At 35.7% G+C, this 72,089-nt stretch overlaps 1 protein-coding gene across 2 annotated transcripts; it reads left to right on the forward strand.

Annotated features, from left to right (window-relative positions):
* Window positions 1-5,917: 5,917 nt before the first annotated feature.
* LOC141693691 (uncharacterized) lies at window positions 5,918-50,392 on the forward strand. 2 transcript variants are annotated; one of them, XM_074498845.1, is made up of 3 exons: window positions 5,918-6,083; window positions 37,114-37,226; window positions 49,728-50,392. In XM_074498845.1, exons 2-3 carry the CDS (start codon window positions 37,191-37,193, stop codon window positions 50,253-50,255), a joined length of 564 nt encoding a protein of 187 aa, XP_074354946.1. In that variant the 5' UTR covers window positions 5,918-6,083; window positions 37,114-37,190; the 3' UTR covers window positions 50,256-50,392. The 2 variants fall into 2 exon arrangements, with proteins under 2 accessions (XP_074354946.1, XP_074354947.1); XM_074498846.1 differs by lacking the exon at window positions 37,114-37,226.
* The last annotated feature ends 21,697 nt before the right edge of the window (window positions 50,393-72,089 follow it).

Consider the following 72,089-nt stretch of genomic DNA (forward strand, 5'->3'; position numbering starts at 1 on the left):
TTGTATGTTTGTGTGAATGGAATTTGCTGCGTTATAAGTTGCTTTATGTAGATTATAAATTTTTCAAAGCAAGAGTTTTATTATTTTCCTTTATTTTTGATTTATAAGGAATATTCTATACTTTGGAAAATTTTATTTTAAAAATTATTTCATTCATAAATTTCAAAAGTGATCTAATAAAATTTTTAAAAATCCAAGTTATTTTATGGTACAACTTTTATAATTTTCGAAAAATTAATTTTATTTATAAAAATTATTCTTTGCAACTAATTGTTTATTTAATTTGCATTTTACTCTTTTGCCCTTGCATGCAAATCACTTCTAATTCAACTCAAGGGCACTAGAGTCAATAACCACCCCACTAACCACTCCTACCAAGGCCACTTCACTAGAATGCCCTTGCATGCAAATTTGTTTTCAAGAAGAGAAGGGAGGAGAGGGTAAAAGAACACTCCACTCACCAATTTACATAAGTATAATGATTTAACCTCAATCAAACTCACACTCAACCACATTCACTTCACTCCAACTCATCTCTCTTTTTCTCTCTTCTTCCCCATCCCTCTCATTGCTCTCGGCCGAAACCGCCATTCCCCACTCTCTTTCATTTTTCCATCCCATTTATCATCTTCCCTAGTGTAATTCCCCTACCTACATTTATTTTATATACTTCCCAAAAGTTTTGTGATTGGGAGATGAGGTTTCATGGTTGCATGTGTAGCTTTTATGTGATCTCCAAAGAGAAACTCTTGATTCTTGTGAATTTAAGAGCTCTCTATGAGATACATTTCATATATGTTTTAACCAAGTGGTTTATGGAGAAACCATGTCCTCAAAACCTTTGCATGCTACCGAAATTTCATTACATAATCATGTTTAGCCATGCATGCTAGTTTTAAGATGTTAATATGATGATCAACCATGTTGTGTATGCTACTCTTCTCGAAATCATGTTTTCATGTTTAAAAGTCTATAAATTTGAATTATTTGTGCTTGAAATAGATTGTTTCCATGATATATTGCTTAATAATAGTTAAGAGAAGATATATTTCATGATTATTAAGGTTGGGTAATAGGTTCAAGTCGAATTTACAAGAATCTAAACTCCATGTTCAGTCGAAACCTTGTTAAGTGTTTTCCATGAGTTGCATGTTGTATTTTTATTTGCATGTCGGTGTTCTAGGGAATGGATGATCTCCACTCCTGTTGAGGCACTATTTTAGGATGTTGATGCACTAGGTTTGCTTTAGTAAAGGTTGGATGCTTGGTTAATAAGTGGGAGTTAAGGTGGAAAGGGTTTGGTTAGTGTTTGCATTTTTCCAGAATGTTGTACTAGTTTGTGGGGAAGTTTTGATTGGGCATTTGTTGTGCACTTTGAGACCCAAGCCACCAGAAGCTAGCACTAGGAGTATAAAATAGGTTTTAGGTATTTGTTGGAGGTTTGTAAGACGTTTGGTTAGGTACACGAGTGGAATCAAAAAATTTGTCTAGCAGGGGACAGTTTTGTTGTAACTTAGAAATGGGAAGTTTTGACCATGTCATGGATAGGCCCTCATTAGGACCTATTGGTCCTTAGTTAGAGGGAGTATCAGAGGAGTTTTTCCAGCCATATTTCATAGGATTTGAGTTATAATAATGTGTCACAAGTTAGTTCAAGTCAGGACCTTTTCTGCCCAGAAAAACAGGGGAACCATGGACTTTAAGCTTAGGCCTAGGGAGGACCAAGCTAGGCCCTTGAGCCACATCAAGTTTGGGAGTTGACTTATGATCAGAAGAGTCTAGTGTAGAAGTTTTGAAGGTAAACTTGAAGTGTAAGAGTGTCAAATGCACCCAAGAAACCATAGATGTCATTCTGAAATTTACCATAATAAGCACCTTCACTTACCACATAGTTCTAGAGCACTTATGAGTGAGGCCTAGGTTGACCACCATAGTTGAAAGATAGCATAAAGTCATTAGAGTAAAAGGCCCAAGTCAGGGTCAATAGGATTTGGATGGTTTAGTAAAGGCACATCGAGTTAGGAGGCCAAAATTTGGAGATTTTGTCTAGTTTAGCGATCAAGTGACTTATGTTGTGAAGCGAGATCATCCAAGCCTAGTGTTGCAATATGGCGAGTGTGATATTATTTGGTACTTAAATATGGTATGTGAGTATATGTGGCTATGTGTACTATTATGTTTATAAGGTGATTATAAATTGCGTGCATACAGGCCTAAGTGCCATTTGTGTTTAATTTCGGGTTGTAAATAGGTTGAGTTGGTGAGAATATATTATAATGAGGTTATTATTAATTGTGTAGGATCTCGAGACGAGGGTAAACTTGCCATAAAGGTCGAGTAAAGCTTCCATTTGCTCCTACTTGCCAATCGAGTCCAGTCCAGCCTTCTCAAGGCATGTGATTCAACCTGTTTTTTTAGTTTACACTGCGAATGTGTGATAACTAGTTCCTATATATGATGCGAGTATCCTGATTTATCTTGTCATACCTGAACCAACTGATTCTCAAATCTATCTTTGTATTATATAGAAATGCCATGAACCCTCAAGTATTTATTGCAAGTAGATCAAAAGTCATACCATGCTAGTATACCAAAGTAATTCTGATGCCATGATAAAATAGAAATTTTTTATAATTCTTTATTGATCCTTTTGATTAATATGCTATTGATTCCAGAGAAATCTTGATATTGCACCCTGATGCTTTGATTTAACTCTTGTAAGAACCTCGATAGAAACTTTATCTTGATACCTAAAAGCCAGTCACTCCTTAAAGTCGTTCATGATTGTTTGATAACCCTATACTTACCCTAACGCATGATACCATGTTATACTTCGAATTAATGCTAACCTTCTTTGTATTTTAATACCTATACCTTATCTGGAACCATTACCTTAAGCCTAATAAGGCTTTATTCTTTCATATTATTCGATAGCCTTCTTAAATCTCCTTGTCAAAGTCCTTGTAAATAGAAACCTTTCAATTACCCTGATAAAGTAAAGTTTAGTGGATCATGGCCCTGAGATTTAGTGTTCATATTTCCAGTGTTTCAAAGTTGATCTATAATCCCTTGATAAAGATGTTTACTGTTTAAGAAATTTATTATCAATCGGCATCAGTTTTTGAAATGATTAAAAATTTGGATTTTCAGTCCCAAAGGGGGATAAATGTTTTCTTTAAATGGTGGATCTGGACTGAGACGCAAGTCCTTTCCACACTTAAATTGTAGGCTTAAAAGTTGCCTAAGGATCCCATTAACGTTTTAGAACCCAGCGAGGTTCGGGATTACTTCGCGGCTGATCACCGGCTGTAATCCGTAGCATCATAAAATGGTTTTTGATTAAGAAATGGTTTTGGAAATGTTTTGATACAAACAAATGATGCCATCACCCAAAAGTTCATCTCTTATTATTATTAGCTATATCTTCACATTGTTATTCTTTTAAATATATCTCGATTTATGTTTTGTACCGTATTGTTTAGCACTTGTTGAGCATTTTGCTCACTACTTGCTTTCACCCTAATATTACAGCTAGCAGATATGGTTATATTCAAGCAGACAGCGCGTAAGACTTGTGATGCCGATTCATATGTTCGAGCTCAGGTAGTTAGTGATTTTGTGTGTGAGGACTCAATATTGGAATCAGGTTGTAATAGTTAATAGTGTTGGGTTGTTCTAAACCCTAAACTGTTAGATCTTGGATTCAGTTGTATTTACTTTCTTTTATCTATTGTAATAGTTTTATATTATGTATTGTTAAGTTTGGGGTGTGACAGCTGGTGTCAAAAGCCCTGTATCGTATGGCCCAGTAAGGATGAAGTAATGAGTTGAGGAAACTTTAGGAGTGTGGAATGAAAGAATAATGAGATAAAAAGTGCTTCATGCTATGCACAAATATGGTCATAGAAAAGAAGAATGGGGATATGAAGTTATGCATTGATTACCAGACGTCATAAGCCTGAGGTCACACTAAAGACCATGTTTAGAGTAAGGTATGGGTATCATGAGTTCTAATAATATTATGTACCCGTCATTCCTGAGGATTAAATGAACATAGTGTACAAGAAGTATTTGGATAGTGTAATTGTATTTATTGATAACATCCTCGCCCATTTAAGGGCTAAGGAAGACCAAGTTGAACACCTGAAGATATGCCTGCGAAGAGTTGAAAAAATAGCAACTGCATACTCAGCTTCAAAGGTATGAATTCTGGTTATAATTGATCATAAGCTACGGTTGTTTGGTTAACTACCAAACAGGAAAGGTCCATTTAAGGACATATGTTTTGAGTAGAAAAGAAAGAGTGAATATTATTAGGATTATCGGGGAATGAGTAAAAGAATTTGAAAAGTTTGAAATTGAAGATCAGGTTTTAACTCAGTTTCTGGTTGATACTTACTTTGTTGTTAGATACCAAGGGTGGTATTAATATAGATGAGTGATGTTGACTTCAGTATGGAATGTTGTGAGCATCAAAGTTCATATTAATATCTAAATTGATGTGACAACAAAATGAGTATTAGTATCAAGAGACCGGGTTTTGAATAAAGTTATGATTCATTCCGTTCCAAATTAATATATTTCCTTTAATATAGTAAGAGATTCTCGCTCGATGAATATATTTGATAGTGATTGAAAAGAAGTTGAAGTATACTACAAAGTGGTGAGTTAAATGTAATTGCCGAGATTTTCCTTTAATTTTAATTTTTGAAATAGATTTAGAACGTCTCGAAACATCAGACATCATGAGCTCAGTATATCGAATATGATTAGAAAATGATCATAGGCCAGACTAACCGAACAGAAGGAGACATGAAAAGTAAAGTATAACAGTCAGTAAAAATTGAAAGTTCGTGAACACAAACTATTAAAATTGGAAAGAAAAGAAGGTTAGTGTAAATTAAGTTAGCACTTTAAAACAATGAGATAGATAGAACGATTGTGAATGAGTTGGTCTTGTTGTCACAGATATAACGAGTTCATAAGACGTTCATGTGTGTATGACCAGGAAGAGTAATTTAGCTCCATATATATATAATGGAGGTTTGAGTCAAATTGCATGGACAACTGATAGATTGATATCGATAGAAAATCGCTAAGTAGTAGTTAAAATGATAAGTTCTGAGAAATTTTAAGTAAGATACTCGAAAAATATCATGGTATGTTCCTTAGCATGATTCTGAGGACATAATCCTTTGAAGGGGGGAAGGATGTAATGTCCGGGAAATATTATGTAATTATTTTTATCAATAAATAATTATTATGTGATTTTTATGTGAATTTTGGTGAATTATTTGATGACTGATATTAATATTTGGATGTTTATTTCTGAAAAAAATTAGATATTTTAATCTTTAATTATCCAGAATAAAATATAGATAGCTTTGGTATTTTTCTGGTAATTTTTAGAGTGTTATGTGATTTTATAAGAATTTATAGAATCAATAATGATTATTTTTACGTGATTATAAAATTACTTTAGAATTAGATGATCGTCCCACTTCAACCGTTTTTGCATTTTTACAACCCGAAACTCTTCCGAAAACTCCTTCCTAACCTAATCTGATAATTCCGAACACTTTTCGTGTTTTGACTTTTTCAATCCGGAGTACGGTTTGACTCGTATGCGTCCCTGCGCAGAAATTTTTGATATAATAATCATTTTTATAGAACAATAAAATCCGTAGTATTAAAGGACGGGATATTATTACATTATTTTCATATAAAGTATATTATAAGATGCTCGGTTTTACTAATTATCCAAAACAGGTATCGAATTGGATCGCTTTTGCAGTTACTTAGCGGCTAAGTAACCAATTTATCGATCCAATACGATCTAACTGGTATTATTTTTATATAACTATAAATATCATTTATCAATTATTTAATTAATATTTAATATACAAAAATCAGAAAAATATTTTAAAAATCAGAAAATTCTCTGAAAAAATGTTCTTGATGTTCTTGAGAATCAAACTCGAATTTGAAGGTAATGCCGACCTCAGATTTTGATGTTCTAGTAACCAAAACGAAGCCCTCGATCTGTTAGTTCATAATCCATCATCAGAATCATCAAACGATAGGTAATTTTCCAATTCGTAATTTTAGGGTTTATGCTCGATTTGGGGATTTCTTGTTCTTGAATTGTTTGATGATTTTGATGCTTAAATAAGCTTTATTACTGAATTTGCAATCGATTGGTGTATAAACTTGATGATTAAAACCCCTAGAATAGTATAGTCGTTCATGAGTTCTTTTAAAATTTTGATTTGATCTTCTGTTCTTATTGTTGATTAGTGGTTAATACGAATATAGGGGTTTGATTGTATGTTAGATAAGCTTTATTTTGGTATATAATATGCTCAATTTGGTTGAGAAATGATGTTAATCGATTCTTGGCCGGATTATACACCGGATTTATTCGGGAATTGGCCAGAGAAAATGAACTATTGTTCGTTTGTAATCGTGGTCAATTGTACTGAGTTTCTGGGTGCATACTTAACGTTTTTGGACTGAAAAACAAAGCAAACAGGTTCGTTTTGACCCCGAACGGAGTCTCGCCGGATTCTGGCTTGTGTTCATCGGAGAAGATGACTTGGTCGTCATTTATTGTTATGGTTGCCATTTCTTAATTTCCGGGATCACCGGGATTAGATGGACATCGAAAAGGAATCGAAACCAAGACTGTTTTGGGCCTGCGTGGCTTCGCCGGATTCTGTGAAATCCGATGATGTTCTTGATTTTCCGGCAAAGGTTCTGTTAAAAGGAGTTTTGATCCTGCTTTGCACAAAACAAAAACCTGGAAACTGTTTTTGTTGAATTATTTTTAAAATAATTCAAAAATCCTATTTTAATTCTAAAAATTTGATTTTTAATTCAAAATTGATTTAGGTAATTATTTTAAAATAATTAGCTAAATTATTTTAATTTCAGAAAATTATTTTCATTATTATTTTCAAATATCTAAACTCGATTTAATCATTTATAATTTATTTTAGTTAATTATTTTATTGATTTAAATAATTGATTAATTCATTTAACCAATTAATTTTATCTGTAAAATAGTTAAGTAAAATGTAATTATTTATAATTAAGCCAAATAATGATTTAAAAATCATTTTGGACGTTTACATATTATATGAAGGTATTTAAAATTTAACTAATATTATTATTAATTAAATTATTCTTAGTTAATTCGTAATAAATAGACCGTTTGTCCGTTTTATACGAAACGAATGCCTCTAGACTCAGAAAAATATTCCGCTTCCAATAAAAATACTTTCAACACCTATTATTTTGTATCAAAAGTTCATTTGTTTTACTGATCATTTTGAGTCGGTTATTGATCAATAAAATACTCTCTTTGACCCGATTTCAATTCTAAACATATCGAGACCTATCTTTTGACGATTTAAATTATGTGCTACATGAATAATGTGCCTACGTGTTATATGAGTAATATGATTACATGCCTTATGTATATGTGTTATGTGAATTACGAGTCAACGTGTCCTTCAGACATTATCTGATTAAAATATGACCCTTGTTGTTATTAACGGGTGGGTAGACAATAAGAATACTCGTAAAATAGATAGTTATATATTATCAGATGGTTGAATGGTATCTTTTATGATAGATACACATAGTTCGAGGTATTCAAATCCAGACATAGATTGTACAAGTAAAGCCTGGTTACGTGTAGTAGTGAAATGAGTAGATTCAAATTAGAGATAAGCCTGAAATGGTGAATGATAAGAAAGGTCAAGTACCCTGTCAAGGGAAATACAGATACATCAAGACTGAGTGATATGACCAATAGTTAAAGATCAGAGGATTATCAATTGAGGCAAATATTCCCGAACTTTCTTTTAAAATACTGCAAATATTTCTTCGTTCCTATTCTAAGTTCAGAATAGTTAAATGTTTTACATTTCGCTGTAATTACTCTTATTATGCATGCTCTTTGTAACACCCCCAGATCCGGGGTCGGGGATCCGGGTCGTCACGGTCTTTCTTTCCACAATATCACTTCACTTAATTAATAATAAATAACCTTATGCTGTGACCCCACACTAACACACACCATAACCCGTTATAGTCTCAGAGATGAAATTTAAATAAGTACAAGTCTTTGAATCCATAATTTAAAAGTTATTACAACCCAAAATGATTACTTGATAAATTTACAGTTAATTGCCATTATCTGCCACAAGTTATAATTATACATAATTGATTCTCAAAAGTAGATGGTCTGATCTACAATAGATCTACCTCTGCAGCTATAGCAGCTACAACATCAACGGGAAGACGCGGGACGCTTCCCACGCGCTTGCGCTGGGTCTGCTGGAGTCTGGCCATCTTTCCTAACTGTTGTTGTGTGATGAAAGAAGAAAGCAAGGGTGAGCAGCAAGCCCACCAAAATAATATGTATAATGATTTACAATATATGAGCCTACTCATAATACTCATGAAAGTCTTGGTCAAAAGAAATGAACCAAGTTGATAACTTAATGCGATGAAGTCGCAAAATATTCAGTATATATACATATATACTTTTCAAAATATTGGAAGTCCTCTTCCATGCATAATATACACAAAGTCCTAGTGTATAACTGTATAAAAAAATATCGTTGCAAGGTGATCTCATATATCTAACCTTGTCTCAACGTTTTTCTGAAAATCTTTGTCATACATAAGACAATTATTAATTAGATATAAGTTTAAAAGATGAGGTTACCAAATACCCCAATATACTTATATCTTTCCCAATACTACTTGAACTACCACCGTTCAAGTTATAATCAGTTTCAAAAGTTCATCACATAGATGAGACTACAAGACAAGATTTGAATAGATTTAATCTTTGAAATATTATTGAATGAAATAAAGTTACGAGATACTTTATTTAGTCCCGATATATATATATATCCACATATATATATCTCTTAAACATTTCCTGGAACCTCTGTTATGTAAAGTATGAACAGAGTTTGAAACATCCAATGAATTTTGGAAAGGAAAAGAATTTTGGCATAAACCAGATATCTTGCTGATCAGGCAAAGATACCAATAAGTAACCTTTTCTACTGTAGATGGATGAATTCCTCACCGGTCATCACCCTGGCCGCATTAGGACCTCGCGCTAGACCGTTACCCGGCCCCTCACGCGTTGATGGACTGCCACCCAGCCACTTACACATTCATAGACCGTACCCCGGCCTGTCGCTTATGCCGACTCAATTAGATGGGCTTACTTCCCGAACGTTGGGCAAGTAATCAATTCATTTACCAAAACTGCAACCTCGTTGCGAATATAAAATACACCACAGAGCCGGATTCCCCAGGTTTTGAGCGAGTATTTAAATCCCCTTAAAAAAGAAGATCTTAAATATAAAAATGAGTTTTGGGATCCGCTCTGACTTTAAAAATCATTTTGAAGACTCGAAAACACTTTAAAGAGTGTTTGGAGTAAAGCTGATTTAATGAAGTAAATCAGTCCCCAGAATATTTAGAAAATGACTGAATATTATTATTTAAATAATATTCCCATAAAGAATAATCTTTATAAAAATAATTGAAGTAGAAGTATTAAAACTTATACTTGAAACGAGTATTAAATAACCAAAGATATACTTATATGAAAGTATTATCTTTATTTGAATAATCGAAAATAAGTTTGATTATTAACACCTTATTCTTTAATAAAATAAAGAATATATTTCAGCAAATAATCGGAGTCATAGATCCTCAAATGAATATTCAAATAATATTCATTAAATAATATAAACTGAGTCATAAGCCTTCGAATGAATATTCAAATAATATTCAATAAATAATATAAAAGAGTCATAAGCCCTCGAATGAATATTCAAATAATATTCAATAAATAATATAAAAGAGTCATAAGCCCTCGAATGAATATTCAAATAATATTCAGATAAATAAATAAAAGGAGTCATACGCCTTCGAATAATATTCAAAATAATATTCATTAATAAAGTAAAAGGAGTCATAAGTCCTCGAATGAATATTCAAAATAATATTCAATAATAAAATAAAGTTAAAATTATCGAATAAACCTTATTCGATTAATAGTTTTAAAAACTATATCCATATATATGTATATAAATAAATATATATATATATAATATACTCGGGAACATCGACTCCCGGTTTAGAAATATGTTCACCTTTTATCCCCTATACTAAGGGTATACGCAACTACTTGCTTATTTCTAGCATAGGTATTATGCAACTATAAGCATTGAAATCAACAGATAGATAATCCAGATTACGAAACAGACATGCATATATACCATATTAGCATGCTCCAATATATCGCAAAATTTGCTAATAACAATCATGCAATATCACAAGATAATGCATATACATATATTTACATCACAACAACAGTATAACGGGTAGAAAACTTGCCTGAGCGACTGGGGTTACGAATGGCTCGGGACGAGTCTGGTAACCTATAAACAACAAGTAATGTAATAACCCCAATTTTTGAGAAATTTTGAAACCCTTATGAATAGTGTTTTTGCTGAACGAGAAAACTTTTCATGCCACACTATGTAGGGGTTCTGATATGGATATTCTGAGATTTTATTAGTACTTTATATGGAATATAAGTGTATGTAAAGATCGTCAGAATCCAATTCCGAACACTTTGATTTTTCCCGGAAATCCACAAGATACGGAGAGAATTGAGTATAAGGTAACAGGATAAAAAGGATTTAAATTAAAGGATTATAATAAAGGATCATAAAAAGGAATATAATATATTGAGAAAGGTTAAGGGAACCTAAGTAATAAGATCCCGGGTATGATCCTTCAAACGATAAACGAGAACGAAAGTTAAGCGAACCGTATAACAGATCAGTGGTCATTAGGCAAACGATTAGGAAGTTAATCAAAGGGATTAATGGCAATGATGTCATCCAACCAATAGAAAGAAGACAAGGAAGGAAGGATGACATCATGAGGATGAGGTAAGCATGACATGGGAAGGAAGGAGGTGTGGTTGAATAAGAACCACACAAATTCAAGGGCAAGGTAGTAATTTGCTAAATCAAATACAAAAAACCAAGCCAACCAAGCTAGCAAAATCATTTCATCAAAAAATCAAAAACAACCAAGGCATGAGTTCATCTTGCTCTCGGCTTTTTAGCATTTTCAAGGCATAGATTTTTCAAAATCAAAGATCAAAGCTTCCTAAATTGGTAAGAAAATTCCCTAATCATCTTCATGCTTAGTTATGGCTATATCATGAGTTTAAGCCATTAATTCTTTCTCAAACTTCTTCATTTAATCAATGAAGAAGACAATGAATAGTGTTTTCAAGATTTTTAACTTGAAGTTTGTCTTGTTTTCTTGAAGATCCAAGCTTTCTTAAAACTTCTCCAAGCTTCTTAAGGCTTCCTAGCTCCACCCACCACTTCAAGGAAGGTATACCATCTCCTAACCCTAGATTCCTATATATTATAGGATGATTTTGAGTAGTGGGTTGATATTGTATCTTGTTGTTATGATTTAGAGTTTGAGATTTGGTATGGTAGTGAATGGAATGGTAATTATTGTGGTTTTGATTTAAAAGAACTTAAGAATGATTAAAGTTAAGTTTAAGCATAAGTATGAAAGATTAAATTGAATTGGTTGGGGTGGTTATGATGTGATAAGGATGGAGGTTGGTTGTATGTTGGATTTGAGGTTGATTTGGGTTGTTTGTGAATGGGTTAAAATTTGGAAATCGCGTAAACATAGCCGTCGTAACATCCGATTTTCTTTGGACTGTTTTTGTGTATAGCATTAGGACCCGAGAACCCCCTTCTAGATTGTGACCACTGCCATGTTTAGATAGCTCATGTTACGAGCTTCGTTTTGATATGTAGTTCGTTCGATTCCGATTTACGGTTTAGGAGAAACGACCGTTTCAAGTAACGGCGTTTCGCGAACGAAACTTTTCCCCTCGCCTTACTTTGAAATGTAGGTTAAAGACCAAAAAGGGTTAATTAATGCATGAAACATTTATGGTAAGTGTTTTAGGCAATTGGTAAGTCACTCGAGAAGGAATCGCTTTAAAACTCGTAAAGGTTAAATTATTAAAAATGGTGGAGCCGAGGGTACCCGAGTGACTTAAGCGAATCAGTGAGCGCAAAACAAGCGTTAGAGTCTAAGTTAGTTAAAGTATAGATTTACAAGTGACTTTGGTTTAATTCCAACTTACTTTTTGTTTATAGGTTACCAGACTCGTCCCGAGCCATTCGTAACCCCCAGTCGCTCAGGCAAGTTTTCTACCCGTTATACTGTTGTTGTGATGTAAATATATGTATATGCATTATCTTGTGATATTGCATGATTGTTATTAGCAAATTTTGCAATATATTGGAGTATGCTAATATGGTATATATGCATGTCTGTTTCGTAATCTGATTATCTATCTGTTGATTTCAATGCTTATAGTTGCATAATACCTATGCTAGAGGATAGCGGTATCTTGCATATACCCTTAGTATAGGGACCCAAAGGTGAAAATATTTTCTAAAACCGGGAGTCGAGGATCCCGAGTAGATTTTATATGGATATGGATATATATATATATATATTTATATATATATATGGTTATAGTTTTCCAAACTATTAATCGAATAAGGTTTATACGATTACTTCATCTTTATATTATTTATTGAATATTATTTGAATATTCATTCGAGGACTTATGACTCCTTTTATATTATTTATTGAATAATATTTGAATATTCATTCGAGGACTTATGACTCCTTTTATATTATTTATTGAATAATATTTGAATATTCATTCGAGGACTTATGACTCCTTTTATATTATTTATTGAATAATATTTGAATATTCATTCCAGGACTTATGACTCCTTTTATATTATTTATTGAATAATATTTGAATATTCATTCGAGGACTTATGACTCCTTTTATATTATTTATTGAATAATATGTGAATATTCATTCGAGGGCTTATGACTCAGTTTATATTATTTATTGAATATTATTGAATATTCATTTGAGGATCTATGACTCCGATTATTTGCTGAGATATATTCTTTATTTTATTAAAGAATAATGTTCAATAATCAAACTTATTTTCGATTATTCAAATAAAGATAATACTTTCATATAAGTATATCTTTGGTTATTTAATGTTATTTCAAGTATAAGTTTTAATACTTCTACTTCAATTATTTTTATAAAGATTATTCTTTATGGGAATATTATATTAAATAATAATATTCAGTCATTTTCTAAATATTCTGGGGACTGATTTACTTCATTAAATCAGCCTTACTCCAAACACTCTTTAAAGTGTTTTCGAGTCTTCAAAATGATTTTTAAAAGTCAGAGCGGATCCCAAAACTTTTTTTTTTATATTTAAGATCTTCCTTTTAAGGGGATTTAAATACTCGCTCAAAACCTGGGGAATCCGGCTCTGTGGTGTATTTTATATTCGCAACGAGGTTGCAGATTTGGTAAATGAATTGATTACTTGCCCAACGTTCGGGAAGTAAGCCCCTCTCATTGAGTCGGCATAAGCGACAGGCCGGGGTACGGTCTATTATTGTGTAAGTGGCTGGGTGGCAGTCCATCAACGCGTGAGGGGCCGGGGTACAGTCTAGCGCGAGGTCCTAATGCGGCCAGGGTGATGACCGGTGAGGAATTCATCCATCTACAGTAGAAAAGGTTACTTATTGGTATCTTTGCCTGATCAGCGAGATATCGGGTTTATGCCAAAATTCTTTTCCTTTCCAAAATTCATTGGATGTTTCAAACTCTGTTCATACTTTGCATAACAGAGATTCCAGGAAATGTTTAAAGGGATATATATATATGTGGATATATATATATCGGGACTAAATAAAGTATCTCATAACTTTTTCATTCAATAATATTTCAAAGATTGAATCTATTCAAGTCTTATCTTGTGGTCTCATCAGTGGGATGAACTTTTGAAATTGATTATAACTTGAACGGTGGTAGTTCAAGTAGTATTTGGGAATGATATAAGTGTAGCGAAGTATTTGGTAACTTCATCTTTTAAACTTATATCTAATTAATAATTGTCTTACGAATGACAAAGATTTTCAGAAAAACGTTGAGACAAGGTTAGATATATGAGATCACCTTGCAATGATATTTTTTTATACAGTTATACAATGGGACTTTGTGTATATTATGCATGGAAGAGGACTTCCATTATTTTGAAAAGTATATATGTATATATACTGAATATTTTGCGACTTCATCGCATTAAGATATCAAACTTGGTTCATTTCTTTTGACCAAGATTTTCATGAGTATTATGAGTAGACTCATATACTATTAATCATTATACATATTATTTTGGTGGGCTTGCTGCTCACCCTTGCTTTCTTCTTTCATCACACAACAACAGATAGAAAAGATGAACAGAACCAAGCTCCCGATTCGCAAGCGATTAGGAGACGTTCCGCAGTTTTCTAGAAGCATTGATGCCGCCGTAGCTGAGGTAGGAACTACCAATAGGCTAGGCTTTCAACTTTTGATGGACCAGATTTATTTATATTTATGAATTGTAATAATGGCAAAGAAATGTAAATTTATTCAGAAAACCTTTTAAGGTGTATTGGCAGATAATTATGGAATAAAATGACTTGTGGTTATTTTTGGATGTTCATCTCTGAGACTATAACGTGTGGTGTTTATTGTGGGGTCACAGTACAGAGTAGTTGAGTAATTATTAAGATTGGGTGTTATTAAGGGAAATGGAACTCGTGACGACCCGGATCCCCGACCCCGGATCTGGGGGTGTTACAGAAATGGTATCAGAGCTAAGCGTTATAAACCTCAGAGATGATGGGACGCTAAGATAATAAGTTCACTAAGATAATAAGAACTCTTGCCAAGTTCATAGTCGGGCTACCTAACGTAGCACTGACAGTTAAAACCCTTATGGGAACCCTTATAGGTATCGTGATAGTAACATAGTTTGTTCTCGTATAGGGCAGCGGGGCACCAAACCTTGAGGTTCAGGAGCATCAGCATGAGGATGTTTTATTACAAGTTGGAGATCAAATTGTGAATCCGATGGAGTACCCTAATGAGGGACCGGATAAGGTTCAGATAGAGAATGCTGCGGTTGAGGATGTTATTCCGGAAAGGATTGTGGCTGAGGAGGATCTCATGGAGGATCCTGATGAGAATGAAGAGAGGACCGTTGAGGAACAGATGACCGTAGTCAGGGCGACTACCAGAGCTAGAATGGCCGCGAGGGTGGCCCTAGAGAATGAAGAGTTACCAAGGGCACAAAGGTTAATGAGGGCAGAAGGAGTGGGGCCTTCCACGACCCCAATTATACCAGTATCAGACCCTCTTCCAGAGGCTTCTGTAGACATCCATGAGGTTCCACCAATTCCTGTTCCCTCCCCTGTACAGAGCCCAGCACATACTGAGGAAATGCCACCTTTATCCCCTGCACCATTGTCACATGATACCGTGCTTGGTTATCCATTTGGATCTCCTGGGTCTGCACCACCTGCCCCCCATGGACTGCTAGATGCTACCACTCAGGCTTCTCTTATCGCTGATTATCATATGACTTTGGGTGGCCTGTCAGAGGCCCGGAATGTTAGGAGTGATCTGTTGGATCGACTTACTGCACCAAGGATTGAGGGTGGGATACTTCCGGCAGGATTAGCGTATAGCATGGAAAGGATTGAGACTACCACCCGTGTTACAGCTAGAGGCCATCTTGAGGGTCAGGTTGATCCAGCTCTACTTGCGACCATCTTAGACCTCATCACCTCTGTGATGGAGCAGGTTAGGGATGTTGTGCGTGCTCGCACCTCTTAATCCATGGTAGTGTGCAGAGCCAGAGCAATCAAACAAGGGTCTCATGTAGCACCGCTTTTGGATGATTAGCCTAAGTTATGAATGATTAGTTTTAATGACGAGATGACTATCTATGGTAGTACTTTTGGGATAGGAGCGATAAGTTCATATGATGTAATCCTCTTTAATATGTTCAGTTGTTGTACCCTCGAACAAATGGTTATGTATATATTCGTTAATTTCAGTTCAGATCAGTTTGATTGTGATAAATCACATTGTTAATTGCTCTATTAACACTTAAGAGAGTGACATGAAGTTTATCGAACTTAAGAATTCATAATTTGCAATCGTGCAAGGACTAAACGAGGGGAAGACTTAAGCAAAGTAAGTAAGACAAATATCCGGAGATTCTCAAAATTTTCCAAGTAATATGCCCCCACAAGGAATAAGATTAAGGGCAAACCTTGAACGTGATAATCAGGGAGGTCGCAATTAAGATATAAAGAACCCGGAAAATAATAAAGTGGAAAATGAAGATTTTAAATTAAAAGATGACCCCAATTATGGGGAGTAGGAAGAAATATTTAGACAAAAAAAAAAAAAGCAAAAGCAGAAGTCGAGTAAGGAAAGGAGACCCGAGACGACACTCCTATACGGCAATTCATGGACCTGTCTAAAAAGGACTTAGACTATTATCCCCAACCACCACCCTGAGGAAATAATGCGGTGAGAAATTCTTTCAGGACCTTTAAGTCGCTAAGCTCTCAGAGTTCCAAGGAACAGGTTGACCCAGTCGAGGCAAGAGCCTGGCTAAAGGAAATATAGGAATTATTTGAGATTCTAAATGATTGACGAATCACAAAAGACTATTTTTATCACTTACCCTCCTAAGAGAGAGACCACCCGCTGGTGAAAGACCAAGGAAGGCACGGAGCAAGAGATTATAATAAACTGATTTAAGTTCAGTCAATTGTTTTCAGGAAAGTACTTCCCAAGGTTATAGAGATAGAGTAAAAGCTTTAGAGCCAGAACAAAGGCAGACGAGTATGATGAATTGTGAATTTAAGTTGTAAAAGTTGTCAAGATTCGTTCTGAAGACACGAATCCAGAATGACGGAATGTTTGGAATCAATGCTTATATTGTGTTGGTTCATGAAATAATGATAAGAGAAAGGAATATAACGGCAATAGAGTTTGAGGAATGATAAGGGAGTTGGGTATGAGGAAACCCTAAAGACTCGTAGAAATAGAAATAGAAGAGTATGTAATCGTCAGGATGAGGGTGATTCACCATGAGTTAAAATTGATGGTTGAGGGCATAAGAGATACATATATTTTATCCCCCGTAAGTTGGGAAGATTCGAGGAAACCTTGAGATAATTCGAAGGATAAATAAGGAGACGCGGATAGACTGAGGAGACAAGAAAGTAAGAAATTAAGAAAATTGGATGAAGGAAGTGACCTTCAAGAAGGTGAAGTGTAAGACCGGTGGCATGATACCCAGAAAGGGAGACGCCAGATATGAAAGATATCCCAACATCGAGGTGACTGTTGAGATAAACAACAAAAGTAAATAAGGAATTATTAAGAAGAAGTTCACGTTGAACACGACCAATATCCTCCAGAACATCCTTGTTATCGTTACCAAATTAGGCAAGAAAAGCGGATGACCATTGTTATCTTTTGGAGGCCATATGGATTGACCTCAATTTGAATAAGGATGCTATTATGAAATTAGGTATCGACTATCGAGGTGGGAATGATGAATAAGATAATCTGTCAAGGATATATGACTTGATTTATCCATGGATGGATGCAGGTACCTTTTAAAGGTGGAATTAAGGCTAGAACATCGGTAACTTAAAATGAATCCTAGGGGAATGCATAAAGGTTTGCATTTCACCCTTAATAGGGACAGTATGAGTTTTGACAGTATGATTGGGAAAGGGTTAAGGTAGCAACAACCTTTAAGAATCAGTGGAGAAATTTTTCAGAAGTATATAGACAATGGTTCTAGTATTAGTAAATGGTATTTTGATATGCCCTGTATCTAGGGAATACAGGAGGAACGATTGAAGGATAACCTTAGAGGTTTTACAAGGAGAAAGGTAATATTCAAAATTCTCAAGAATAGAAATGTTGATAAAGGAAATATGACGTAATTATAATGATGCCAAGTGGGGCACGTGTTAAACCACGAGAAAGTATGGATCGAACCAGTAATGGTCGAAACTGTTCAGGGCAATTAGGACTTAAGATAAAAGATGTTCTAAGTATGATTAAGAGTCAGTCTTGACAGTGATTAGCCTCTAAAGATTGAGGCAATAACTTATGGAAAAATGGTGATATTTTTTTTTTATTTACTCATCAGATATTAAAGAAAAGCATTTTCACATAAGCTGTGATTGAAATAAGGTAGAAAATTTATTTGGAGGTGGTTAAAATGACATTGACTGTAAGGAACTATTACTATCAGGAAAGGCCAAAGAGGTGGCCGACACTTTAACGGTAAAAGGATAATTGTAGGCGCTTGTGCCAAAGGATACAGTGATGATGGTTAAAAGCTGAAGGTTGTATTATGGTTTGGAAGATTGACATTCCTTCTGATGACTGTGCAATACCCAGTCGTAATAGTAGTTGGTAAAGGTTTAATTCGTGTAATCGCCATGAGCGGGCTATCTATCTCAGAAGATACTATCTTGAGAATAAGCCAGGACCATATTCCAAAAAGGACCAAACAAACCTTTGAGTTAAGTCTTCTATTGAAGGCATATGATTAAGAATGGTATTAACCTGCTATCGTTGCTTTGAGCGAAACTCTTCTGCAATTTTATCTGCTTCATGTCATGTATGTATGTCAGAATCAGGAGTGTTCTTCATGAATCGTGAATGGTGATTATGTTACCTCCTTAGAAGGATTTGATACGACATGTATGGACTTCGTATGGTTAGATATTAAGATTTCATGGAACGTGAATGACGACAGTAGGTCAGTGGTGGACCATAGTAAGGCAGCAATGATTCTGCGAGTAGTGAGCTGATTACAACCGTGAGAGTTGTATTGGAATGGGTGTTGAGATTGAGTACCACTAATCGGGTCGTGGTAGTGTATAAGTTATCATTGATAGACTAATTAAGTAGAGTATCTACCTAGTGAATATTTATTCTTTCTTATCAATAGAGAGTCGTATTATTATACGAGGAAGGTTGCGGTGCAAGCATAGAATCCTAGTAACGATGATGTATAGAATGATATCCCAGATTCGATTTTCGATGTCGAGGGAGTTTCAAAGGTGATTGTGTATAAGCTCGAGGAAGAGCATGGGTCCATAGAATGATGAACGGAATAGAAATATTTAGGCATGGGAAATACGATGTTATAATACTTGATGCTGATATAAATATGTTTATGTTTTGTTCTCCTATGACAAACCTCTATAGTTCAGAGGTAGATTCCAAGCCAGATATTTTGTGGCAGTATATTTTTTTTTATATATACAATTCTCTTCAGTTCGTTCTTTTCTCTTCTTTTCATTTCATGTAATCTGAGAAGAACAACCCTTTCAGAAGGGGAGGTATTGCCGAATGACTATCTATCTATGTGATAGAAGCCGAGTAGGATACCAACTATTGTTTAATTGCTTGTCAAGTACTAAAGGCTGGCCACCTTCTGTACTAACTATGCAATAGGACAAGTGTTCGTGATCATAGTGATCTCTCAACAAATTCCTTTACTTCTATTTGATTGATCAAATTCCGGAAAATAGAAACAACTAAAAAAGGAGTAATAAAGTGGTGGTAGTATGTGGAATGGGAACACATTCGTGATACTAAGGTTGACGTGGTTATTAAAAGGTTATAGAACGCTAACGAGCAAAAGTATAACCAGTATAATATTAGGAACGGAAGGTGATAGCGATTACGAACTGGAAAAGAATGGGTATTGAGAAGCAAAAGCTTTAATGTTAAAAGCTATAATGAGAGTCTGTGCAATAGACTTGAAAGAAATTAGAATGATCACTTAACACGGATTGAGTTTTCTTACGACAATAGATCATATGTCAGTATTGAGATATCGCCTTATGAAATCCTTGAGGGAAGACAATGTCGATCTCCCTTATGTTAGGATGAAGTTGTAGAGCGCAAGATGCTCGGACCCGCAGTAGTCCAAAGGACCAAGGATATGATAGATCTAATCAGAGGACGGCTGGTAGTAGCCCAAGATGGACATGATAAGTATGTTGATTTCACACGAAAGGATAAAGAGTATGAAATAGGGGACCTAGTAATGTTATAGGTATCCCTTAGAAAGGATTGATGAGGTTCGGAAAGAAAGGAAAGCTAAGTCTACAATTTGTTGGACCCTTGGATATGTTAAGACGTTTGGGAAGTTAGCATATGAGCTAGCCCTAACCCCGAACATGTAGCAGGTCGTAACGTGTTCCACATATCAGTGTTAAGGAAGTGTAATTCAGATGCCAGATAAATAGGGGCACATGAGCGCATAGATATGCAACCCGACGTAACCTATATGGAGCAACCAGGAAGGGTTGTTGAGTGAAAAGGGAACAAGTGCTTTGGAGAAGGGTTATCAAACTATTCAGAGTTTGATGGAAGAACCACAATGTGGGAAAATTTACTTGAGAGTTAGAAAGTGTAATGCTAAGAAAGTATCCCTATTCATTTTCTATCTGATTCCGGGACGGAATCCTTTTAAGGAGGGGAGACTGTAATAACCCCAATTTTTGAGAAATTTTGAAACCCTTATGAATAGTGTTTTTGCTGAACGAGAAAACTTTTCATGCCACACTATGTAGGGGTTCTGATATGGATATTCTGAGATTTTATTAGTACTTTATATGGAATATAAGTGTATGTAAAGATCGTCAGAATCCAATTCCGAACACTTTGATTTTTCCCGGAAATCCACAAGATACGGAGAGAATTGAGTATAAGGTAACAGGATAAAAAGGATTTAAATTAAAGGATTATAATAAAGGATCATAAAAAGGAATATAATGTATTGAGAAAGGTTAAGGGAACCTAAGTAATAAGATCCCGGGTATGATCCTTCAAACGATAAACGAGAACGAAAGTTAAGCGAACCGTATAACAGATCAGCGGTCATTAGGCAAACAATTAGGAAGTTAATCAAAGGGATTAATGGGAATGATGTCATCCAACCAATAGAAAGAAGACAAGGAAGGAAGGATGACATCATGAGGATGAGGTAAGCATGACATGGGAAGGAAGGAGGTGTGGTTGAATAAGAACCACACAAATTCAAGGGCAAGGTAGTAATTTGCTAAATCAAATACAAAAAACCAAGCCAACCAAGCTAGCAAAATCATTTCATCAAAAAATCAAAAACAACCAAGGCATGAGTTCATCTTGCTCTCGGCTTTTTAGCATTTTCAAGGCATAGATTTTTCAAAATCAAAGATCAAAGCTTCCTAAATTGGTAAGAAAATTCCCTAATCATCTTCATGCTTAGTTATGGCTATATCATGAGTTTAAGCCATTAATTCTTTCTCAAACTTCTTCATTTAATCAATGAAGAAGACAATGAATAGTGTTTTCAAGATTTTTAACTTGAAGTTTGTCTTGTTTTCTTGAAGATCCAAGCTTTCTTAAAACTTCTCCAAGCTTCTTAAGGCTTCCTAGCTCCACCCACCACTTCAAGGAAGGTATACCATCTCCTAACCCTAGATTCCTATATATTATAGGATGATTTTGAGTAGTGGGTTGATATTGTATCTTGTTGTTATGATTTAGAGTTTGAGATTTGGTATGGTAGTGAATGGAATGGTAATTATTGTGGTTTTGATTTAAAAGAACTTAAGAATGATTAAAGTTAAGTTTAAGCATAAGTATGAAAGATTAAATTGAATTGGTTGGGGTGGTTATGATGTGATAAGGATGGAGGTTGGTTGTATGTTGGATTTGAGGTTGATTTGGGTTGTTTGTGAATGGGTTAAAATTTGGAAATCGCGTAAACATAGCCGTCGTAACGTCCGATTTTCTTTGGACTGTTTTTGTGTATAGCATTAGGACCCGAGAACCCCCTGCTAGATTGTGACCACTGCCATGTTTAGATAGCTCATGTTACGAGCTTCGTTTTGATATGTAGTTCGTTCGATTCTGATTTACGGTTTAGGAGAAACGACCGTTTCAAGTAACGGCGTTTCGCGAACGAAACTTTTCCCCTCGCCTTACTTTGAAATGTAGGTTAAAGACCAAAAAGGGTTAATTAATGCATGAAACATTTATGGTAAGTGTTTTAGGCAATTGGTAAGTCACTCGAGAAGGAATCGCTTTAAAACTCGTAAAGGTTAAATTATTAAAAATGGTGGAGCCGAGGGTACCCGAGTGACTTAAGCGAATCAGTGAGCACAAAACAAGCGTTAGAGTCTAAGTTAGTTAAAGTATAGATTTACAAGTGACTTTGGTTTAATTCCAACTTACTTGTTGTTTATAGGTTACCAGACTCGTCCCGAGCCATTCCTAACCCCCAGTCGCTCAGGCAAGTTTTCTACCCGTTATACTGTTGTTGTGATGTAAATATATGTATATGCATTATCTTGTGATATTGCATGATTGTTATTAGCAAATTTTGCAATATATTGGAGTATGCTAATATGGTATATATGCATGTCTGTTTCGTAATCTGATTATCTATCTGTTGATTTCAATGCTTATAGTTGCATAATACCTATGCTAGAGGATAGCAGTATCTTGCATATACCCTTAGTATAGGGACCCAAAGGTGAAAATATTTTCTAAAACCGGGAGTCGAGGATCCCGAGTAGATTTTATATGGATATGGATATATATATATATATATTTATATATATATATGGTTATAGTTTTCCAAACTATTAATCGAATAAGGTTTATACGATTACTTCATCTTTATATTATTTATTGAATATTATTTGAATATTCATTCGAGGACTTATGACTCCTTTTATATTATTTATTGAATAATATTTGAATATTCATTCGAGGACTTATGACTCCTTTTATATTATTTATTGAATAATATTTGAATATTCATTCGAGGACTTATGACTCCTTTTATATTATTTATTGAATAATATTTGAATATTCATTCGAGGACTTATGACTCCTTTTATATTATTTATTGAATAATATTTGAATATTCATTCGAGGACTTATGACTCCTTTTATATTATTTATTGAATAATATGTGAATATTCATTCGAAGGCTTATGACTCAGTTTATATTATTTATTGAATATTATTGAATATTCATTTGAGGATCTATGACTCCGATTATTTGCTGAGATATATTCTTTATTTTATTAAAGAATAATGTTCAATAATCAAACTTATTTTCGATTATTCAAATAAAGATAATACTTTCATATAAGTATATCTTTGGTTATTTAATGTTATTTCAAGTATAAGTTTTAATACTTCTACTTCAATTATTTTTATAAAGATTATTCTTTATGGGAATATTATATTAAATAATAATATTCAGTCATTTTCTAAATATTCTGGGGACTGATTTACTTCATTAAATCAGCCTTACTCCAAACACTCTTTAAAGTGTTTTCGAGTCTTCAAAATGATTTTTAAAAGTCAGAGCGGATCCCAAAACTTTTTTTTTTATATTTAAGATCTTCCTTTTAAGGGGATTTAAATACTCGCTCAAAACCTGGGGAATCCGGCTCTGTGGTGTATTTTATATTCGCAACGAGGTTGCAGATTTGGTAAATGAATTGATTACTTGCCCAACGTTCGGGAAGTAAGCCCCTCTCATTGAGTCGGCATAAGCGACAGGCCGGGGTACGGTCTATTATTGTGTAAGTGGCTGGGTGGCAGTCCATCAACGCGTGAGGGGCCGGGGTACGGTCTAGCGCGAGGTCCTAATGCGGCCAGGGTGATGACCGGTGAGGAATTCATCCATCTACAGTAGAAAAGGTTACTTATTGGTATCTGTGCCTGATCAGCGAGATATCGGGTTTATGCCAAAATTCTTTTCCTTTCCAAAATTCATTGGATGTTTCAAACTCTGTTCATACTTTGCATAACAGAGATTCCAGGAAATGTTTAAAGGGATATATATATGTGGATATATATATATCGGGACTAAATAAAGTATCTCATAACTTTTTCATTCAATAATATTTCAAAGATTGAATCTATTCAAGTCTTATCTTGTGGTCTCATCAGTGGGATGAACTTTTGAAATTGATTATAACTTGAACGGTGGTAGTTCAAGTAGTATTTGGGAATGATATAAGTGTAGCGAAGTATTTGGTAACTTCATCTTTTAAACTTATATCTAATTAATAATTGTCTTATGAATGACAAAGATTTTCAGAAAAACGTTGAGACAAGGTTAGATATATGAGATCACCTTGCAACGATATTTTTTATACAGTTATACAATGGGACTTTGTGTATATTATGCATGGAAGAGGACTTCCATTATTTTGAAAAGTATATATGTATATATACTGAATATTTTGCGACTTCATCGCATTAAGATATCAAACTTGGTTCATTTCTTTTGACCAAGATTTTCATGAGTATTATGAGTAGACTCATATACTATTAATCATTATACATATTATTTTGGTGGGCTTGCTGCTCACCCTTGCTTTCTTCTTTCATCACACAACAACAGATAGAAAAGATGAACAGAACCAAGCTCCCGATTCGCAAGCGATTAGGAGACGTTCCGCAGTTTTCTAGAAGCATTGATGTCGCCGTAGCTGAGGTAGGAACTACCAATAGGCTAGGCTTTCAACTTTTGATGGACCAGATTTATTTATATTTATGAATTGTAATAATGGAAAAGAAATGTAAATTTATTCAGAAAACCTTTTAAGGTGTATTGGCAGATAATTATGGAATAAAATGACTTGTGGTTATTTTTGGATGTTCATCTCTGAGACTATAACGTGTGGTGTTTATTGTGGGGTCACAGTACAGAGTAGTTGAGTAATTATTAAGATTGGGTGTTATTAAGGGAAATGGAACTCGTGACGACCCGGATCCCCGACCCCGGATCTGGGGGTGTTACAAGTAAGTTGGAATTAAACCAAAGTCACTTGTAAATCTATACTTTAACTAACTTAGACTCTAACGCTTGTTTTGCGCTCACTGATTCGCTTAAGTCACTCGGGTACCCTCGGCTCCACCATTTTTAATAATTTAACCTTTACGAGTTTTAAAGCGATTCCTTCGCGAGTGTCTTACCAACTGCATAACACACTTACCATAAATGTTTCATACATTAATTAACCCTTTTTGGTCTTTAACCTATGTTTCAAAGTAAGGCGAGGGGAAAAGTTTCGTTCGCGAAACGCCGTTACTTGAAACGGTCGTTTCTCCTAAACCGTGCATCGGAATCGAACGAACTACATATCAAAACGAAGCTCGTAACATGAGCTATCTAAACATGGCAGTGGTCATAAACTAGCAGGGGGTTCTCGGGTCCTAATGTTATGAACAAAAGCAGTCTAAAGTAAATCGGACATTACGACGGCTATGTTTACGCGATTTCCCAATTTTAAACCAATTCAAAACAACCACAATTCAACCACATATCATTCATACAACCAACATCCATCCATACCATACTACAACAGCCCCAACAATTCAATATTTCTAATTCATACTTATTTCTCAATTATGAACTAAGAGTTTACTTAAGTTCATTAACTAATAACCAAGATTTCCAACTCCAAAAATATCACAAAATCAACCAATCTCTAAACACACAATAATCATGCCTCTCACCAACTAAACTACTCATAACAAGCTCTAAACATGATTACACACCCATTACACTAACCCATCATCTAAACATTAGGAAATCTAAACAACAAAACTTAAAACTAAGACCATGAAGAGTTATACCTTCCTTGAAGCTTTTAATCCATGAAAGGTCCTTGGAATGCCCATGGAAGCCTTAATCTAACCTCCTACAAGCTTGTTCTTTCAAAGAAATCAAGAACACAAAAATTAATTTCAAGAAAGTACTATTCACCATCTTCTTGAATGATTTATAGGAAATGCTAGGAAAGGATTTTGAAGCTAAGATTTCTAGGAAGTATGTAACTTAACTAGGAGAAGCTAGGATAATTACCTTGTAAAATGGCAAGTGGAGGAGCTTGGACTTCCCAATTCTTAAGAAAGAAGCCGAGAGCTTCATGAAGAAATGGAAGGTTTGGTGTTTTGTGATTTGTTTTGCTTGGTTGGTTGCTTTTTGTCTTGTTTTTTTGGTTAATTCCCTTTGTAGCCTTGACTTTGTGTGGTTAATATTCCACCACATTTCCTTCCCTCTTATGTCATGCTTGCATCATCCTCATGATGTCATCCTCCCCTCCTTGTCCTCTTCTCATTGGTTGGGTGACATCATCCTCTCTAATCCCTTTGATTAACTTCCTAATTGTTTGCCTAATGACCGCTGATCTGTTATACGGTTCGCTTAACTTTCGTTTTCGTTTATCGTTTGAGGGATCATACACGGGATCTTATTACTTAGGTTCCCTTAACCTTTCTCAATACATTATATTCCTTTTTATGATCCTCTCTTATAATCCTTTAATTTAAATCCTTTTTATTCTGTTACCTTTTTCTCAATTCTTTCCGTATCTAGTGGATTTCCGGGAAAAATCAAAGTGTTCGGAAATTGGATTCTGACGATCTTTACATACACTTATATACCATATAGAGTACTAATAATATCCCAGAAGATCAATAACAGAACCCCTACGTAGTGTGGCATGAAAAGTTTTCTCATTCAGCAAAAACACTATTCATAAGGGTTTCAAAAATTTCCCAAAAATTGGGGTTATTACAGTCTCCCCTCCTTAAAAGGATTCCGTCCCGGAATCAGATAGAAAACAAATGGGGATACCTTCTTAATATTGCACTTTCTAACTCTCAAGTCAATTTTCCCACATTGTGGTTCTACCATCAAACTCTGCCTAGTTTGATAATCCTTCTCCTAAGCACTTGTTCCTTTTCACTCTATAACCTTCCCTGGTTGCTCCATATAGGTTACGTCGGGTTGTATATCTATGCGCTCATATGCCTCTATTTATCTGGCATCTGAATTACACTTCCTTAACATTGATACGTGAAACACGTTACGACCTGCTACATGTTCGGGGTTAGGGCTAGCTCATATGCTAACTTCCCAAACGTCTTAATACATCCAAGGGTCCAACAAATTGTAGACTTAGCTTTCCTTTCTTTCCGAACCTCATCAATCCTTTCCAAGGGATACTTATAACATTACTAGGTCCCCTATTTCATACTCTTTATCCTTTCGTGTCAAATCAACATACTTATCATGACCATCTTGGGCTACTACCAGCCGTCCTCTGATTAGATCTATCATATCCTTGGTCCTTTGGACTACTGCGGGTCCGAGCATCTTGCGCTCTACAACTTCATCCTAACATAAGGGAGATCGACATTGTCTTCCCTCAAGGATCTCATAAGGCGATACCTCAATACTGACATATGATCTATTGTCGTAAGATAACTTAATCCGCGTTAAATGATCATTCCAAATTCTTTCAAGTCTATTGCACAGACTCTCATTATAGCTTTTAGCATTAGAACTTTTGCTTCTCAATCCCCATTCTTTTCCAGTTCGTAATCGCTATCACCTTTCGTTCCTAATATTATACTGGTTATACTTTTGCTCGCTAGCGTTCTATAACCTTTTAATAACCACGTCAACCTTAGTATCACGAATGTGTTCCCATTCCGCATACTACCACCACTTTATTACTCCTTTTTCAGTTGTTTCTATTTTCCAAAGTTTGATTAATCATGTAGAAGTAAAGGAATTTGTTGAGAGATCACTATGATCATGAACACTTGTTATATCGCATAGTTAGTACAGAAGGTGGCCAGCCTTTAGTACTTGACAAGCAATTAAACAATAGCTGGTATCCTACTCGGCTTCTATCACACAGATAGACAGTCATTCGGCAATACCTCCCCTTCTAGAAGGGTTGTTCTTCTCAAATTACATGAAATGAAAAGAAGAGAAAAGAACAAATTGAAGAGAATTGTATATTCATAAAAAATTTTATTGCCATAAAATATCTGGCTTGGAATCTACCTCTGAACTATAGAGGTTTATCATAGAAGAACAAAACATATATGTATTTATATCAACATCAAGTATTATAGCATCGCATTTCACGTGCCTAAATATTTTCGCTATCCCGTCCATCATTCTATGGACCCATGCTCTTCCTCGAGCTTATACACAATTACCTTTGAAACTCCCTCGACATCGAAAATCGAATCTGGGATCTCATTCTAGACATCATCGTTACTTGAATTCTATGCTTGCACCGCAACCTTCCTCGTATAATAATACGACTCTCTATTGATAAGAAAGAATAATAATTCACTAGGTAGATACTCTACTTAATTAGTCTATCAATGATAACTTATACACTACCACGACCCGATTAGTGGTACTCAATCTCAACACCCATTCCAATACAACTCTCACGGTTGTAATCAGCTCATTACTCGCAGAATCATTGCTGCCTTACTATGGTCCATCACTGACCTACTGTAGTCATTCATTTTCCATGAAGTCTTAATAGCTAACCATACGGAGTCCATACATGTCGTATCAAATCCTTCTAAGGAGATAACATAATCACCATTCATGATTCATGGAGTACACTCCTGATTCTGACATACATACATGACATGAAGCAGATAAAATTTGCAGAAGAGTTTTGCTCAAAGCAACGATAGCAGGTTAATACCATTCTTAATCATATACCTTCAATAGAAGACTTAACTCAAAGGTTTGTTTAGTCCTTTTTGAAATATAGTCCTGGCTCATTCAAGATAGGACCTTCTAAGATAGATAGCCCGTTCATGGCGATTACACGAATTAAACCTTTACCAACTACTATTACGGTTGGGTATTGCACAGTCATCAGAAGGAATGTCAATCTTCCAAACCATAATACAACCTTCACAGTTTTAACCATCATCACTGTATTCCTCTGGCACAAGCGCCTATAATTATCCTCTTACCTTTAAAGTGTCGGCCACCTCTTTGGCCTTTCCTGATATTAAAATTTCCTTATAGTCAATGTCATTTTAACCACCTCCAAATAAATTTTCTACCTTATTTCAATCACTGCTTTTGTGAAGATGTATTCCTTAAAATCTGATGAGTAAAAAAAAAATCACCATTTTTCCATAAGTTATTGCCTCAGTCTTTAGAGGTTAATCACTGTCACGACTGACTCTCAATCATACTTAGAACATCTTTTATCTTAAGTCTTAATTGCCCTGAATAATTTCGACCTATACTGGTTCGATCCATACTTTCTCGTGGTTTAACACGTGCCCCACTTGGCATCATTATAATTATGTCATATTTCCTTTATCAACATTTTTATTCTTGAGAATTTCGAATATTTCCTTTCTCCTTGTAAAACCTCTAAGGTTATCCTTCAATCGTTCCTCCTGTATTCCCTATATACAGGGCATATCAAAATACCATTTACTGATACTAGAACCATTGTCTATATACTTCTGAAAAAAATTTCTCCACTGATCCTTAAAGGTTATTATTACCTTAATCCTTTCCAATTCATACTGTCAAAACTCATACTATCCCTATTAAGGGTGAAATGCCAACCTTTATGCATTCCCCTAGGATTCGTTTTAAGTTACCGATGTTCTATCCTTAATTCCACCTTTAAAAAGGTACAAGCATCCTTCCATGGATAAATAAAGTCATATATCCCTGCTAAGGGTATCTTATTCAATCATTTCCACCTCGATAGTCTATACCGAATTTCACAATAGCATCCTTATTCAAGTTAAGGTCAATCCACATGGCCTCCAAAAGATAAAAATGGTTATCCGCTTTTCTTTCCTGATTTGTTAATGATCACATGGATGATCTGGAAGATATTGGTCGTGTTCAACGTGAACTTCTTCTTAATAAATCCTTATTTACTTTTGTTGTTTATCTCAACAGTCATCTCAATATTAGGATATCTTTCATACCTGGCGTCTCCCTTCCTGGGTATCAAGCCACCGGTCTTACACTTCACATTCTTGAAGGTCACTTCCTTCATCCAATTTTCTTAATTTCTTACTTTCTTGTCTCCTCAGTCTATCCGCGTCTCATTATTTATCCTTCGAACTATCTCAAGGTTTCTTCGAATCCTCCCAACTTACAGGGGATAATATATATGTATCTCTTATGCCCTCAACCATCAATTTTAACTCATGGTGAATCACCCTCATCCTGACGATCATATAATTTTCTATTTCTATTAATATGAGTCTTTAGGGTTTCCCCATACCCAACTCCCTTATCATTCCTCAAACTCTGTTGCCTTTATATTCCTTTCCACTTCAATTTCTTTTTATTTTCCTTTCTCTTATCATTATTTCATGAACCAACACAACATAAGCATTGATTTCAAACATCCCGTCATTCTGGATTCGTGTCCTCAGAACGAATCTTGACAACTTTTACATCTTAGATTCATAATTCATCATACTCTTCTGCCTTTGTTCAGGCTCTAAAGCTTTTACACTATCTCCTTATCTTTGGGAATTACTTTCCCGAAAACAATTGACTGAACTTAAATCAGTTTATTATAATCTCTTACTCCGTGCCTTCCTTGGTCTTTCACCAGCGGGTGGTCTCTCTCTTAGGAGGGTAAGTGACAAAAATAGTCTTTTATGGTTCGTCAATCATTCAGAATCTCAAATGATTCCTCTATTTCCTTTAGCCAGGCTCTTGCCTCGACTAGGTCAACCTGTTCCTTGGAACTCTGAGAGCTTAGCAATTTAAAGGTCCTGAAAGAATTTCTCACCGCACTGTCTCCTCAGGGTGGTGGTTGGGGATAATAGTCTAAGTTCTCTCTAGACTGGTCCATAAATTGTCGTATAGGAGTACCATTCGGGTCTCCTTTCCTTACTCGACTTTCTGTTTCCTTAGTATGAAATGTTTCAACCTTTTCCCATAATCGGGGTTATCTTATACATTAAAAACCTTGTTTTCCACTCTATTATGTTATGGGTTCTTTCTTTCTTGATGGCAACCTCCCTGACTATCACATTCAGGGTTTGCCCTAAATCCTATTCCTCAAACTATGGCTATCATCTAAGTTCTCATCCTTACGCTCTTGAACTTTTGGAACCCAATTTCTGTAGGAATACCTCATTATTCCCTTATCATCTTTCTCTGGCACCGTATGCTCTTTTCCAAAAATTCGGTCTGTATTGCAATCTCAAACAGCTTTTCGGTACCGGCTCCGGTTACCTTCACTTCTATTTCCATTTTCTCAAAATCTCTTATAAACTATCCCAAAGACATTATCATCTTGGGTCTCTCCTTTTTACTAAGGGCATCAGCCACCACATTGGCTTTCCCCGAATGATAAAGAATCTCCCAATCATTATTCTTGATTAGCTCTAACTGCCTCCTCTGGCATATGTTGAGCTCTTTCTACGCGAAAATGTACTAGAGCACTTATGGCTTAGGTAATTCTCGCACTTCTCTCCATACAAGTAGTGCTTCCAATCTTTAGGGTAAAACTATTGCCACGAGCCTAAGCTCATGAGCGGGGACATCGAATTTCATATTACCTTAATTGTCTTGACATGTACGCGATTACCTTACCGTGCTGCATAAGCACGCACCCTAAGCCCTTGTGCGAAGCGTCACTACACTTCACAAAATCTCCTTTTCCATCCGGCAACGCCAGCATAGGGGCCATCACCGACCTCTGCTTCAGTTCTTGAAAGCTGTTCTCGCATTTCTCTGTCCATTCGAACTTCTCAGTCTTACGAGTAAGCCGCGTTAAAGGGGTTACTATCTTTACAAACTTGAACGAACCTCCGGTAGTGACCGGCCAATCCTACCTCTGGTAGTCGACCAAACCATGGTCATCAATTCATCAGTGGTCCTTTATCCAATCCTGTCAGGATCCTCCATGGGGTCCTCCTCAACAACTATCCCTACTAGGACAACATCCTCAATATCAACATCATCCGGTCCTGTATTAAGACACTCTATCGGATCCACAATCCGATCTCCAATTAGTAATAAAATATCATCACGATGTTGCTCCTCAACCTCAGGGTTCGGAGTCCCGTTACCATATACGATAACGAACTACGCTCCTATCACGATATTTATAAGGGTTCCCATAAGGGTTTTAACTGTCAGTGCTACGTTAGGTATCCCGACTATGAACTTGGCAAGAGTTCTTATTATCTTAGTTAACTTATTATCTTAACGTCCCATCATCTCTGAGGTTTATAACGCTTAGCTCTGATACCATTTCTGTAACACCCCCAGATCCGGGGTCGGGGATCCGGGTCGTCACAGTCTTTCTTTCCACAATATCACTTCACTTAATTAATAATAAATAACCTTATGCTGTGACCCCACACTAACACACACCATAACCCGTTATAGTCTCAGAGATGAAATTTAAATAAGTACAAGTCTTTGAATCCACAATTTAAAAGTTATTACAACCCAAAATGATTACTTGATAAATTTACAGTTAATTGTCATTATCTGCCACAAGTTATAATTATACATAATTGATTCTCAAAAGTAGATGGTCTGATCTATAATAGATCTACCTCTGCAGCTATAGCAGCTACAACATCAACGGGAAGACGCGGGACGCTTCCCACGCGCTTGCGCTGGGTCTGCTGGCGTCTGGCCATCTTTCCTAACTGTTGTTGTGTGATGAAAGAAGAAAGCAAGGGTGAGCAGCAAGCCCACCAAAATAATATGTATAATGATTTACAATATATGAGCCTACTCATAATACTCATGAAAGTCTTGGTCAAAAGAAATGAACCAAGTTGATAACTTAATGCGATGAAGTCGCAAAATATTCAGTATATATACATATATACTTTTCAAAATATTGGAAGTCCTCTTCCATGCATAATATACACAAAGTCCTAGTGTATAACTGTATAAAAAAATATCGTTGCAAGGTGATCTCATATATCTAACCTTGTCTCAACGTTTTTCTGAAAATCTTTGTCATACATAAGACAATTATTAATTAGATATAAGTTTAAAAGATGAGGTTACCAAATACCCCAATATACTTATATCTTTCCCAATACTACTTGAACTACCACCGTTCAAGTTATAATCAGTTTCAAAAGTTCATCACATAGATGAGACTACAAGACAAGATTTGAATAGATTTAATCTTTGAAATATTATTGAATGAAATAAAGTTACGAGATACTTTATTTAGTCCCGATATATATATATATATATCCACATATATATATCTCTTAAACATTTCCTGGAACCTCTGTTATGTAAAGTATGAACAGAGTTTGAAACATCCAATGAATTTTGGAAAGGAAAAGAATTTTGGCATAAACCAGATATCTTGCTGATCAGGCAAAGATACCAATAAGTAACCTTTTCTACTGTAGATGGATGAATTCCTCACCGGTCATCACCCTGGCCGCATTAGGACCTCGCGCTAGACCGTTACCCGGCCCCTCACGCGTTGATGGACTGCCACCCAGCCACTTACACATTCATAGACCGTACCCCGGCCTGTCGCTTATGCCGACTCAATTAGATGGGCTTACTTCCCGAACGTTGGGCAAGTAATCAATTCATTTACCAAAACTGCAACCTCGTTGCGAATATAAAATACACCACAGAGCCGGATTCCCCAGGTTTTGAGCGAGTATTTAAATCCCCTTAAAAAAGAAGATCTTAAATATAAAAATGAGTTTTGGGATCCGCTCTGACTTTAAAAATCATTTTGAAGACTCGAAAACACTTTAAAGAGTGTTTGGAGTAAAGCTGATTTAATGAAGTAAATCAGTCCCCAGAATATTTAGAAAATGACTGAATATTATTATTTAAATAATGTTCCCATAAAGAATAATCTTTATAAAAATAATTGAAGTAGAAGTATTAAAACTTATACTTGAAACAAGTATTAAATAACCAAAGATATACTTATATGAAAGTATTATCTTTATTTGAATAATCGAAAATAAGTTTGATTATTAACACCTTATTCTTTAATAAAATAAAGAATATATTTCAGCAAATAATCGGAGTCATAGATCCTCAAATGAATATTCAAATAATATTCATTAAATAATATAAACTGAGTCATAAGCCTTCGAATGAATATTCAAATAATATTCAATAAATAATATAAAAGAGTCATAAGCCCTCGAATGAATATTCAAATAATATTCAATAAATAATATAAAAGAGTCATAAGCCCTCGAATGAATATTCAAATAATATTCAGATAAATAAATAAAAGGAGTCATACGCCTTCGAATAATATTCAAAATAATATTCATTAATAAAGTAAAAGGAGTCATAAGTCCTCGAATGAATATTCAAAATAATATTCAATAATAAAATAAAGTTAAAATTATCGAATAAACCTTATTCGATTAATAGTTTTAAAAACTATATCCATATATATGTATATAAATAAATATATATATATATATATATAATATACTCGGGAACATCGACTCCCGGTTTAGAAATATGTTCACCTTTTATCCCCTATACTAAGGGTATACGCAACTACTTGCTTATTTCTAGCATAGGTATTATGCAACTATAAGCATTGAAATCAACAGATAGATAATCCAGATTACGAAACAGACATGCATATATACCATATTAGCATGCTCCAATATATCGCAAAATTTGCTAATAACAATCATGCAATATCACAAGATAATGCATATACATATATTTACATCACAACAACAGTATAACGGGTAGAAAACTTGCCTGAGCGACTGGGGTTACGAATGGCTCGGGACGAGTCTGGTAACCTATAAACAATAAGTAAGTTGGAATTAAACCAAAGTCACTTGTAAATCTATACTTTAACTAACTTAGACTCTAACGCTTGTTTTGCGCTCACTGATTCGCTTAAGTCACTCGGGTATCCTCGGCTCCACCATTTTTAATAATTTAACCTTTACGAGTTTTAAAGCGATTCCTTCGCGAGTGTCTTACCAACTGCCTAACACACTTACCATAAATGTTTCATACATTAATTAACCCTTTTTGGTCTTTAACCTATGTTTCAAAGTAAGGCGAGGGGAAAAGTTTCGTTCGTGAAACGCCGTTACTTGAAACGGTCGTTTCTCCTAAACCGTGCATCGGAATCGAACGAACTACATATCAAAACGAAGCTCGTAACATGAGCTATCTAAACATGGCAGTGGTCATAAACTAGCAGGGGGTTCTCGGGTCCTAATGTTATGAACAAAAGCAGTCTAAAGTAAATCGGACATTACGACGGCTATGTTTACGCGATTTCCCAATTTTAAACCAATTCAAAACAACCACAATTCAACCACATATCATTCATACAACCAACATCCATCCATACCATACTACAACAGCCCCAACAATTCAATATTTCTAATTCATACTTATTTCTCAATTATGAACTAAGAGTTTACTTAAGTTCATTAACTAATAACCAAGATTTCCAACTCCAAAAATATCACAAAATCAACCAATCTCTAAACACACAATAATCATGCCTCTCACCAACTAAACTACTCATAACAAGCTCTAAACATGATTACACACCCATTACACTAACCCATCATCTAAACATTAGGAAATCTAAACAACAAAACTTAAAACTAAGACCATGAAGAGTTATACCTTCCTTGAAGCTTTTAATCCATGAAAGGTCCTTGGAATGCCCATGGAAGCCTTAATCTAACCTCCTACAAGCTTGTTCTTTCAAAGAAATCAAGAACACAAAAATTAATTTCAAGAAAGTACTATTCACCATCTTCTTGAATGATTTATAGGAAATGCTAGGAAAGGATTTTGAAGCTAAGATTTCTAGGAAGTATGTAACTTAACTAGGAGAAGCTAGGATAATTACCTTGTAAAATGGCAAGTGGAGGAGCTTGGACTTCCCAATTCTTAAGAAAGAAGCCGAGAGCTTCATGAAGAAATGGAAGGTTTGGTGTTTTGTGATTTGTTTTGCTTGGTTGGTTGCTTTTTGTCTTGTTTTTTTGGTTAATTCCCTTTATAGCCTTGACTTTGTGTGGTTAATATTCCACCACATTTCCTTCCCTCTTATGTCATGCTTGCATCATCCTCATGATGTCATCCTCCCCTCCTTGTCCTCTTCTCATTGGTTGGGTGACATCATCCTCTCTAATCCCTTTGATTAACTTCCTAATTGTTTGCCTAATGACCGCTGATCTGTTATACGGTTCGCTTAACTTTCGTTTTCGTTTATCGTTTGAGGGATCATACCCGGGATCTTATTACTTAGGTTCCCTTAACCTTTCTCAATACATTATATTCCTTTTTATGATCCTCTCTTATAATCCTTTAATTTAAATCCTTTTTATTCTGTTACCTTTTTCTCAATTCTTTCCGTATCTAGTGGATTTCCGGGAAAAATCAAAGTGTTCGGAAATTGGATTCTGACGATCTTTACATACACTTATATACCACATAGAGTACTAATAATATCCCAGAAGATCAATAACAGAACCCCTACGTAGTGTGGCATGAAAAGTTTTCTCATTCAGCAAAAACACTATTCATAAGGGTTTCAAAAATTTCCCAAAAATTGGGGTTATTACACTCTTTTCATTATTGTTCCTATAATTCGATTGCTCTCTTGAGAAAATACCCATTCTTTCGGGTTATTTACGAACCCTGAATTGGGATGTTTTGAATCCAAAATAATTTGACATCAAAACACTCTACGGGCTGGATGTTTACTGTAAGGGTCAGTGATGAGCTGGACCCTATGGGCCTGGGATGGACCGGACCCCTGGGCGATAATGCCTAGGTACCTGAATGGATCTATATGGTGGGGTATAGATCTGCACTATATCCTGACTGATTAGCAGGATATAGGTGCGAACTAGTGTCCAGTCTAATTTGTTGTTGATCGCCATTAACAACATTCTCTCTCAAAAGTTTATGATTCCAAAAACCGGACAAAACCATGATTCATGAGATGAATCTGGGAATCGCTTGTCATCTATGGATTTATGATTAAAGGCTGGTAACAGCCAATGTTTATTTGCTCAACTCTCTCAAATAAATGGAACTGTTTAAAATTGTTTTAAGCTTTTGTCCGGAGATTTTCCTTCAATATCAATATTTGAAACTCAAATTATATACTTGTTGGGCATTTTTGGCTCACTCTTTCTTTGTAAATTCTTATTTCTTTCAGGATCAGATAAGGATAGAAGCAAATAGCTTTCATTAGACAGAAGAAGTTAGAGAAATCTCCGCTGCGAGAGGACGAAGATGTTAAAAAAATTTGACAAGGACGGTAGCATAAAGGTATTACACTCGTATTGTAGTTGTTGTGAATTGTAGAAAATTAGATTCTTGTTTCATACCATAACCTGTAAATGATCCAGATTCAAGGGGTTAATTGAATATTCTTTTATTTTATGTAAAGATTATTTAGTGACACCAAATCTTGACCCCGAATTTGGGTTGTTACAATTTTTCTCTTGAAGGTTTGGTTTTGAGAGATGAAGTTCTGATGGTAGGTACCGATGGTTGAGAGGGTTAAGCTTTTGTCTGGAGATTTTCCTTCAATATCAATATTTGAAACTCAAATTATATACTTGTTGGGCATTTTTGGCTCAAATTATGGTTGGTTGTTATTGTGGTTGAGAAGTATGAGCTGTTTGTGTAGTAGTTGTTAGTGCTGATGGAGGTTAGGATGATTATACATCAGGATATATAGCACTTTATGTGAGAGGGTCAGAGTTTACTAAGACCTGTTTGACTAACTGTGGAATTTGGAGGGGTCTTAGTACAACCTTCTTATTATCAATAGATAATAAGTCAGTGAAAGCCTTTTTAGCAAGTTTATAGGGTTCAATCAACTCACTAGCTAGTTGGGCCTTATCAGAACTACATAAACTGTAAATAAGTTGGCAAAATCTAGCAAAATATACAGTATTTCTGTCCTCTTACATTCTATCCCCAATAAATCCTAGCACATCACTAGCATAATCAAAATGAGTTTGATTAATGAGAACATACCCGATTTGCTAACTCAGGATTGGGATTGCATCAAAGTTGGAGCACTTGTTGGCAAAAGACTTGGTGATGTAGTCGAAAAAGAAACTCCACTCCCTCCTGATGTGGGGCCTCTTCAATTGTTCCAGCTTGGACAAAGATTTTTCATAACCAAGGTTTGCCATCATCTGTTGAAGAGATGGTTCCCCAACTTGTGAACTGTAAACACAGTTTTCTGGAAGATGTAAAGCCTGTCGAACAGTTGATAATGTAACCAAGTGTTCATCTTCCCCTGTTATAAATATGATGCTTTGGGACCCATTTGCACCACCATCATCATAAACACCACTCCTCCAAAACTCCAGTACTTGAGTTCCTGATATTGCTTCTGGTTGGGTCAAAGCATACCCAATCTCACTTCAAGATAGAAAATCTTGGATGAAGTGAAGTTCTGATGGAGCTTCATCCTTAGAAAGAATAGCCATGTAGTTATTAGGAACAAACTTGGCTCCATCATAAATCAGATATTTTGGTGCCATTTCTGTAGAGAAATAAGTGAGAAAATGTGTGTTTGCAAAGTGTTTGATAAAATGTCTGTGAAAAATAGAGGTTCAGAGAATATTAGAAAGAGAGAGAATAATAGAGATAAGAAAAGAATTAGAAAGTAGGTAAAAGATTGTAAAATCTTTTAACTCCCATATATATACTCTCTCCACTCAACATCTCTTTTGGAAGTAAAACATACACTTTACACATGTCAGCCAGTAAATAGTTAAAGCAGTAGTTAGTGGGCACGAGAAATATGCAGTAATTATTGTGCACATGCAGTTGTCAAGGCAAACACGTTTCCCACTAACCAAATGATTATGACTGTTTTTATCTCACTTAATTATTTTCTGATAATTATGATCATTACAGTAAACCACAAATAAGTCAAGTAAATAAATAATGCCACCTAAACATCAGAGTTTCCATCAGGATTTGCATCAGAACTTAACTATTATCAGAATTTAATGGTCATCAGAATATGGCTTCTGTACTTAAAAAGTGAATGTTTGTATCTGTGATTCTTCATACAAATACTGACTGCTTTCTTCAGAGTTTAATCATTAGAACTTTCATCAGAACCTCAAAATTTATGCAAATAATACTTAACTGTTTGTCAAAAACAACTTAATCACCACAGTAATTTTCATCATTCATATGGAGTGAGAGTGTGTGCATTTGCAAATGATCAGATAAAGATTAAAGTCTGATAAACTTCAGTATATCTTAGAAATAAGGCATAACTAAGAAAAGTGCTTAAAATTTGTCTTCAATTTTGAAGTCTACTATAGAATAAATTTATGCAAGAATCCACCTCAACTATTTATGCTCATTTTATGCATCTTTTGACATTCTTTTTACAGTGGCTTCTCAGTATAAGTGAGTCACAACTGCTATCAGAATTTATGTTATTATCAGAGTATTTCTCCAGTAATCAGAGAATGTGAAAAGTCACCAAGAAAAATTTATTTGCTTTTCTAATGCATATTACTTAATACCAGTAATGCACTTGGGTCTTCCCTTTCACATATTTACTCTAGATCTCAAAGGAGTGCCTGATTTTGATTTTCTTCTTTTCTTTTCTTCAGATAAATGAGGCTTATCAAGCATGTAGTTCATCCTTAAGATTTACTGACATCAGAATTTGACAGATAAGAAGCAAAAATCTAGTTTGTGACTTAGTAATAAGATACACAAAGTAAATTTGACTAAGCTCAAAATCAGAATTTGCTTGTGTTAATGAATTTCCACATAAATAACTAATTCAAACATGGGATTTCTAGTATGTTAAAGACTACTAGGTCAGCATCTAGCACAGTAATCCTCATTGGAATGAATAGCCATAGAACATTCAAAACACTATCAGAGTATATTGAATCACATCAGATAATAATCAGTATTTAGTATATTACAATTTAAGCACAGATTACATAGAGATAAGACAATCTGTAAACACTGATCATAAAGTATGATGCATGAGAACAAAAACTAAGCAGATTTTGAGAAAAAACTTATAACCATTCCAAGTTCATTTACCAGTCTTGTAAAAGTAGCTTCACATAGTGGTTGGTAAAGATATCTGCTAGTTGTTGATCTGTTGGAACAAAATGCAATTCCACTGTACCTTCTATCACATGTTCCCTTATGAAATGGTACCTAATGCTGATGTGCTTTGTCATTGAGTGTTGAACTGGATTACCTGTCATAGCAATATCACTTTGATTATCACAGTAAATGGTATTTTAGAAAATTCTAACCCATAGTCCAGTAACTGATTCTTCATCCAAAGAATCTGTGCTCAACAGCTTCCTACAGCAATATATTCTGCTTCTGCAGTTGATGTGGAAATTTATTTCTGTTTCTTGCTAAACCAAGAAACCAATCTGCCTCCAAGAAATTGGCAGCTTCCACTAGTGCTTTTCCTATCTATTTTGCATCCTGCAAAATCTGCATCTGAGTAACCTATTAGCTTAAAATCTGATTCTCTAGGATACCAAAATCCTAGATCAGCTGTACCCTTGAGGTACTTGAAAATTCTTTTCACGGCTATTAGATGAGGTTCTCTTGGATCAGCCCAAAATCTTGCACAAAGACAGGTAGCATACATGATATCAGGTCTACTTGCAGTTAAATAGAGTAATGAGCCAATCATACCTCTGTAGTTAGTAATATCTACTGATGCTCCAGTATCTTTATCTAACTTGGTTGCAGTGGTCATGGGAGTGGATACAGTTAAACTGTCTTGTATTCCAAATATCTTGAGTAAATTTCTGGTGTACTTGGATTGATTTATGAAAGTACCTTCTTCATTTTGCTTGACTTGAAGTCCCAGAAAATAGCTAAGTTCTCCCATCATACTCATTTGATATCTTGACTGTATTAGCTTCGCAAACCTTTCACAGAGTTTGGCATTTGTAGAACCAAAGATGATATCATCAACATAATCTGTACCAAAAGTAAGTCCTTTCTATGGTTGAGGTAGAACAATGTTTTATCAATTATACCTCTGTTAAATCCATTTTCCAGAAGGAATTGAGCTAAAGTCTCATACCATGCTCTTAGAGCTTGTTTAAGGCCATAAAGTGCTTTATCAAGTCTGTAGACATGATTAGGAAATTTTGGATCTACAAATCCTGGAGGTTGTTCAACATATACCTCTTCTTCCAATTCTCCATTGAGAAAAGCACTTTTCACATCCATTTGAAAGACTTTAAACTTCTTGTGAGCAGCATAAGCCAAAAAGATTTTTATGGCTTCCAATCTAGCAACTGGTGCAAATATTTCATCATAATCAATACCCTCCTGTTGAGAGTAACCTTTACAACCAGCTTTGCTTTATTTCTTGTAATTATGCCATCACTGTCAAGTTTGTTTCTGAATGCCCATTTTGTGCCAACAATTGAACTGTTCTTTAGTCTTGGCACTAGGGTCCAGACTTTATTTCTTTCAAATTTATTTAACTCTTCTTGCATTGCTTGCACCCAATAAGCATCTTGAAGAGCTTCTTCCACTTTCTTTGGTTCAGTCTGAGATAGAAAGGAATGATAGAGATATTCATTTGATATTACAGTTCTAGTTCTGACACCTGCTTCAGGATCTCCAATTATTAAGTCAGGTGTATGTGCTTTAGTCCACTTCCTTGCAGATGGAAGTTGTTCTCTAGAACTGGATCCTCCCCCATGATCCATGATGTCTCCATCAGCATATTCTAGATGCTCCCCCTATAGTTATGCTCTCTGAGACTTCAGAATTTGAGTTGGATCCTTCAGGATTTGAAGAATCAGAGTTTCCTGAATTATCAGAATTTGGCTCATCAGAACTTGATGAAACAGAACTTGAAGATCCAGTGACATGTTCTAATGCTTCTTGAAAGTCTTGAGATGTGGTAAGATCATTAGCTTGCTCCCCCTGAACAGGTGCATTTTCCCTTGGAGTAGTTACCACAGTTTCACTGACATCAGAACTTAACCCGTCAGAACTTACAGGATCAGGATTTAAGCCATCAGAATTTACAGAATCAGAATTTAAATCTTCATTTTAAAATCTCAGCTGATCATGATCATTGAAATCTTCAAGTCCAGTAATCTTTTTATCATCAAAAGATACATTGATAGATTCCATGACAACCCTTGTTCTTAAATTGTAGACTCTGAAGGCTTTTGTGGAAAGTGGATATCCAACAAAAATTTCTTCACCAGCTTTTAGATCAAATTTTGACAGCTGTTCAGGATGAGTCTTTAGAACAAAATACTTGCATCCAAATACCTAGTTCATGACGCATTAGACAAAAATGATTTTAGCTAAAGGCTTAGTGAAGATATCTGCACACTGTTTCTCAATAGATATATAAATAAGCTCAATATTACCTTTAGAAACATTATCTCGTAGAAAATGGTGACGAACATCAATATGCTTAATATGAGAATGCATGATAGGATTTTTAGAGATATTAATTGTAGAGGTATTATCACAATAAATAGGAATATTTGAGAAAGAAATACCAAAATCCTGCAATGTTTGTTGCATCCACAAGATCTGAGCACATCAACTACCAGCTGCTGTGTACTCTCCTTCAACAGTAAAAAGAGCTACAAATGTTTGCTTATTACAATGCCATGCAACCAAACAATCTCCTAAAAATTCACAAGCACCACTTGTACTTTTTCTATCAACCTGTGACCTTGCATAGTCAGCATCTGAAAAACCGATTAAGTCAAAGGAAGAGGAGCTTGGATAAAATAATCCCAAGTCACTCGTACCCTTTAAATATTTAAAAATACGTTTAACGATATTCAAATGAGATTCTTTAGGTTGAGACTGAAAACAAGCACACAAGCATACACTGTACATAATGTCTGGACGAGAGGCAGTTAAATATAAAAGAGATCTGATCATACCTCAAAATTTAGTGACATCTACAGGTGTACCTTGTTCATCTTTAGTGAGCTTAATTGAAGTACTCATTGGTGTAGCTTTAGGTGTAACATGTTCAAGTGCAAACCGTTTGAGTAGATCCTTAATATATTTGCCTTGGTGAATGAATATTCCTGCATTAGACTGATTAATTTGCAAACCTAGAAAGTACTGCAGTTCACCCATTAAACTCATATCAAATTCCTTATGCATGCAATCATAAAACCACTTACACAAAGATTCGTTAGAAGATCCAAATACTATATCATCTACATAAACTTGAACTAAAAGGAAGTTATCACGTTCATGAAATATAAAAAGAGTTCGATCGAGTGTACCGAGAGTGAAGCCATTGTTTACAAGAAATTAACTGAGACGCTCGTACCAACATCGAGGGGACTGTCTCAATCCATAGACAGATTTTTTGAGCATGTAAATATAGTTAGGATACTTTTCATGAACAAAACCTGGAGGCTGCTTTACATATACTTCTTTCTTGAGATAGCCATTTAGAAAAGCACTTTTGACGTCCATTTAGTAGAGCTTGAACTTCTTGTGAGCTGTAAAAGCCAATAAGATTCGAATAGCTTTGAATCGGGCTACTGGAGCATACGTTTCATCGTAATCGATTCCTTCATGTTGGTTATATCCCTGAGCCACCAAACGAGTTTTGTTTTGAATAATGTTACCATATTCATCCTTCTGATTCTTGAAAATTCAACGAGTACCAATGATCTTGACATCCTGAGGAGGTGGAAAAGTTCTCAAATATCACAACGCTTGAACTGATTAAGTTCTTTCTGCATTGCAACTGACCAGTGTTCATCTACAACAGCTTCTTGAGCATTCTTGGGTTCGAACTCACCAACAAAAGCACAGAAATCACATAGATTATGAAGTCTGCTACGTGTTGAAATTCCTTGATCCAAATCAGTGAGAAGTTTATCTGGAGGATGATTCTTCACAGTTCTAGATGACTTAGGAAGACAAATATTATTCATTTCTTCCTCATTAGAGTTGTCAGCCTGAAACTGAATATGATTTGTCTCATTTGAATGAGACGGTCTCATTTCAGCTGAAGAAAATTTATCCAGAGGAGTAACAGATATCACATTTGAAACACTATCATGAGTCTTTGGAAAACCAAAAGATTAATATGAAGCTTGAATAGATCCTGAAGAATTATCAGAAGACTGCGATGGACCTGGAGAGTCTTGAATGCTTGATTTGTCAGAATGAGACTGATTTTTTTGGGAATGAGACTGTCTCATTTGAGAATGAGACGGTAGATCTGCAGCGCCTTTGTCAATTTGAGATATATTCCTTCAAGATTCATTGAAGGCAATATTAATGGATTCTTCTACTTTCTTCTTGACAAAATTATAAACGTGATATGCCTTGCTTGTTGTAGAATATCCCAAGAAAATTCCTTCCATAGATTTTGCATCGAACTTGCCTCGATTATTTTGAGTTTCTAAAATAAAACACTTGGAACCAAATACTCGAAAATAACTGATGTTAGGAGTCTTTTTATTAAGCAATTCATAAGGAGTTTTAAGCAAAATAGGATGAATAAGTATTCTATTTAAAACATAACAGGAAGTGTGTATCACTTCAGCCTAAAATTTTCTTGGAAGCTTACTTTCATGTAGTAGAGTTCTAGCAGTTTCCTGAAAGTCCTGTTTTTCCGTTACACTACACCATTCGGTTGAGGAGTACGAGGAGCTGAAAATTCATCAGTGATCCCTCTCGATTTGCAGAAGGTTATGGAATCCTTCTCGAATTCACCTCCATGGTCACTACAGATAGTCTTGAGCTTATACGAATACTTAGTCTCAAGGTTAGTAATAAGGTCTTTAAACTCAACAAAAGCTTTAACCTTAGTACGTAAAAATAATACCCATGTGAAATGTGAGTAATTATCAACTATGACAAATGCATAATTTTTTCCTCCAAGACTTACATACCTTTCAGGACCAAAAAGATCTAGGTGAAGTAGCTGCAAAGGATCAGTTGTTGACACACGATTCTTAGCCATACAAGATGTCTTTACCTGTTTTCCTAGCTGACATGCCGAGCAAGGTTCAATCTTCTTGAACTTCAGCTTGGGCAGACCTCGTACCAGATCATGAGAAGATATCTTCCGAAGCAAATCTATGTGAACATGACATATACGTCGATGCCAAAGATTCTGCTGATCTTGAACAGTAGCCTGACAAATTTCCTCCTGCTATTCATCAAAATCTAACACGGAAATATTCCCTTTTCTTTTAGCAACTAAAGCAAACTCATTAGACAGAGTACCAATATAGCATACATTTTTATCAAACTTAACTTTATGACCAGCATTGGTAAGTTGACTTACACTAATAAGATTGTATTTCAAACCATCTACTAAAAGAACGATATAAATAGAAAACTTGTCATTACCAATGGTGCCTTTTCCAATAATTCGGACGGTGTTAGAATCTCCAAGATTTACTAAACCATCTTCCTTGGAAACTAGAGATAGAAACTTGGATTTATCACCCATCATATGTCGTTAACAACCACTATCGATGATCCATTTATTTCGCGGAATATGGACCTTTAAGCAAACCTGCAAAAATTGTTTTATCTCTTAGGTACCCACTTAACCTTGGGTCCTTGTTGGTTAGTATCACAGATCTTATATAAATGTCGATCTGATTTCTTAATCCACATCTCAACAATATTAACAGATGCATTAACATATTTTGATCTAATAGATGATCTATAAAATGAGTTAGAAGAGTGTCCCTTGATACCACATAATCTAGATTCAGATGTAGTGTGACCAGATTTTCCAGAATCTCGACATTTCTCATAAGGCATCTTGTACTTCATTGAGCTTGCTTGTAACCGCCTTGTAATGCATGTTTACTTAATTGATTCACATCCTAATCCTCCCTTATCAAGAGAAGATTTTTGTTCATCAAGTAAAGCATTCAAAGTTCCTTCACGATCAAAACATTTTGCTAAATCTTTTTCAAGCTGTGCCACTTTCTGCTTTAATTCAGGAACCAAAGGGTCAGGAGTACTGTTTCTTTTGACATTTTCTGGAACAACTGAGGCTGTCTCTTTCTTAAATGCTTCCAGGCATACATCCTTCATCTCAATCTCATTTTTAAGATATTGATTTTCCTCAGAAAGTTTAGAAACCTTTTCAAGCAAAGATCTGTTTTCTACAGCCAAGGCTTCATCCTTCAAAGGATCGTCCATTTCACTAAGAACTTCACTTAATGCTTGTTTTAAATAAGCATTCTTTTCTTTTAGTTTCTTAACATGGACCTGCAAGTTCAACATAGATGAAAATATATTTGAATTATATTTTATATTATGTACCTCATTATTGTCACTGGAGCTGTCCTCGAGTCCTGCAAAGCAGACTTGAGCAACTTCATCGTCTGAATCGATCTTAACGTCAGATTCATCCTCACTCTAAGTGATTAATGCCTTCTTTTCATTCTTCAGCTTGTAACATTCCTTTTTGAAATGCCCTTTCTTTCCGCATTCAAAGCATGTATCCTTACTTTAATTTGCTTTATCCTTGCTTGAGTTAGATTTGGAGTCCTTCTTTAGAAACTGTGACTTCACAGGTCGTTTAGAGGCATTCCATTTGGCAAGAAATTTATGAAACTTCTTGGTCAGAAGAGAAATTTCTTCATCAAAGTCATCAGGAGACTCATCAGCTTCGGCATTGAGTGTAAGAGTCTTTTTACGAGGAACTTCATCTTCTTCATCATATCTACGTAGCTGATTTTCGAATTCTTTCAATTCACTGAAGAGTGTTAAAGTGTCCCTAGTCGAAAGAAGTGTTGAGTCTCGCAGAATGGTAACTTTTGGAGCAAACTTCTTTGGCATTGCCCTGAGGATTTTCCTATTGATTTCAGATTGAGGAATGATCCTTTCCAATAGTGAGATAGAGTTCATCAAAGTCAGGAATCTTCCTTGTGCATCTTGAACACTTTCATCTCTTTCCAACCTAAAACCTTCATAATCACTCATTAGCATGCTAAGTTTGACTTCACGTACCTTAGAAGTGCCTTCGTGGCTGACTTTGATCGTATCCCAGATCTGTTTCGCAGTGGTACAGGCAGATACTTTTCGTAACTCGGTAGCTACCATGCCGTTAAGAAGCGAGTTCATAGCGTTAGCATTGGAATTCATTGCATTCACTTCTTCTAGAGATAGATCCTTGAGGGATTTGGGCTTCCCATCTTTTATCAGAATTGAAAAGCCATTTTCTACAGCATCCCACTCGAATGCATCACGCTAAAGAAAGATTTTCATCCGGAATTTCCAGTCATTGTAGTTTTCAGCACCTTGGAGCAGTGGTGGATAATTATTTGAATACCTATCTGGTTGAGCCATGGATCACTAGCAAAATAAACACTAAAAAGAGAATTAAATGCACCCGCTCTGATACCAATTGAAATTCAAAGGCTCGATAGATATGTATAATATTCTAACTGTCAAGGCAAATGGGACAGTCTCTTATGCAAATGGGACAGTCCCTTTATAAATGAGACAGGGTGTAATATCTGGGATATACGGTGTAATTATTTTGCTAATAAATAATTATTATGTATGTTTAGTATTTATTCTATGAATTATTTGTTATGTGTTAAATGTGTTTGGATGTTTAAAAATAATATTAATTGAGTATTTTAATTTTTATATGTCCAAAATAAAATATAAATAATTGTCATATCTTCCTATTTATTTTTATGTTGATTTATGATTTTATAGGAAATATATGGATTTTATAAAATCTTTTTCCGAGTATTTAAAAACTATTTCATACAATCGGGAACCAACCAACGTCATCCGTTTTTACATTTTTATAACCCGAAACTCTTTCGAGAACTCCTTTTTATCCAAATTGCAATATTTCGAGTATTTTCCATGTTTCGACTTTTTCGATCCGGAGTACGGTTTGTCCTGTGCGGGTCCCTACGCAACATTTTCGAAACATTATTCATTTCGGTAAATCAATAAAACTCGTATTTTTGATAAATGGGATCTTTTTATTAAACTATCACAATTATCACCTCGTAATACGTGTAACCAAGCGCTGAGACCAAGACCGCAGTACAAATTATACTGATTTGGATAATTATCCCGAAAACCGGTATTGTTTGGATCAATTTTTATAAATAAACGTACCATTTTATATCCGGAATGATCCAACGGGATACTAATTTTCCGTAATTATAAATAGCCTTTACCGTATTTTATTTCGTACCGAAAATCATTTGCAAACAGTAATTATATAGTTTTTACAGAGAAAATTCATATATTCATAAACCTTCCTGAAAATCAAACCAACAAATCGAGGTGTTAGTAATCTCTGTTTGGAAAGCTCGAGTACCCTAATCGAAGGTCTTGAGGAGTACTTTCAGAATTTGTGATCCATACACCTGCAGAAATCAAGAAGAGGCAAGACGTAGGAAAGGGAAACAGATAGTCGAGGAATAGACGGTTGTAATTGGAAGTTAGTGCAGTATAGCAAGCTAGTACTAGGCAAGTGTTCTGAACTTTCTCGAAATATATTGTAGTTGCTTGATAGTCCTGTTTTATATTGCAAGTGCTTTGAAGCAGTAAACCCTAAATCCTGATTCCAGTTATTGATCTTGAGCCGTAAACCTTATTCTTTCTAAACCATTGATTGTTGTATACCCAAATATGAACCATAAATATACGATACTACTCCACAAATCCATACAAACTAAATACCAAACACTGAACCGGATTACTTACATATTCAAACCATTGTACCTTATGCTTTGAGAGACCAAATCCTTGAAACCTTGAAACGTTGATTCCTTTGTTATCCAATTCTTTCATTACTTAACATCCAAGCTTTGAAATTGCCACATTGATCCTTTGTGGAGATTGAAACCATTTTATTATCAAACATCCGTTGCTATTTATGATTCTATTTATTGCTTTACATTGTTTATTCTGTTATCATGTTAGAATTGGATTATTTTTATAAAATTGTGGACCAGATTCGTGGTCAGACCATATTAATGGTCAAGTTAGGCCAATGTGTGCCTTTGATCCAATAGTTAGAGCAGTGCTGTGTACTTTGCTCGGGGTTAGTGCGTGACTGATTCGCAGCCTAACCTTGGTTTTTAAAATAAAATTATAATATCCAATTCTAAATCATAATTCATTGTTTACTTGATATCATAACCCTTTCCACTTGATGATCATTATTCTCAGTCTTTTCATTGAGACTTGCTGAGCTAGTTAGCTCATTTGTGCGATGTTGTTTATGTTCTTTTCCATTTAAGAAGGAACCAGTTGGTAGCGAGGATCCCCAATCCAGTGCGAGATCTAGGGGTCCAGGTTGATCGAGTTAAGCTAGCAGGCATCTTTTGAGATAATTTAAGTTTGTAAAAGTTTATAATAATGTTTAATACTCAGTTCTGAGTTTGAATAGTTGGGATTTGGACATTTGTAATATAAAGTATGTGTGTGGCTTGTGTACATACTTTAACCTGTTGCGGTCCGTGGTAGTTGGTAAGTAAGGTCACTACATATTTTTATTATCTTTATTATTGTTATAAGCAGGTTATAAATAAGGTATGTGTGTGGACCCCAAACTTCTGACCCGGGTTTGGAGGGCGCCACAGGTTTGGTATCAGAGCTACATGTTATAAGTCACTGACACAAGCTTAGGTTGACGGGAATGGGTCAGGGTTAGGATTAGAAGTATGGAATAGAAAAATAGAACGTCGAGAGGTTGAGTGCTACGACATAATAGGTATTAGTATGATTCACGTCATGGTTCGAGATTCTTATATTACGATATGATTTCAGATAGCAGCGATGGCCGACTCTTTCATCCCCGTATCAGCTGATCACTCAGAGCCCTCAGTTAGAGTACCATCTTCAGATCCACGTCCTGTTGTTCCACCAGCGTTGGCTATTTTACCTCCACTTGTGTTGCAGCCCGTACCACTACAGGCTATTCCACCCACAGGCATGAGGCCACCTATCAGAGGACCCCCACCAGCTGATTCAGATTCTACTGGGCATTCAGTTGCGAGTGCCCCATTCCAGTCTATATTGCATCCAGTTCCTTATTACCGGTATGAGGCTCTTTTATTGGAGCGTGATTCCATGTTGGCCCGAATCCGAGAGCTGCAGCATATCATCAGGACTACAGATGCTGATCTTGGTGTGAGGGAGCTTGGAGAGGAGATCCATGTGACACGCAGGATTCTTGAGGCTAGGCTACATAGAGCTACACTACCTGGCCGAGGCCCTGATGCACTTATGGGATGGGCTACTGAGGTGATGGAGGACTTTGAGAGGCTGGGAGGACTAGAGTTTCCCTGGAGTTGAGTCAGAGATCCAGAGATAGAGATGATGATCAGAGTTGTTATGGTTGTGTAGTATGTACAGTAGTGTGTAGTATGTATTAGTAGACTTTTGAGTTGTATTTATAGACTAGATATGTTGACTAGTGAGTAGGTTTGTTGTACCCCTTTTTGCTTTTACTTCCGAAGCGTCTTTACGCTTGTACTACCTAAAACTTTTGATCTATATATATCAGTACCTTTTCCTTTCCAGCATTGTCATTTACTTTACTGCACATGTTTTACTTTACCTTATTTATTTATTGCACCAGTTATATCCCTGTGATACAATGTACCATGTTCCCTTAATTGTTTATATTCTGTAATGTTATGGATTAAAAATTAAGATATATAATTGATGTATTTATTACTAAGGAACGTGAGCTTCGGGGCTCGATTCGACTGCTCTTGTGTTTCGTGACTTAATCTGCCTTAACATGATGCCTACGTACCTTGCTGATTGCCAAGGATCAAGTCAAAAAACGTAGTTCTGATTGAGGGGTAGATCCTTTTATATAGATGTTGGTGGTCCTTGATTTGGACTTGGTATAGGAGACTTGGTGGTCAAGTCTCTGAATTAAAATGGACTTTGGAGTCCTAGGAAGTAGGAAGCTGATTCCTTATCCTATGAGGTTCCTTGGAGGCCAATTTACAAGGATTTATGTCCGTATTGGGACTCTTTTCCATAGCTGATTTTCCCCTTATTAATTAATTATGAAATTAATTAATAATCAGGGTTTTGGGCCTTCTTTGTTCCATCAGGCCCGATCTGGTCCATCAGGCCTGATCAATGTGCTAACCTTTTTGGTCTGAATATCATACATCTTCTTATTGGGCCTAGCAGCCCACATCTTGTAATATCTAATTACACAATCAGGATTTATTTATCCTTGTCATGTAAAGAAGCATGCAATTTACTTAGTTCAACTGTTACAACTATTTTCAAAAAAAAAGAAGAGATATTTCTGTTTTACAAAACTTTTCTTCTATGCAAAGGATCTGACTTAAAAGCTAAATAAGTTGTTTGATTCTTTACAGAAAAATGCCTCCCAGAAGAAATATCTGCACCAACACCCAGAATGAAGAAACCAACAACAACAATAATAACAACCAAGATGACACAAACCGGAATGTAAACCCAGGACCCATAGACCCAGCAATAGCCCAGATTCTTCAAATCTTGGCCCAACAAACAGTTCACCTGGCACAACAACAACAGAGACAGACCAATGCCCAGGTAACTTTCAAAACTTTTCAGGAAATAAACCCACTAGAATTCAAGGGTTCCTTAGATCTGATTGAAGAAAATGTTTGGTTAAAGGAAATAGAGAAGTCGTTTGCTTTAGTGAAAGTGAAGGAAGAACAGAAGGTTGAGTTTGCGAGTTATTATTTGAAGAATGAGGCCACCTATTGGTGGGAGACTGTGAAGACATTGGAAGGTACATATGTTATTACTTGGGAGAGGTTTAAGGAATTGATTTTAGAAAAATATTTTGCCCAGTTTGTTCAGGACCAAATGGAGCTGAAGTTTTTAAAGTTAAAGCAAGGAAATATGTTGGTGGCGGATTATGAGAGTAAGTTTGAAGAGTTTTCAAGGTATGTGCCGTCATATGTGGATACTGACAGGAAGAAGGCTAAAAGATTCCAGCAAGGTCTGAAGCCATGGATCAGAGGGAAGGTAGCCATTTTTGAATTGGATACCTATGCAGGAGTTGTACAGAAGGCCATGATTGCAGAGACAGAGAGTGAGATGTCACATAAGGAAAAAGAAAGTAAGAAAAGGAAATTTAAAGGGAATGAAGGTCAGTCACAACCAGGGAAGTTTCCAAATTTTAAGAAGGGCAAGTTTCAGCCAGGGCGAAATTTTAATTTCAGGAGGCAAAATGCAGGCGACGGAGGCCAGGGCAACCGTCCAGTCAATATGAATCAGCCGAATCAGTTAAGGTTAACTTTTCCAGATTGTCAGGTATGTGGGAAGAAACATGGAGGAGTTTGTAACAAGTTGAATGTAGTTTGTTTCAAGTGTAATCAGAAAGGGCACTATTCGAGGGAGTGCCGAAATCAGCCAGTGAGAGAGCCAGCAAATAAGGATCAGCCTATCCGGAATCCAACAGTTAAGATTCCAGCTATTGGATTTACATGCTTTAAATGTGGAAAGCCAGGACATATAGCCAGGGATTGCAAGACACCAGCCCCAGTCAGTAATGCATTGAGAATTATGGGATCTACCCGAGTAGTAAATGAGACTCCAAGGGCTAGATTTTTCGATATATCTATGAAGAACGCTATCCAGGATACTGATGTCGTGGCAGGTATGCTTAATGTGAATTCTTTATGTGCCAAAGTGTTAATAGATTCGGGAGCAACTCGATCGTTTATCTCAAAAGATTTTGTTAGTAAGTTAAATTGTCCAGTTGAGTATTTAAATGAAATAATGACTGTAAAATTGGCAAATCAAGAACGTGTATCTGTTAATCAAGTTTGTGGAAATTATGAGATTGAGATTTCTGGTAGTAAGTTTTATGTAGATTTGATACCATTTAAGTTAGGGGAATTTGACGTTATCTTAGGATTGGATTGGTTATCTAAGCACGATGCCCAGATAGATTGTCGAAATAAGAATGTAATGGTGAAGACGCCAGACGAGAGGATAGTAACGTTCAAGGGCCAGAAGCAAGAAAAGAAGTTCTTAACGATGATTCAAGCCAAAAAGTTACTACGACAAGGATGCGAGCATTTCGTTGCATATGTGATTGATTGAAGTCAGGAGCCAGCAAAACTTGAAGATATTCCAGTAGTTAATGAATTTCCAGATGTGTTTCCCGATGAGTTACCAGGACTTCCTTCAGATAGAGAAATTGAATTTGCAATCGACTTAGCACCTGGAACGGAACCAGTATCCAAGGCCCCATACAGAATGGCGCCCGTTGAGATGAAGGAACTAGCAAAGCAATTGCAAGAGTTTCTAGAGAAAGGAGTAATCAGACCCAGTGTATCCCCATAGGGTGCACCGGTATAATTTGTCAAGAAGAAGGATGGAAGCATGAGACTGTGCATCGACTATAGGGAGCTCAAAAAGCTTACAATCAAGAACAAGTATCCGTTACCTAGAATTGATGATTTGTTTGACCAATTGAAAGGAGCTAAGTACTTCTCCAAGATTGATTTGAGATCAGGATATCATCAACTAAAGATTAAGCCAGAAGATATACCAAAGACAGCTTTCAGAACAAGGTATGGACATTATGAATTTTCAGTGATGTCTTTTGGATTGACCAATGCCCCAACAGCGTTTATGGACCTGATGAACATAATTTTCAAGGAATACTTGGACAAGTTTGTTATTGTGTTTATAGACGATATTTTGATTTATTCAAAGATAGAAGATGATCATGCAGAACATTTAAGAACAGCTTTGGAGATTTTAAGGAGAAAGAAGTTATATGCTAAATTCTCAAAGTGTGAGTTTTGGCTACAGGAAGTTCAGTTCTTAAAACACATAGTCAGTAATGAAGGGATCAAAGTGGACCCAGCAAAGATTGAGGCAATTACAAATTGGGAAAGACCGAGAACACCAACAGAAGTAAGAAGTTTCTTGGGATTAGTGGGATATTATCGTCGATTCGTTCAAAATTTCTCAAGGATTGCAACACCATTAACGAAGCTTACATGAAAGAATGAAAAGTTTATATAGAACGATAAATGTGAAGAAAGTTTTCAGGAATTGAAGCAAAAATTAATCACGACACCTGTTTTGTCACTTCCAGATGATCAAGGAAATTTTGTAATCTATAGCGATGTTTCCCATAAAGGACTCGGATGCGTTCTGATGCAGCACGATAAGGTGATTGCGTATGCGTCAAGGCAACTGAAACCACACGAACAAAAATATCCTACTCATGATTTGGAGCTAGAAGCCATAGTTTTTGCTTTGAAAATTTGGAGACATTATCTATATGGAGAAAAATGCGAGATTTATAAGGATCATAAAAGCTTGAAGTACATATTCACACAGAAGGAGCTTAATATGAGACAGAGGAGGTGGTTAGAGTTGATTAAGGACTACGACTGCACGATTAACTATCATCCCTTTAAAGCAAACATTGTAGCGGATGCATTAAGTCGGAAAGAAAAGTTAAATGTATTATCAGTACCCGAAGAGATATATAAGGAATTTCAGAAATTGGAATTGGAAATTAGAATTTGTAAGCCTGATGAAGCAAAAGTGTATAGTATGACTTTCCAGCCGGAGTTGTTAGAGAAGATAAAGAAGTGTCAAGAAGAAGTAATGGATTAGGACATAAATCGTTTGGTAGGTGAAGAATTGTGCACGCAAAAGGACGATCAAAGTATTCTTAGGTTTTCTTCTAGAATTTGGATAGACTTACCAAGTCATCTCATTTTCTGCCTATAAATGAAAGATTTTCACTCGAAAAGTTAGTCCATATGTACTTAAAAGAAATTGTAATTTGTCATGGAGTTCCCGTGTCTATCGTATCCGATTGAGATCCGAGATTTAATTCAAGATTTTGGAAGAGTTTTTAAGAATGTTTGGGAACGAGACTGAATATGAGTACAACTTACCATCCACAGACGGACGGCCAGAGTGAAAGAACGATCCAGAAAATTGAAGACATGTTACGTGTTTGTGCTATTAATTTCAAAGGAAGTTGGTGAAAGTGTTTGTCCTAAATCCAATCATGTATGATGAGTTAGGAAGAACATTCTTGTATTCCTATTTGATTTCATTGAAATTAATAAAAGACTTGTTTTGTTTTTATTACGGGCTTTATCTATTTAAAGTGTTTTAAATAAGATGCTCCATAGTTTAGAGTAAAGCTTCTAGAATTATAATGAGATTATAATAGTGAGATCTAGAAGATGACAACTCTAGACTTAAACAGTTCCTGATCATAGGATAACTAATCGGATGTTAGTGGATCCACAAAGATTGGTACATACTATGCTTGCTCCCTTCAGGAGGATGTCTGTTCTCATAGGCATTTGTGTGGTGACACTATAGCTAGTATGTAGGTGCTTATTAGGGAATAAGTTCACTGAACATGACTTGATAAGTTGAACAACTAATGGAGATTACTCACGTGTCAATAGTGGTTCACTGAGTGATAGTTGTACAAGTGTCCTTAGACTTGAGATCGTTAAAGTTATCTTCTATATATTGAACTGTGCTTTGGTTTAGTCCTTTGTCTCAAGGACATCCATTAGGTCTATTCCGGGCATAGGGATTTGTGTATAGAGATAGTTAACGTCAATAGAGGATCTACCCCTTCCAGTATAGGAATAGAATATCCCATGTTATTCTTAGTATGCGAGTTCTGGAATCTCTGGCCAGAGTGTATGAAATTAGATAGGAGTTTCTAATTTGCATTAATATGAACTTTGCATTATGAATAAGAAATCATATGATTAAATTTGATAGGTCTGACACGAGATCCATGCCTTGTATTTAATCGAGATATTGTAAGGGTAGAAGGAATTCATTGTACAGTAACTAGTCACTGACAGGTTCTTGGTATTCTAAGCAGTGAATTTATATTATCCGGATAGTCGCGATATGTTGAGAAGCATCACTCACGATGTAGAATAAATATAATTAATCTGTTTATTATATTTAGTGAATTTTATTATTCATGTAAATAATTAATAAAAGTTTATTATTATTTATTTCTACTACCGGCATAATATTGAACATACAGGGTCACACCATACAAAAATATTTTCTTTGATGAAATAATGAGAGAGAGAATTATTTTCTAAATAGTTTAGAAAAAGAAATAATGATTAAAATAGTTTTAATTATTATTAGAGCATTTTATAAAGATAAAATGCGGGGGTTTATATATATATATATATAAAGATATATTTTATAACCCTAGGAGAGCCCTATAAATAGAATGAGATGGGTCATTCTATTAACACAATTTTGGTTTTGTGAAAACCCTAGGCTCCATCTTCTTCCTCTCTCTCTCTCCCAAAAACTCTATTTTATAAAAGCTCGGTTTTATAAAAGGTTCATCGAAGAGGATCGTTCTTGGTGGATACCGGTAGAGTGCTTCATACACTGAGGAGCAACTGCTAGCACTCCATTTTTATAAAGCTTCGATTCACAAGGTATGGTTACGATTCCTCAGTTTTTCCTTTTTATACATTTTTCTATATGTGCGGTATATGGTTTTTACGGAATAAATGTTATTTCACGCTTCCGCTCATCCGTAAATTCCTTCAGTTGGGACGAGGTGATGGAGGTTCGATCCAGACAATCGAAGACAATTTGATCTTGAACCGTAAACCTTATTCTTTCTAAACCATTGATTGTTGTATACCCAAATATGAACCATAAATATACGATACTACTCCATAAATACATACAAACTAAATACCAAACACTGAACCGGATTACTTACATATTCAAACCATTGTACCTTATGCTTTGAGAGAGCAAATCCTTGAAACCTTGAAATGTTGATTCCTTTGTTATCCAATTCTTTCATTACTTAACAGCCAAGCTTTAAAATTGCCACATTGATCCTTTGTAAAGATTGAAACCATTTTATTATCAAACATCCATTGCTATTTATGATTCTGTTTATTGCTTTACATTGTTTATTCTGTTATCATGTTAGAATTGGATTGTTTTCATAAAACTGTGGACCGGATTCGTGGTCAGACCATATTAATGGTCAAGTTAGGCCAATGTGTGCCTTGGATCCAGTAGTTAGAGCAGTGCTGTGTGCTTTGCTCGGGGTTAGTGCGTGACTGATCAGTAGCCTAACCTTGGTTTTTAAAATAAAAATATAATATCCAATTCTAAATCATAATACATTGTTTACTTGATATCATAACCCTTTCCACTTGATGATCATTATTCTCAGTCTTGTCATTGAGACTTGCTGAGCTAGTTAGCTCATTTGTGCGATGTTGTTTATGTTCTTTTCCAGTTAAGAAGGAACCAGTTGGTAGCGAGGATCCCCAATCCAGTGCGAGAGCTAGGGGTCCAGGTTGATCGAGTTAAGCTAGCAGGCATCTTTTGAGATAATTTAAGTTTGTAAAAGTTTATAATAATGTTTAATTCTCAGTTCTGAGTTTGAATAGTTGGGATTTGGATGTTTGTAATATAAAGTGTGTGTGGCTTGTGTACATACTTTAACCTGTTGCGGTCCGTGGTAGTTGGTAAGTAGGGTCACTGCATATTATTATTATCTTTATTATTGTTATAAGCAGGTTATAAATAAGATGTGTGTGTGTGGACCCCAAACTTCTGACCCGAGTTTGGAGGGCGCCACATAGGGTATGAGACAGTTTCTATTAACTGCAAATTGAAAATTACAGAAATAAAAATGCAGTATGCTGAAAAGTAAATAAGTAAAAATACCAGAAGTTTTAACTTGGTTCGGCCCTTAATCCTAGTCTATGGCCTACATCCAAGTCCCTATGCCAACTAGCATAGAGAATGTATTATATCAACTTTAATAAAGAACTTACAGTCTTTCCTTGATTACAAATATAGCACCTGAAAGAAAACCTTTCCCAAGATACCTTGCTACCTAGCCCACTGCTATTCCTTAGCCTTCTAGCTACCTTGCTATACTTTGAAATCAAGCCTTGCCACAAACCGGCACAAAGTTGATATAATGACACGAGTACAAGAATAAAAAAATTGATTACAACTCAAACTATATCTTGTTCAACTGGATTTGTATCTCGAGAATAATGAACAAGAACGTGTTTCAGATGAGAAGAAATTGACGTGAAAGCATTAGAAGCAAATTTGAAATCGTGAGTTGTATTTATAGGCAAGTTTTAACATATTTTATTTTCAAACAAAAGGATAAGATAGATAAGATTTAAAACAAGTTTGTTTGAAAATATTTAAATGAATCTTGAAAGATAATCTGTTAGTTTGTTTGAAATAGATAAACCAAGTAAAAGATAAGTCTTGATTGATTCAAACTTGGTTTATAAGATAGGGTTTGTTTGAGATAAGATGAAAAGATATATATCCAGTCAAAACAAGATTTACATAACCCTAACAAACCTAAACTCCATTCCTGGAAAGTCTGATAAGTAATGCTATGATCTCGGATGCTTCCAATTTGTTTCCTTCATTCTGTTACTGGAAAAACTTATCATCATAAACACTATAGATTATCAATAGCTTCCTGTATACGATCAATTGTGCTTTTGAAGTTTATGTTAGAAATCAAAAACCTCATTTGAATCTAGGAATTATCAATCTACTGGATTTGGTTGAATTATATTTTAATTATCTTGGATAATATCAATTAATAATAATATAGAGTTGGATATGAAATAGAATTTAAATTGATATAGGAAGTTGACTCCAATATCAATAATAATTGATATTGACCAATTGACTAACTGACCATTAGATATAGAATAATTGATCAAGGGTAATTAAGTAATTTCTGCAAGTATCCACCAACCGATTACCAAACTTTTAATGTTTCGTCTATTAATTGATATAAGAAGTTGACTTTAAAATTAATTAATAATAATATAGAGTTGGATATGAAATAGAAATTAAATTGATATAGGAATTTGACTCCAATATCAATAAGAATTGGAATTGATCAATCGACTAACTAACCAATTAGATATAGAATAATTGATTAGGGGTAATTAAGTAATGAATTCAAGAACTCAAAGATGGAGGAATTATGCAAGTACAAAGGCATAGAGCAACAATTCTCAGCTCCTGGTACACCTCAGAAAAATGGTATTGTTGAGAGGAAGAACAGAACCTTGATTGAAGCTGGCAGAACTCTTCTAGAAGAAGCAAAACTACCCACTTACTTTTGGGCTGAAGCAGTAAACACAGCATGTTATACTCAGAATATCACTCTGATAAACAGACATGTTGTTACTCCTTATCAAATGCTTAAAGAAAAGAAGCCCAGTCTCAAACATCTTCATGCATTTGGAAGTAAGTGCTTTGTTTTGAGAACTCATACTGATCAGCTTGGAAAGTTTGAATCAAAGGCTGATGAAGGAATCTTTGTTGGATACTCACCATCAAAAGCATATAGAGTGTTCAATATGAGAACATACACTGTAGTAGTCTCCATAAATGTATCTTTCGATGATAAGAAGATTCCTGGTTTTGAAGAAGACACTCATGAAAGCTTAATCTTTGCAAATGAAAATACATTGTTGGAATCTGGATCAAACTCTAATGAACTGTCAAATCCTGATGATCCAAATCCTGCACTCCTTCAGATTCTGAAGATAATCATTGTACTAATGATCCTGCACATATTGAGGGGGAGCAACAGCAAGGGTCAGCTGATGGTACTAACACTGAAGAATCATCTCAAGATTCTTCTCAATCCAATACCTCAGAATCCAATGCTGAATCAACATCAGACGAACATGAGTCAAGTTATAATATCTCATCAGGAGATAACACAACAGATTCAAGGGGAGCCTCAAATGCATTTGAAGAGGCATATAATTCAGGGGGAACATCTAGCTCCAGAAAGACACTTCTCAGTGCCAGAAAATGGACTAAAGATCATATTCCTGATCTGATCATTGGAAATCCTGATGATGGTGTAAAGATAAGAAGTGCAACTCAGAATGAATGTTTATATCATAATCTACTTCCAAAAGAAGAGCCAAATAAAGTAGAAGATGCACTCAAGGATGCAGATTGGATCATGGCTATGCAAGAAGAATTGAATGAATTTGAAAGAAATGAAGTGTGGAAGCTGGTGCCTAGACCTAAGAACATGTCAATTGTGGGCACAAAGTGGGTCCTTAGAAACCAGACTGATTCTGATGGAACAATCATCAGAAACAAGGCAAGGTTGGTGGCTAAAGGATATTCCCAACAGAAAAGTATTGACTGTGATGAGACATTTGCTCCTGTTGCTAGGTTGGAAGCAATCAGAATCTTCTTGGCATATGCTGCTCACAAGAAGTTCAAGGTCTTCCAGATGGATGTCAAGAGTGCATTTTTCAATGGAGAACTTGAAGAAGAAGTCTATGTTGAACAACCACCAGGATTTATGGATCCCAAACATCCTGATTATGTTTACAAACTTGATAAAGCACTTTATGGACTGAAGCAAGCACCTAGAGCATGGTATGAAACCCTTGCTCAGTTTCTACTTGAAAGTGGATTCAAAAGAGGTACAATAGATAAAACTCTATTTTATCTGAATAAAGGTAAAGATTTGCTTTTAGTCCAAATTTATGTGGATAATATCATTTTTGGATCAACTAATCAAACACTGTGTGATAAGTTTTCAAAGTTGATGCAATCAAGATATCAAATGAGTATGATGGGAGAGATGAGCTACTTCCTAGGCTTGCAGATTAAACAGACTGATAATGGCATCTATATCAATCAGTCCAAGTACACAAGAAATCTACCGAAGAGGTTGAATATGCAAGAAAGTGCAACTGCAAGTACTCCTATGGCAACTGCTACAAAACTTGATCCAAATGAAGGTACATCAGTTGATGTCACATATTATAGAGGTATGATTGGTTCTCTGTTATACCTAACTGCTAGCAGGCCAGATATTCTGTTTGCCACTTGTTTGTGTGCAAGATTTTAGGCAAAACCAAGGGAGCCACTTCTAATTGCAGTAAAGAGAATTTTCAGATACCTCAAGGGTATTGTTTCACTTGGACTTTGGTATATAAAGGAAGCTGATGTTGCATTATATGTTTATTCAGATGTTGATTTTGATGGATGTAAAATAGACAGGAAGAGTACATCAGGAAGTTGTCAATTCTTGGGAGGCAGATTAGTCTCATGGTTCAGCAAGAAGCAGAAATCTATCTCTACTTCAACTGCTGAGGCTGAATATATTGTAGCTGGGAGTTGCTGTGCTCAGTTGTTATGGATGAGGAATCAGCTCATGGACTATGGAATATCATTCTCAAAAATTCCTATTTATTGTGATAATCAAAGTGCTATTGGTATGACAGGAAATCCGGTGCAACACTCTCTTACAAAGCACATCAGTATTAGATATCACTTCATAAGAGAGCATGTCATGGAAGGAACCATAGAGCTTCATTTTGGTCCTACTGATCAGCAGTTGGCTGATATCTTCACAAAGCTATTACCTGAAGTAACATTTACAAAGCTTGTAAATGAACTTGGTATGGTTAATTGGGACAAATAAATTTTTATTTCAATTATATTTGATTAAATCCTGATGTATATTGATCAAATCCTGATATGTCCTAAATGCTGTATTTTTAGATATTAAGCCAGAAATATTTGATGTATTCTATTTTATATGCATGATAAATTAAGTGAATTTATTTGCTAATTGTGCATTTCTGAATAAATATATCACTGTCATCATTACACATTATTACACACGCCTTAAAAAGAAATCTTTTGGTTAATTCATTAAGTTAACTCTTCAGTCTCTTAGTCTCTTGATATTCTGTTGGTTATTTAAATGACTGCTCATCCTTTAATAAAATCACATCTTTTCCTACTCAAACACATCTCTTCATTTTTCTCAAACAATGGCAAACTCCAGCTGGTTTTACTGCTATGACACAAGTACTGTGACTATTTTTCGAAATGAAATCCAGACTCCATATCCCATCAACGACATTCCATACGACATCTGGATTCAACTTCCAGACAATATCAAAAATTATCTTCTGTTTTTCCAAAGAGAATTTCATCTCTATAATCTTAAACAGTAGGAGAAAATCATTCGCCTTGTTGTTCTCTTTGCTGAAAGTAGGAAGAAGAATTAAACATCCTCCATCTATTTCTCTTCACCATCAGCTTTGTCAGGCTTCTTAGACCAAGGTTGTTGATGTTCACCATCTTAGACTAGGATTATCTTGTAATCTTTTGCATGTAATCTACAAATTTCATGAAATGTACTCTTTTGATATATTAATGAAATTTCTTTTGATTGCAAGATTTAGTCTATGCTTATCTCGTATTATATCCATGTTCTTCATGAAGCCTGTTAATCTTTACTTCATCTACTTGAATTGTATTTCTTGATGAATATTTTGATTAAAATTGTGGTTGCTAATAATTTGTGATGCTTTGATAAACAAATGTTAAATTTGAATCGACATATCCTGAGTTAGTCAAATCCTGACAGAAGAAAGGTCTCAAATCCTGACGACAGGTCAGCACGTTTAATTCAGATTATTCATGTTAATCAATCTATGAGTAAGTTTTACTGTTGCAATTAAGTGTCTCACTTTGTTGTGAATATGTTGTGTACTTGATGATTACCTAAACAAAACATCTAACTAAATTTTACTTAGTGAAATAATGTAGCACTCGACGGATAAGAATTATAGTCCCGACGGATAACTCGTTTTAGTCCCGACGGATGAGTAACTTATTATCCATCGAGTGAGTAGCTTATGTAATAATAAGTTTGTAGCACAGTGTTGTATGCACCTTTGTATAGAATCTGTAGTAGTATATAAGTCATGTTGACTTTAACTAGATATGCAGAATAGGTTGATTAACTGTACATAAGCAATGTCTTGTAATTCTGTATAAGTGAAATGAAGTCAAGTGCCAAAATAGCTATCAAGGGATGCTTAACAAAGCTTCGATGGATGATCAAATGACTTTCAACGGATGTTTAAAATAGCAGTCGACGGATGATCAAGTAAGTCATCGACGGATGATCTAAAAGTCGACGGATGATCATATCAAAATTCAAACATCAGTTGAACAGTGAAAGCTGACACACAGCCGTCAAGTTGGATACAAACACACTGTGGAAGCCCATTAACTGGGTAATAGAGGATGAAAAGCAGCAAAGATCAAGACTGTTAGATTTTATATTTATTCAGTTCTTTTGACTTTGTAATCTTGGTAATATATAAACCAAGAGAGTAGCAAATAGAAAAACAACTAAGAGAGCTAAGAAACAAACACAGAGAAATCTTTGTAAGCACTATCTTTAGCATTTCCTGTGTTCTTAGTAGTTCTATTTTGTATAAGCAGCTGTGAGCATTTCTGCATACAGAGTCCTCTCGATATATTAAATATATCTCTGGTGGAATTGTTTAAATCCACCACAAAGTTTTTAAAGACTCTTGTTTTTAATTACTCGTGTTTTGATTCATTAAAGTTTATATTCCGCATTGTGCTAATCAAAACAAATATATCTATAATCGAGTTGAACATTTTTTATTTCAAGAAAAAGTTCAAGAATTCCATTCAACCCCCCTTCTGTAATTCTTGCTATATTGTTAAGGGACTAACAATTGGTATCAGAGCAGGCTCTTAATCTACAAAGAGTTTAAAGATCAAAACAATACAGCAAGATGAACAAGAAAGATGTTGGAGTCAAGATTCCTTTTCTTGATAAAGATAATTACCATCATTGGAAGGTAAAGATGCATCTTCATATGCTTTCTCAAGATGAGGCCTATGTGGACTACATAGAAAGAGGCCCTCATGTTCCAATGAGAGCTGCAACAGGAAATGAACCATCTGTTCCAAAGCCAAGGCATGAATGGTCTGAACCTGATCTTGAACAAGTCAGGAAAGATAAAAAGGCCATGAACATTCTGTTCAATGGTGTTGATGCAGATATGTTTGATAACATTATCAACTGCAAGACTGCCAAGGAAGTTTGGGACACAATACAGATAATCTGTGATGGTACTGAGCAAGTAAGAGAAAATAAAATACAGCTCCTGATTCAGCAATATGAGCATTTTCACAATGAAGAAAGTGAGTCACTCACTGACATTTTTAGTAGATTCCAAAAGCTACTAAATGCTCTTAAATTGTATGGAAGAGTCTATCAGACTAAAGACTCCAATCTGAAATTTCTCAGATCTCTTCCAAAGGAATGGAAACCAATGACAGTCTCATTGAGAAACTCTCAAGATTATAAGGAGTTTACTTTGGAGAGACTGTATGGCATTCTGAAGACCTATGAGCTTGAAATTGAGCAGGATGAAAGAATGGAGAGAGGAAAGAAGAAAGGAGGATCCATTGCACTAGTGGCTGAACTGGAAAAGGAGAAGGAAGTGAAGATGGAAGCTGTGGAATCAACTTCAAAGGCCTGTGAAAGCAAGGGTAAAGGGCTAGCTGCAGAAAGTGAAGATTCTTTGAGTCAAGATGACATGGAGGACATTGATGAGCACCTAGCATTCCTTTCAAGAAGATTTGCCAAGCTCAAGTTCAAGAAGAACTTTGGAGCTGCCAAGCCAAATAGAAACATGGTGGATAAGTCAAAATTCAAGTGTTTCAAATGTGGCTTGGTAGGGCATTTTGTAAATGAGTGTAGAAAGTCAGATTCCAGTAAGAAGAGATTTGAGTCTGTGAATTATAAGCAAAAATACTTTGATCTACTCAAACAGAAGGAAAGGGCTTTTATTACACAAGAGAATGACTGGGCAGCTGATGGTTTGGATGAAGATGAGGATGTCAGCTATGTCAATCTAGCCCTTATGGCCAAATCTGATGAAACAGAGACAAGTTCCTCAAGCAATCAGGTAATTACTACAAACCTTGCACATTTATCTAAAGCTGAGTGTAATGATGCAATAAATGACATGTCTACAGAATTTTATCATTTGCGTGTTACACTTAAGTCCCTCACTAAAGAAAATGCTAAAATTAAAGAAAACAACTTGTTTTTGAGTGAGAGGAATAATGTGCTTGAGTCTCAGTTTGTTGAGTTTGAGAAACTAAAAATTGAGTGTAGAATTGCTAAGGAGGAATTAACTGAGTCCTTGAAAAAGGAAGAAATTTTAAAGAAGAAGCTTGATCGTGAACAGGAGGTGATTAAAGCATGGAAAACATCCAGAGATGTTCATGCTCAAATCACCAAGGTTCAAGGAATTGAGTCCTTTTGTGATGAAGCCTGGAAAAAGAATAAGGAGAAACTAGAACCTATTTTGGTAGATGGATTGCTGACAGATGTCTCGACGGATGATGAGGACTATCCGTCGGATAACAAAATGTGTTATCCGTCGAATGATAAAAATCCTAATCTGTCGGCTGTGAGCAAACCCATTAGCAAAGCCAAATTAACCAAGCTAAATGAAAAGTATGGGTCTGTTTCCAAGAACTTTGTTTCAGGGGAGTCAAGTCAAGCCAAGAAAGGGAAGAAGGCTAATGTTGGTCACATGACTGTCAAACAGTTGAGTGACAGACTTGAGAAGATCGAGGTAAAAACAGAGACTAAAAGGAAAAACAATAGGAATGGTAAAGTAGGGATTAACAAACATAATAACTACACACCTGACATATATGATCCTAGAAAAATCTGTGTCAAATGTGGTAGTGTAAATCATTTGTCTGATAATTGCAAATCTGCCATGCCTACTCCCATGTCTGTTCAGCCTCAATTCTCTAACATGAATGCCATGCCTCCTATGCCTGTTAATGTTATGCCTACACAGAACATGAACGCACAGTTTGCTAACATGCCATTTGTACCTAATCCATATTATGCTGCATACAATATGCCTCAAATGCCATTTAGCATGCCTTACTGGAATAACATGTTTGCACCAAGCATGCCATTTCCTGTTAGCCATAACATGCATAATAATTCTGTTGCATCTAGTGGTTTCAAAGGCCCAACCCAAATGACTAAGGAAGAATCTAAAATTCCTAAGTCAAATGAGTTAAGACCTAAGAAACAGAAGAAGAAAGCTAACAAGGCAGGACCCAAGGAAACTTGGGTACCAAAATCAACTTGATTTGATTTTGATGTGTGCAGGGAAACAGAAGGAATCTTTGGTACTTGGATAGTGGTTGTTCAAGACACATGACTGGTGATTCTACCCTGCTCACAGAGTTTGAAGAGAGAGCTGGCCCAAGTATCACTTTTGGAGATGACAGCAAAGGTTATACTGTGGGATATGGCTTGATTTCAAAGGACAATGTCATCATTGAAGAGGTTGCCTTAGTGGATGGTCTCAAACACAATCTGTTGAGTATCAGCCAGCTTTGTGATAAAGGCAACTCAGTAACCTTCAACAAAGAAACCTGTGTTGTGATTAATAATCAAAACAACAAAGTGGTTCTCACTGGTGTGAGAAGAGGAAATGTGTATCTAGCTGACTTCAACTCAACTAAAGCAGAATCTGTAACTTGTCTTCTTAGTAAAGCAAGTCAAGATGAAAGTTGGCTATGGCACAAGAAGCTATCCCATTTGAACTTCAAGACCATGAATGAGCTGGTAAAGAAAGAGCTGGTTAGAGGCATTCCTCTGGTGGAGTTTACAAAGGATGGACTGTGTGATGCCTGCCAAAAAGGGAAGCAAATTAAAGCATCTTTCAGGAAGAAACTTGTTTCAGCAATTGAAGAACCTCTGCAACTGCTTCACATGGATTTGTTTGGACCAGTCAATGTATTGTCAATCTCAAAGAAAAGATTTTTCCTAGTAATTGTAGATGATTTCTCAAAGTTCTCTTGGACCTATTTCCTAAAGTCCAAAGATGAAGCTAGTGAAATCATCATCAATCACATAAGGCAAGTTAACAATCATCCTGATTTCAAAGTTAGAAGAATCAGGAGTGACAATGGAACTGAGTTCAAGAACTATGTCATGAGAGCATTCTGTGAGGAAAATGGGATCTTGCATGAGTTTTCAGCAGCAAGGACTCCACAACAGAATGGAGTAGTGGAAAGAAAGAATAGATCTTTTATTGAAGCTGCAAGGACAATGCTTGAAGAATCAAAATTACCAACATATTTTTGGGCTGAAGCTGTCAACACTGCATGTTACACTCAGAACATCTCTCTGATTAATCAAGCAAAACGCAAGACACCTTATCAATTGTTCAAAAACAAGAAGCCAACTCTGAACTTTCTTCATATCTTTGGCTGTAAATGCTATATTCTGAGAAATCAAACTGATCAAAATGGGAAGTTTGATGCTAAAGCAGATGAAGGAATTTTTGTTGGATATGTTGTTGGTAAAGCATATAGAGTCTACAACCTAAGAACCAACATTGTTGTTGAATCTATACATGTTGTGTTTGATGATAAAAAGATTGAAGGACTAAAAGATGGAGATTACCATGAGAGCCTCAAATTCGACAATGTTGAGATGGTCAGTGATGAAAGTGATGATGAGAGTGATCAAGAAAAAGTGTCTAAGGATAATGCAGACAAATCTACTACAAATGAAGCATAAAACTCAACATCCGTCGAGTTACATAATGCTTCATCCGTCGGAAGGCAATCTGTATTATCCGTCGGAAGACAACCTGCCTCATCCGTCGATACTCAAAATTCATCATCCGTCGGGTTATCAAAAGGAGCAGGAAGTCAAGGCAGATCACCCATAGAAAGCACCCCAATCTCAAATCAAAGATCCACAAACTCAGGGGGAGTTTCTAGCAATCAAAACTCAATCACACATCAAGACAACATTGAGGTCTCTTCATCTAGGGCTAATCTACCTCAACCAAGAAAATGGACAAAAGATCACCCCTTTGAACTAATTATTGGTGATGTTTCTTCCAGAGTTCAAACCAGGAGAGCAACTCAAGAAGAATGTCTATAGAGCAGCTTCCTGTCTAAGGAAGAACCAAAGATGGTAGAAGAAGCCTTATTAGATCCTGATTGGATTTTAGCTATGCAAGAGGAGATAAACCAATTTGAAAGGAATAAAGTATGGAAGCTGGTACCCAAGCCTAAAGGAAAGAATCCAATAGACACCAAATGGGTATTCAGAAACAAGATGGATGAAAATGGCATAGTAGTAAGGAACAAAGCAAGATTGGTTGCTAAAGGCTATTGTCAGCAAGAAGGGATAGATTTTGATGAAACATTTGCTCCTGTTGCAAGACTTGAAGCCATCAGAATCTTCTTAGCCTATGCAGCCCATGCCAATTTCAAAGTCTATCAAATGGATGTCAAAAGTGCCTTTCTGAATAGAGATTTGGAGGAAGAAGTGTATGTAAGTCAACCTCCTGGCTTTGAAGATCCAAATTTCCCAGAGTATGTCTATTATCTACTGAAAGCACTTTATGGACTGAAGCAAGCACCTAGAGCCTGGTATGACACTTTATCAAAGTTCCTTTTAGAAAGTCACTTCACAAGAGGTACTGTAGATAAAACTTTATTTTTCAGAAATGTGAATGGCTCTAACATACTTGTTCAAATTTATGTAGATGATATTATTTTTGGCTCTACAGATGAGAAACTTTGTAAAAAGTTTGCCAAACTGATGCAAAGCAAGTATGAAATGAGTATGATGGGAGAACTAACTTACTTTCTTGGTTTACAAGTTAAGCAAGTTAGTGATGGAATATTCATTAGTCAAACTAAATATATTTTTGATCTTTTAAAGATGTTTGATCTAATGGATTGCACATCTGCAAAAACTCCCATGGCCACTGCAACTAAGCTTGAACTAAACACTACTGAAAAGTCTGTGGACATTTCAAGTTATAGAGGCATGGTTGGCTCACTTCTATACTTAACAGCCAGTAGGCCAGATATAATGTTTGATACATGTTTGTGTGCTAGATTTCAGGCTGATCCTCGAGAGTCTCATTTGATAGCTATTAAAAGAATTTTCAGATATCTCAAAGGAACACCAAACCTTGGCATTTGGTATCCTAGAGATTCTGGTTTTGATCTAACTGGTCATTCAGATGCAGATTGTAGGTTGCAGAATTGATAGAAAAAGTACAACAGGAACCTGTCAATTTTTAGGAGACAAGCTTGTGTCCTGGTTCAGTAAAAAGCAAAATTCAGTTTCTACTTCCACAGCTGAAGCTGAATATATTGCTGCTGGCAGTTGCTGTGCACAGATTTTATGGATGAAAAATCAATTGCTAGACTATGGTTTGCAAGTTGAAAGGATTCCTATTTTCTGTGACAACACAAGTGCAATTGCCATCACTGAAAATCCAGTGCAACATTCAAGGACAAAGCATATAGACATCAAGTACCATTTCATAAGGGAACATGTAATGAATGGTACTGTAGAGTTACATTTTGTTCCAAGTGAGAAGCAACTTGCAGATATTTTTATCAAGCCACTGGATGAATCCACCTTTTCTAGGTTGGTAAGTGAGTTAGGTATGCTTAATTACTCTTGAATTTATCTGTATTATTCTTGCAATTTGAAAAGAAGCCAGAAATTTTGTTGATTTTTAGTCTTGGATGAAATTTTGGCTAAGTCAAAATTTGTATCTCGACGGATGACCATTATCCATCGGGTTGAGTCATCCGTCGATATACAAATTGTAAATAAAAATTAATTACTTTTCTGGAATATTTTAAAGCTCGACGGATAACATTTTATCCTCATCCGTCGAAGTGTCTAAATCTGAACCGTTAATTCCCTGAACATTATCCATCGAGTATACTTACAGTTTATAAGCATTACACGACGGATAATGGGTGGAATTTTTAAAAGCTTATTTTAAAACGGTCGTTTTAGGCAATTTCTATTGGGTAATTTACTTCTCTTTATTATTTTCATCCGTTGAGTCTGAGCAAAGTATAAAAGCCTATTTCATTCTAATCATTTTCTTTTATCATTCTCAAATTCAACTGTGTTATTTCATTCTCTCTCAAGCAAAAATCCTCTTTCTCTTCAAGCTTTTCTTCTCTAACAATGGCAACCGTAGTAAAGATCATGTCACAGACTGGGTTCATCTATGAGAAGAACAACTTCACTGCCTTGGTCAATAAGGGGATTCAGCAATCTGAAGAATATCATAAGATAATGGACTTCGTGAAGAACTGCAAGTTAAGTTTTGCTATGCTGGAATCGCCCACAATCTATTGTGAAGTTGTTGAGGAAATGTGGACAATAGCAATCTACAACTCTACTGACAAAACCATCACTCTGACCATCAAAGGTAATGATTTCTGTATCAATAGTGATGTAATAAAAGCATGTTTCAAGATTCCTGATGATAATGTAACTGCACCACACACTGACACTGATATTGTCAATATGCTTAATTCCATTCATTATGCACTTCCTACTGCAAAACTAAGTGAAATTAGAAGACTAGGTCTTAGGAAGGAATGGAGTTACTTGTGTGATGTAGTAACTAAAGTCTTTTCTGGAAAAATCAGTAATTTTGATTCTGTGAATATTTCCATGCTTAACATGCTATACATGCTAGTTACAGACAAATATTATAATTTCAGTGACCTTGTTATGTATGAGTTAGGTTTTAAATTAGGTGACTTAGCCAAAAGAGGAAAGAATATTTACTATGCTAGATTTTTTATGCTTTTGGCTAACCATCTTTGTCAAGAGATTGAACTTGAGAAACCAAACAACAAATTAGCTTGTTGGGTTCAAGAGAGAAGAATCATTGCAGACTTGAACAGAGCCAACCATCACAAGGATGTGCCAATGTTCTATTTTCCTGTAATGCTGACACCTCAGGTAAGTAAGGTAAGTTTATCCATACCCTCAACTATTCCAATCTCTTCTATTTCTTTGACTTCAGGCATAGCTATGGCAACTGTGAAAATGACCAAACAGTTGCCTGCCAAAGCTGCCAAAACAACTACAATTTCCAAATCCAAATCAAAAAAAACCCCCTCTGGTATCTCTCAAAAGGTACCAGTTGAAAAATCTACCAAAGCCAAAGAGGGGAGTGTGAAGGAGGGTAAGATAGGTGAGGGAAGGGATGAACATCAAAGAAACCCCAAGGATAAGGTTGGAGAGATGAGTGAATCCCAGCCTAGCCACACTGCAGTTTCCCAACAAACTGCAGTGCTTAAAAAGGACAGAAGCTCACTTCTAGCTGCATCCTCCCAAAAGGATATGGCTATTGAACAAAGCTCTCATCCAAGAGCACAGGCCAAGAGGGTTAGGGACACAAGCTCACACCAAACTTACACTAGAAAGAAGAAATCCAAAACAACTGGGGATGCACAGGGCACACAATTAGTGCAAACTGGTGCTAAAGACACAGTCCCTGCACCTTCTCAAATTCAGATTGATGTGGCTCCAATAAATGTGGAGTCACAGCCAAAACCTCTCATTATAGAAGCCACTGAAACACAATACTCACCAACCAACTCACTGGAAGTGGACATGATAAACACTTCAATTCCTGATTCCCCTTCTTTAACTCTGTTGGGGAAGCCAAAATCTAGTGCAAGTGAGCATCATCTTTTAGATGATGTGTTGGCTCACTTGCCAATTCTTTCTGATTCTATTGTGACATCTGTGCCTCAAATAACTTCAATCAACACAGAGTCAACAATAGTTTCTCTTCCCACCTCATTCATTTCCACTCTCTCGATGGATATTGCTCATCCGTCGAGTAGTGATTGTATCCCGACGGATAAGCTTAACAGCAGTTATCCGTTAGATAGCTTTACCACTCACCCGACATATATCACTTATCCGTCGAGTGTCTCTGCACAACTTCAAACTTTAATAATTTCAAGTGCAGAAGATTTGATGGTAATACAATCACTCTTAGGACTGAGAGAGGAGAGTGCATTGAGTGAGAGGCTGGGTTGCTCCCAGGCAAAAGGAGAGGAAAAGAGTGAATCTCAGCAATCCATTCATTCAGGATTGGCAAAAGTGAGTGAGAGGAGTCCCACCTTAGTAGGTGAAGGTGAGGGTGTGAGGGTGGGGAGCCAGGGTGAGACCCTGATGCAACAAAAGAGAGAACATGAGAGAAAAACAGGTACTGGAGAAATAAGAATGGAACCAGCCATTGCTAGTGAGTCAATGATTGTGGATGATGCTGAAAAGGAAAGACAATTTCAGCAACATTACAAAGCTGTAATTGATAACATTTCCTCGGATGTTGACACTTTTACTCACCCTGTTTCAGCCTATCAACTGTTGGC

The sequence above is a fragment of the Apium graveolens genome, chromosome 10, assembly GCF_009905375.1.
Source record: "Apium graveolens cultivar Ventura chromosome 10, ASM990537v1, whole genome shotgun sequence".
In the NCBI taxonomy this organism is placed as follows: domain Eukaryota; kingdom Viridiplantae; phylum Streptophyta; class Magnoliopsida; order Apiales; family Apiaceae; genus Apium; species Apium graveolens.

What these genes read in the sequence shown, in the direction of transcription:
- LOC141693691 (XM_074498845.1), top strand. Translation starts at nt 37,191, where the DNA reads ATGTTAAAAAAATTTGACAAGGACGGTAGCATAAAG. An exon ending in ACAAGGACGGTAGCATAAAG is followed by an intron (nt 37,227 to 49,727) that starts GTATTACACTCG and finishes ATATGATTTCAG; the next exon opens with ATAGCAGCGATGGCCGACTC.